At 33.0% G+C, this 72,089-nt stretch overlaps 1 pseudogene; it reads right to left on the minus strand.

Annotated features, from left to right (window-relative positions):
• Positions 1-9,381: 9,381 nt before the first annotated feature.
• On the minus strand, positions 9,382-56,603 carry LOC139864492 (cysteine-rich receptor-like protein kinase 15; annotated as a pseudogene).
• Between the last annotated feature and the right edge of the window lie 15,486 nt (positions 56,604-72,089).

Genomic DNA, 72,089 nt, shown 5'->3' on the forward strand with positions numbered 1-72,089 from the left:
TGTGTCTTTCTTCATTCTCCGTAGTCTCGTTTTATAGGCAAATGTTGATTTGAAATTTTCACTTATTACCCCTTAACTATGCTCAATTAACAACTTTTTATTATTTATTATTATTCTTATTATGAATTATTTAAATATTATATTATATTCTTGTGCATAGTTGACTTGTACTTTCAGCTCCGTTGCGTCGAGCGTTGAAAGTTGGTTCATGTCTCGGTTCCGGATTTTCGAACGCCTTTTCGTATAATTTAATATCTTGTACTTTGCGTTTTGCGGCTTGTACGTTTTTAATTTTTAGACGTTTCTCATCAATATATTGAACCACTTGGATTGTACTTTGTACTTTTTAGCTTTTTGGTCGTTTGCGTCTTCAAATCGTCGAATCTGCCTTTTGTCTTCACCTTTTATTATTTAAACGAATATCACTTGTAAATAGAACAATTGCAACTAAAATCTTGTCTTTCTTGAGGGATAATGCTATGAAATATGTGTTCGTTTTTAGCATTATCAGTCCTCAACCTAAGTCAAAAGTTACTAAGGCAGTAAATCGTCCCAATAGGTTTAAATATATGTAAATTAGGTCTTAAGTATCATCATCATTCTTCATCAAACAAAAAAAGTATAAAGTAAGTTTCATTCTAGAAAAGAGTTTAAAACAAAGGCTGACTTCGATCAGTCACCACGGCCTCTATACAAACTGAATTGAGGTGGGACCAGTGGTCATGGCTCCGTATATAAGTCCTGTAGTTGCTGTAAAAATTCCAGAACCAAACTCATCTTCGTTTGACCGTGGCGACGGTTTAAGTGCGAGTAGGTCAGAATTTTTCAGCACAACGTTAAAAGGACATAGTGACGTTCGGAGGGCCATAGATCCTAAACCGTAACTCAGATTAAGACGAGTCTTAAATGAAAAATTATCTACTCGAACAGATATAACTGAAATTCAACTTTACAGTAGCCCAGGTATTCTGATCAGCTTCGACTGTTGAATCAGCTTCGAAGAATGTACAGTGTAACTTATTAATGTGAAATCTGAATATTCCTCGGATATTACCTACCCGTTAAAATATTTTCACAATTAACACTTTGTACGAAAGAATTTTTAATTACAATCTTTATGAAAACATATATACATATATATTTTCTTCAGACGTAATCATGGATTCATTGAATTAATATGATATTAAACTCATTTGGTTTACCGTTAGAACTAGAATACATAATATCTAAAACATTTAGAGATTACTTAATCGCCATGAAGAACGAAGATAATCAATGTAGAACAATTCGTAGAACGATGATTATACTCGAGGTATAGAATGAGATGTTGAGGCATGGATTGTTGAAACTTGGGTTGTTGGTGGTACTGGTGCCATTGGTGCTGAGGCTGGTGATGTTATCGATGTTGGTAATACTGCTGGTGCTTGCAAATTGTATACCGTGCTCTCTAAAGTTAATACTCGAGCTCGGAGTTCTCTAATTTCTTCTTCTAACCCTGGTTGATTATCAGTGTGAGGTAGGGGTCAGATATCTTCTCTAGTTCCGTTAATGGTAGCTTCAAGACGAAAAATTATTGCAAATAGGGTATAAACGGTGTTGCGAACGGGTTCGCCGGTGAACGGGTTAAGTACTCCAAGGTTAGGTGGTAGATTCGATTCATGATATAGAGTACCTTCTTTCCTTCTCCATAGGGTGAGTATGTCGCGAACCCACCCCCATTTTATCCAGCAATCACGATAGTTGATATGTTGGTGTGCTCCTGTCACGCTGTCTTCGGAGTCAGAGGAATGTGGTCGATTCGTAGAGGCCATCATACGCGATCACAAAAAAGATTTTTGGTATGAAGATTTTAGTGACAGAAATTGGTAGTTGGATGTATTCTCAATGCATAATATGCATAGATATATATAGTACCAGGATCCCTTAAATTGCGGAGAAATTTACGAGAGATATCAGGCAAGATCTACAGTAATATATACGCTAAGATATGAATTTTGTCTATACACTATTCATGCAGTCAATGCAGTAAAACGTGTCTAGACTAAGAATAATGAGCAGGTAATCTCATAAGGATGATAAGCAGATGATTTCTGACAAAAATGATAAGCAAAACTTTTGACATGCAGACACGGTCGAAGTCCAGACTCACTAATGCATCCTAACGACTATCAGTTAGACACACTAATGCAAGACCTGGTTCTCTAAGACCACCGCTCTGATACCAACTGTTGTACCCCGTCCTAATCCATCTGGACGAAGTCACCAACATCTGGTTTCATTGTGATGATCGACTCCAAATAATGTCTTTACAATGAGCAAATGCACAGCAGAAGTTTCTTTCATACCTGAGAATAAACATGCTTTCAAGTGTCAACCAAAAGGTTGGTGAGTTTATAGGTTTATCATAAAACAATAAAATTCATCATTTTGATAGACCACAAGATTTAAATCCTGCATGGTACAAATGGGCCCGAATCCTATACCCACCTGTAATGTACATGCGATATCATTTAAATACAGTACACCTTTCTCGTGTACGAAATCATCTTTCATAAATCTTAGTAACCGTACACATATCTTGTGCACAAAAATAACATACACATAACCTGTGTATAAAATCATTCTCTCGATATATAATATTCACATCAACTGGTGGCAATTATCATGTCCACATAATTCAATGGTGGCAATTATCATGTCCACATAATTCAATGGTGGCAATTATCATGTCCACATAATTCAATAATAATCCGCAGAACTTCTGTCTGCATAATAATTCATTCGAGGAATGTTTTGCTTGTGTCTATCTCGTCAAACATTTATAAAAGAATTTCATGTATTCGCAGTTCAAAATATATTTCAAAAGCATTTAACAAAACAGTTGTAAAAGTAGCGCATGTATTCTCAGTCCCAAAAATGTAAAGAGTAAAACGGAATCAAATGAACTCACTATACTGTATTTTGTAGTAAAAATACATATGACGACATTGAACAATGCAGGGTTGGCCTCGGATTCACGAACCTATATCAAGTATATATATTAACATCTATACTTGAAATCGAACAACTAAATTTATATATAATTAGTGATATAATTTTTGTTTTAGTAAGTTATATATTTTTATCAATAAGTAATTTAAATATTTCGATTTTGCGTACTTTAACTAAATAATTAGTATTTATTTTAAAACGTTAATATAGATATGTTATATATATTAACTATAGTGTTATATAACTGAAAATCATTTGATAACATAATATAAATGATAATAATTAAAAGTTATATTATTTTATAATAATAATAATATTAGTAAATTTACGTAATAATGATAATAATAATACTTATAACGATAATAATTTTAGTAGAAATATTGTTAATACTAATAATAATAGTTTTAATGATAATAATACTTATAATAGTAATGAAGACGATAATTTTAAATAAAATACCTTTGTTAAAATATATAATTTTAAAAATGATAATACTAGTACTAATGCTAATAATAACAATAACAATGATATTAATATTTATATAATATTATTTTATTAATATAATAATAATACTTTGTATTATGATAGTTAAACTAATGAAATTCTTAACAATAATAACACTAACTAATAACAACAATAATGATAATAATAATAATAATAATAATAATAATAATAATAATAATAATAATAATAATAATAATAATAATAATAATAATAATAATACTTATAAGATAGCTACCTCAAAAATAAGCTTTCTAAAAAGAATTGCCATAGCCCGGGCTCGAACTCGAGACCTCTCAGTTAAACCCAAACAACACCTTAACCATCCCTCCATTCTTTCATCTCGGATTAAAACACAATCCATTAATATATATCCAGTGTCTATAGTGCTGTCTGATTCATCTTCTACATAAAAAAAAATATTTGCTCCTGCCCAGGTTCAATCCTGTGACTTCTTGGCTAACCCAAACATCACCAAACCACTCAAGCACTCATAAGTTCTTGGTTTCATTCACGATTTTATCCATTTAACATATATCAAACACTCGGCCCACTCTAATCCTCAATCGACCCAACATAAGAAAACAACACTTGACCCAACAAACAAATAAAACTCTCAGCCCAATACCCATCAATTACTTAAAGGCTTCGATTAACAGATGCACTTACAAAAAAAAAAAAAAATAGTGGCCGACACTTGAATAAAAAAAAAGATTTATTTCATCCTTTTCTTCACTCGTTTTTGCTGAAGTAACATGAATTCATCATTCCTTTATTTTCATTAAACAGAAAAAAAAACAGTAGCAGAATGATGATGATGATAGCGATTTAAATGTTTTTCGATGGTGCCGGTTGTGGTGGTTGTTCGAGTAGTAGAAATAAGAGAAAACAATGATGAAGGTGATGGTTTTCGATTGAGCTAACGAGAGAGAGAAAAGGGAGAGGATTTACGGTGGTAGCGATGGTGTTCATGGCGGTTGCAGAGAGGTGATGGACGATAATGATGGTTAGGGTTTGTGGTTTTGTGATTCGAAAAGAAACAGAAAATAAATAAATAGAAAAAATATGCGTTGACTATGGTGGTGAATGAATCAGTCATTTGATGGTTCAAGGAAATAGATGAGCATCAATTTTTGAATGCTTTTAGGGTTGGTTCGATGAACAGTTGCAAAAATATATATACATATATATTTATAAATGAAGATGGGGATATGATGATGAGGTTAGTATTCTTCTTCGTGGGATTTTGGGTTCTCGGACATGAATACTAACAACTGTAGTTGCAGGTTTCAATGAGATAGTTGTGGTGGTATTTTGTAGTTGTTCCTGGTCGACATCAAACACCAACAGTAGCATAGCTCCAAAGATGTTCGGTTTTTGAGCTTTTTGGACAGAAACAGTGATTTGCAGGTGGTTATTCATAGTTGTAGATGGTTGAGAGGTGGTGGATGTGGTTGTGAGTGACGGTTTAAGATGGATGAAGGTGGTTCATGGAAGTGATTGTACGGGTGTGGTTAAATGGTGAGCAAAGATGGCGTTGATTGTAGTTCGAAGGTGGTGGTGATTACCGAAGGTAGAGGTGGTTCGATGGTGATTGTCGCTAGGATGGTGATTACTAGGGTAGTGGTGGAGATCATCAACGATGGGTGGTCATGGTGGGTTTTATGGAGGAAGGTAACCGGTGGTGGTTTATGGTAGTGAGGATGGCGGCCTAAAACAGTTCACGAAGAAGATGTTTCTTGTGATAGTGATCATACAGTAGGAAAAAAAAATATAGAAGGTAGTGAATGTTAATTTTGTTGTTGTTTGCAATATATCAATACATATATAATATATAATGCGTAGATGTTAATTGATGAGAAGAAGAATAAAAAACAGTAATATAAATATTATAATAATAATAATAATTTCACTCAAACAACAATAATGAAAGAACTGTATTCGAGCAGTTAAGCAGCCCTCTAACTTGTTTCTTTCTACCGACACTCTTCACGGAAAAATATATCGTACTCCGTTGTTTACTCAGTGGCGAATAAAAGTCTTTGGAAAAATCTCAAAATTTTAAATTAAATAGCTTTATTTATTTTGATCATTATGGTATAAAATTTGCTCATTTATTATGAAATAAAAATTACATTAATTATTCACTCCCAACCCTAAGTAAAATATAAAAAGTTTTAAAATTTAACAAATAGCTCCTAAATACATTTTTAATAAGCCTAAAATTTATAAAACCCATTTTCGTATCACCGTTTATTTTAAAATTACATAAATCACCGTTTATTTTAAAATTACATAAGTTTGAATTTAACTTGCTTAATATCAATCGAAACATCAAACAAGTATTACAATTATTTAATATTTATTTTTTTTATATACTTTATTTATATTTAGAGATATATTTTAAATAATAATTATTATAATATCCTATTTTTATTTTATTAATTTTTAATAACAACAACATATAAAACTTCAAATTATATTTTCAATTATTATTTATATCTATATATATATGTATATACACACACATATATCTATTTACGATTAATTGTTCGTGAATCGTCGAGAGCAGTCGAAGGTCAATGCATTCATGTAAACTGTTTCAAAAGTTTTGAGACTCAACATTATAGACTTTGCTTATCGTGTCGGAAACATATCAAGATTAAGTTTAAATTTGGTCAAAAATTTCCGGGTCGTCACAGTACCTACCCGTTAAAGAAATTTCGTCCCAAAATTTGAGCGTGGTTGTCACAGCTAACGATAAATATGTTTTCATGACGAATATGAATTGATAAAATAGAATTTTATCATCATTGAGTAATACGAAAAAGACAATTCAGTTACTCGAAGCGTACAAGTGAAGCTATCATAAAAAAGTGAAAAGCGTCGTCCTAACTTTTGACGTAGCCAAGATTGAATTCCGGAATTCAGGGGATTTAAAAGAAAATCTTGGAAATCTATAAGATCTGATTCTTCGAGATTTATTTAAAATTAGGATCCTCTTTAATTTAATGCGATTATCTGACTCGATTGCTTTGTCTGGTATCTTCTCTATAAATGAACTTCTTCTGTTCTATAATTTTCACCACTCCAATTCTTTCTTTCTCGATCCATACTCTCAAACGATTATGAAAATGCTTAATCCAGTTCTGATCCTTGTCCTCATCCTTACTATCGCAACATTCATTCTCCTTTTCCAACTTCCACCGGAGGAATCTGTTTTCTACTACTTCGCTCTTGGGGTTATAGTGTTTTTGATTCTCCCGTGTCTTTATGTTGCGATAAACATTGATATACACGGTTTGTGATTTCTGTGTTTGTGATCGGCTTTATATTTTTCTTTATATTTCGGAGCTCTATGCTCTTGTTTTCTCTTCCCGACTCCAATTCAAGCGAATAATGGTCCAGAATTCGTAAGTATGGAACTTCGAATGAACTTAATGTTCTAAACAAGAAAGAACGTAATCGCACGATTTTATTTGTCAAATTATCAGAATCATTGAGAATAGAACTATCAAGAATATATTTTCTTGATATGTTCATAGGTTATTTAGAATGAAAGAGTTATGTAGCATGGCACATGATGTGGGTAAGATCTGTGAACCTTTATCACGTTCCATTAGAAATTCAGTATGACTTACTGTAATATAATCACGTTGATCAAGTGTCATTATATTATACTAACTCATGCTTCAATTTCCAACACTACTCCAGAAATCATTCATAATTTAAACTCGAATTTTAAAGAAATTTAGAAACTAAGTGGTTTCCTTTATGATGTAATACGGATAGCACGAAGAGATAACTAATTTCGGACAAGAAGAGTTATGAAAATATCCTCAGAAATATTGAAGATATTTATGATGATATTTTGGGATTTCTAAGTTCGATGGTTGATGAAGAAAGATTTTCCGCAAGATTTTAACATAAGTACGGAGAAAGATATTCGTTGAAGATTTCATCGGATCCAGAATTACCTGGATTCTTTGAATATATGTTATGGTCTTTGTATTTGGCCTTGGTCTCCTTCATGGTTTGCTCAATCTGTTTTTCAGTACCAAATTTTCTATCGAGCATTCCCAACACTCTCTTCTTTATCATCAAAATTTTGACCGTTTAGACCATCTACAATTTTTCTGTTTTCTCTGCATTTAATGCTACGATAGCTGAATCATCGGTTATCATTCCGAAGTGGTTTCAAGATAATTGTGTTTTTAGATGATTAAACGCTGATGGTACTATGGTGGAGTATAAAAGGTTCCCCGGTAACAATAAAAGAGCACGCATATATATCAAGGTTACAATAAGGTTGGTTCAAATGAAAAGTTGAAGTTGACTTGTTGGAGCTGTGACAAAATTGGCTAATTTGAAAAGGGATTGCAAAGTTATTTTCGGTAATAATAACGCTAAAGGAATTTGCACATCTACGCGTTAAACGTTTACTCAGTTTTCGAGATTTTTCAGATGCATAACTATCTGTATCAATCTTTTCTTCCGTAGGTAAAGTGCGGCTGGTTCATCCTTTCGATTGAGGTTTTTTTTTCTTTCAATAATCATGAAAGGTTTGAACGCAGATTGTAATCGTCAAGATACAAATGAGGATTAAGATGAAATCAAGTGGCAAACTTGAAGATATGTTTAGTTTCATATGTTATAAATAATATTTTAATTCATTTTAATTGTCCAACTAGTGGAGGACCCGCGAATTCGCGGGATTTTTTGAGGGATGAATCACAATTACCTTCTATGCATCATTATATTTTACATGGTATTTGTTCAGTTTATTATAAAGCGATACAGTTACAGTAGTAGTGTTAGATGACTTATAATCGATACATATACAAACATTCATGGAACAATATGTATCTTTTTACTACATAGCAATAAAAAGATAGAAATCGCTAAAGATGGCAATCACTTACATACATATAGAAAATGTTAAGATAACATAAGTACAATAGTTTTAATAGCCCGTGCATTGCACGGTGGCTATAAAGAGTTGGCATAGTAGTACGTTAATATTCGTACATATTGTATGTATGTGTTATACATTAAGTACATGTTGTATCTGTTACTAACAATATGTTAAATCACGCATGCTTCATCTACATGGTTAATGATAAAAGAAGACGGTCAAATACATGTAAACGTTATGTTAAGTCACGCATGTTACATCTACATACTAAATTTTATAAAAATAATGCAGATGTTGAATGAACATCAAAGGCCAACTGTTTGCACGATTTGTATATATGAATATGTACCTTATTTGTAAAGATGTAAAAAGATAAATATATAAATCATTATTACCATTTGATCTCACTGCTGACCATTATAAGCATTCAAATTAGAATACCATATTATTCAAATAACATGTTATAACATTTAAAAAAAAAAAAAACAGGGATTAAACAGATAAATAAAAGGCTTTTCACCGAGTTGTGAAATGGCCAATACAAATGAGCCCACGAGCTGGGAATACAATCAGAGCTTTTATGCTTACAAACAAAGCTAAAGCATTTTTCTAGGCCAACAAACTACCACTATGGCGTACAAAATTAAACCACAAAAATACCTACGAAATAAACTGAAATCGCCATGAATACAACACCGTAAAATAGAAACAAAGGCTGTGAAGACCGACCATATGTAAAACTAATGAGTCGCACATACTTTAGCCAAAGTGACAATATTACTCCTATTTTTAAAATCACTTGTGGTTGAGAGTACGTGTTTGCATCCATCATGGAAAGATTTGAAGGTCCGGGTTCATGATTCCAAGCATGACCCATATTGTCATCATAAACAGTTCTAGGCATCTCAAAGTTGCAATTCGTTGCATTAATCCAGGAACCCTCGCATAGTCGTTGATGATGTGTCAGTCCTCATTTATTTTGGTTGTGCAAAATTGATATTACCGTTCGGATGAAACGGGAATTGGTCATTAAAATCTGGTCTCAAGTTCGATGTACTATACAGTTCAGCTAAACCACCATCTTGCGTTGTGCGGTTGACTTTTCCAGATCCATCCATTTCTAGGTCTTTGATAGAACCAAACAAACCAGAATAGTTCGGAATGGAAACCCCGGAACATTCCCCATCTCTTAAATATAAACTATAAGGTAGAGTAATGTTTAAAATGATTGTATTACAGTAAGGTATTAGCGTTAGCTTTCACAATATATATATATATATATATATATATATATATATATATATATATATATATATATATATATATATATATATGAACTAATATAAAAATTTAACATTGTGGACAAAAAAGAAAATGATTAGGTCACACTTTGTAAACTTTGCACCAAATTTTTGTTCATCCTCACGAAAGTCAGGTGACATCATAGTAATTGCATTTAACTCATCTTAAATGGGACTGTTGGCTAACATGTTCCAATCAGAATAGTCTTTTATCAGGACAATTACAATAATGCATTCATAGTAAGTTCAATACATGATGTTATAATTCACTTATATAATCATAATTATAGTGTTTAGTTAAATTATAGTTCATACTCTGGGTTGAAGGTAGAGATGGGATGAACAAATTCGTTTATAGTAGTAGTGTTGCATGACTTTTTTATAAATGAATCATCATTGACTTTTAAAAATCATCATTATAAATATTATAGTGTTCGTAATTTTTTTAATAGATCGATTTAGTTATAGTAGTAGTGTTGCATGACTTATCAGCAATGTAACTATTTATAATATAAAAACAATATGTATAGAATAAAATTGAAAGTCTTAACATTTGTAAAAAAAAAAAAATTATGTTGTAGTTAATATTTTCGTGTAGTTTCCCACAAATTATTCCATAATTGTAATCGTTTAACATGTTTATAAACTGTAAACATAGCGAAAGTTGTTTGTTTTAGTAGTAATGTTGAATTACTGATAATAAATAAAGCAAGTTATAACCTGGAAAAAAATTAACAAAAATGAAAACCATAATAATGCAAGACAGATAGAACGACGTTGATGATTCATTTAAACTATTCAATGTCTAAAGATTTGACTCATTGTTTAAACATTGTAGCTAAGGATGTGTTTGGCACGTAGCTTATTGGAGCTTATGGAAGCTTGAGCTTATGATTTTAATAAGCTCCAAGTCATAAGCTTCGTTTGGTAGACAAAAAAAGTAGAGCTTATGAAAATCATAAGCTCTGAAAAAATAAGCTACTTGTAGTAGCTTATGAAAAAAAGTAGAGCTTATGAACTGAAAAATAAGCTCCAGCTAGTTTACCAAACATTTATAAAAAATAATAAGCTCCAGCTACCAGCTTCAAAAATAAGCTCCAGCTCCAGCTATAAGCTTCAGCTCCAGCTCCAGCTACTTTACAACAAAGACTAAAATAAGAAATTCAAAATATATTCTAGTGGCAATCTCTAATGGCAAAGTTTTATTTGTGATACTATATCCGTAAGATACTCTATGGATCATATAGTTTAAGTGTTAACATGAAATTAGGTTGTTTCATATAGTTTAAGTGTTAATCAGTTGTAGAGATTTATGATGGTTTACTATTAACCATAATGGTTAAACTTTTGTAAAGACAGAACAACTGAATGACAACGGTTTACTATTAACCACAAAGGTTAAACTATTTTAAAGATAGAAAAACTGAATGACAACGGTGTATGATGTAATAAGTTGCATAACTTACCTTGTGGCGAGAAGCGGGACCTTTTCATAACATCTATTAGACAACTACGTACTTGGATAACTGTAGAAGGAAAAAAAATTCATGTTGAATATTGAGCATTGGTAGAACGGGTCGAAATTGACACCTTGATATGCATGATTCATGAAACAGACGGTAGAGGTGCCAATTGCGATCCTTTCAATTATAAATGTGCTGATTTGACTATACCTCAGACGAACCACTTGAATAATTAGCTAAATGAAAAACAATTAAGGTGTCAAACTGGACAAACATATGAAAGTCACAGTCTAGTTTAAAGATCAAGAAAAGTATTGCAGTACTGTTTTTGTAGTCATGCAACTATATCATTAACACATTAACTTTTTTATAAATATAAGATGGACAAATAAATGCTTTTATGGCAGTACCTGTCTCCAAAATGTAGCAATTTCAACCAATTATGTGAAAATGAATCATTTGGTTTAGCTTTGAATTGACAAGGGATAAAGCTAAAATACTTGGCAAAAATAATTAACAGTTTAAATGGCTTACAATCCAATCGATTTTGTAATCACATTTGATATATTGCTTATTAACGAATTTCTTTTCTAAAAAAAAATGATAATATATCACTTTGGGCAGGTCAACCCAACCTGTTCTAAACTGTTGCTAACCCAGCCATTTTGCCACCTATACAAGTATTTAACTATTAAATGGGAGCCTAATTCCAATCTCATGGACTTCAAAAATTATCAGACCAGGGCTTTAAAATGCATTATTTCATGTAAAAATAGACATAAAAGTTAATTAGAAGAATGTAAAAAGCTTACTAATGTTACATCTAATATGATATGGATGGAACATATTATAAAAGAAAATTACCTCACTAACGTTTCCACGTGGAAAACGCAACTGAACACTTCGAAAGTTGAAATTTCTATCAATCAAATAACACCCATTCCACGTTATTAACATCATATATCGTGTTCCATCAGCTTTCCATGTGGCATAATAATACTTCTGCCTCAAGAGTTGTAACTTGTCCCTAGATAAAAAACAATCAACAGTATAAGGACCTTGAAAAAAAGAACATTAACTACATAAACTGAATACGTGTATCTCGAAAGTTGAATATCAGTTACAAATCCAGATCATGCACACTCTCATATGTGTCCGGTTAATGGTAATTTACATTCCCTTTAACCAAACCACGTGTCTTCGTAAACTTTCTAGAGTATACATATGGACTTTCACCAACATAAATACTTGTACAAAATGACTGCAGAAATCATATATAAAAAATAATAATAATAATAATAATAATAATAATAATAATAATAATAATAATAATAATAATAATAATAATAATAATAATAAAAAATAATAAAAAATCATGTTTTAAGAGGTGGCAAATTGACTTATCGTATATTTCAAAAGAAGGAAAACAAATATTAAACGAAATGGGTACAGGTTATACGGTCAATGTGGGTCAAAGGTAACCCAATGTGTAGTATAGACATTCTAGATCGTAAAATTCGAAATTATAGATTACTATGACAATGCTACTGTTAATATGTACATTAATTGTTGTTAAATAAATTAAACTTGTGACAAAAAGTGTGAGGTCAACCCAATGAACCTGCCTGTTTTGGCCCACACCAAAAACTCTTAATCTTGCCAATTACTCAAGCCACCAAGTTCACTAAATCTAATCATAGCAATGAACATTAATGAATATATGTCACATTTAGAGGTTGTAACAAAATAATCCTGACCCTTCAAAAGCATACACTCCTATGTGAAATGAACTTTAAATCAACATACACACAAACTGAAAAGCCATGGACATAAATTAAACCAAACCAGATAGATGCAAGAATCATGCATTATTCAAAAAAGGAGCATAAGATGATAGGAGTTGAAGTAAACAATACATGTTAAGAGAAACAGGGTGTGATCCAGGGAATTGTGGCTTTCCTCGTCCCTAAAAAACATTAAAAAAAATAAAAAAAAATTAAAAGTCATCTACTCACTGATAAATAAATAATCACAAACAAAACCATGCAAGAACCCAGGGTCTACATCTAATATTTCTTACTGCAAGGGGTATATAAGATTCTCTCTTGATTGGTTTTCATAACACCAATAGTCAATCTAACCGTCTTGATTGGTTTTAAAAGTTGGATTCGAAAGACACATTTCAATTTATTACTGACTAACAGATAAGGGATGATGGACAGGTTGCACGGGTTTGGTAAAGCATCAACACAAGTTCGGTTGAAATAGGCCATCCTTAGTTAATGGCAAAAATGGTTGACAGGGTTGGTTTGAGTTGACCTGCAAACATTTATGGTGCACTTTTTTCTACACAACAGCTTGTTAGTTATGACTATAAAAAGGATATAATTAAATGATAACCTTGGTCCCTAGAATAAGACCATTAAGAAGCCAGTAATTACAATAAAAGTAGACTTTAAGGGACCAGGTTCCACTCATTTGAGATTATACGCACCCCAAATCGACTTATCAATCAGTCATTACTGACATTGCCACCAATACTAACTCATGATAAAATTAACAAGTTACAAAGTCAAATACCATTTTGGATTGTCTATATTTTAGATATAAAACTGTAGAGAGCCAAATGAAATACTGATGGCATATCACAATCCCATATACTCTATAAATTAGTACCCAAACATCATTATCAAAGACAAACACATATGACTACCTTGTGTTGACTCGGCTTAAGAACTTGATAGCAGAACTGCCTCATTGACTCTATCTGATTATGGGGCACAACATCTCCTAATATATCATCATTTGTCATCTCACTTGCTTGCACATCATTGTCCTGCAAATCATACAACTGGAGAATTAAAACCTTTGTTTCATGTCGAAATTGACACCTTGATATGCATGATTCATGACAATGGGATATTGTACTGAAAACTATAACAGAATGAGGTTAATAAAAGACTTCTGAAATACAATAATAAATGTAACATCTATAATAATAATAGAAAATATAAAAGCAATATATCAATGTGACTAATCATTCTTTTTTGTTTACCACGATTGTCTTTGTTTCACACAAAAAATAAATAGGTACTCAAATTAAATGATATAGCTTTTGTTCAAACTCACATAGTCTGATAGTCACATGAGCACACCTACGTGAAACACAAACCAAATCAGCAACTTTATAAAAAAGACTGGTAATTACTTGACAAATAATTGATCAAATTAACAATTGTTGATTTAGTCAATCTAATACCTTTCATAATTAAGATCTGAAAACTAAGCAGCGGATGAATTAATCGATTGAGAAAAATTAGGGTTATTCACTAATATAATTCAGATCAGAATTACTATATACAATTCAAACAAAACGTATCAAATCAAGTTGCGTGAAATCAAAGCAAATACGTAATCAATAGTCAATTTAACAAAGCAATATCAGATATAGAGAAACACTGATTAACTAATTGTAATCAAATCATATACGCAATTGTAAAAATCAATATTGGAAACCCTAACCTTTTCATTCTTGACGCATCACACGAGAGCTTCTGGTCAAACCGCAAGAAACCTAAATTAGCCGATTTTCCTTGAACGTATACATGATTAAATGGTTGCGATTTGGTGGTCGATTTGAAAACTGATATTGTGAACCCTAATTAAAACTGGCGATTTGTGTGAACCCTAAATTAAACTGACTATTTGAAAATGAATAGATGGTTATGATGATGAAGATGAAGAAGCACGATGATGATGGTTTAATTGAGAGAATGGAAAATGATTTTTGAATCGCAACCTAATTGAATGCAGGAGTGTAGTGTAAGAAGGAAGAATGATGAAGAATGGAGCGTGTAAATGCAAATGAGGTTTCTTTGCTTGAACCCTAAAACCGATGCCCAACCGGCTTGTTTAATTTTGATGAGGGGCATTTTAGTCTGATTAGATGTTAAGGAAGGGTCTAATCACGTGATTAAGTGTATTATATGGTTAAGATTGATGGAGATCAACAAATTGGATGGCTAGGATTTATTTTTAAAATGATTTATCACTCAATTGTGTCTTTACTTTAATATATAGAGAGATATTATTAGTCCACAGTCGATAGTCCACAATTAATAGTCCAATATATAATATTCGAATTAATTAATATGTATTGTGACCCGTGTACATGTCTCAGACTCGATCACAACTCAAACTATATATATTAATGTAGAATCAACCTCAACCCTGTATAGAGAACTCGATCATTACTGCATATAGAGTGTCTATGGTGATTCTAAATAATATATATAGATGCGTCGATATGATATGTCAAAACCTTGTATACGTGTCCCGATATTTAAAGTGCGTAAAATAAATAACAGAAATTAAATGACGATAAATAATGTGCGTAAAGTAAATAACAGAAATTAAATGACGATAAATAAAATTGGGAGAATGTAAATTGCGATAATTAAATTGCGATAAATAAAATGTAACCAGTTAGCTAGGAACAATTAGCGTGGATTCTTAACAAGATTCTTCATAGTTAATTTGTTTGTTTCTAACAAATTTTATTTTGTCAAATGTTTTCTTCATTATGCCACTTGTTGGATTCTGATAAATCAAAATCCAAATATGAATTTGGATGAATATGGTTATTCTGTGGTGAACGGATTTGTATATCGGTGGATGTAAGTAGGATAGTAAATGACTGTTGAATCAGCTTCGAAGAATGTACAGTGGAACTTATTAATGTGAAATCTGAATATTCCTCGGATATTACCTACCCGTTAAAATATTTTCACAATTAACACTTTGTACGAAAGAATTTTTAATTACAATCTTTATGAAAACATATATACATATATATTTTCTTCAGACGTAATCATGGATTCATTGAGTTAATATGATATTAAACTCATTTGGTTTACCGTTAGAACTAGAATACATAATCTCTAAAACATTTAGAGATTACTTAATCGCCATGAAGAACGAAGATAATCGATGTAGAACGATTCGTAGAACGATGATTATACTCGAGGTATAGAATGAGATGTTGAGGCATGGATTGTTGAAACTTGGGTTGTTGGTGGTACTGGTGCCATTGGTGCTGAGGCTGGTGATGTTATCGGTGTTGGTAATACTGCCGGTGCTTGTAAATTGTATACCGTGCTCTCTAAAGTTAATACTCGAGCTCAGAGTTCTCTAATTTCTTTTACTAACCCTGGTTGATTATCAGTGTGAGGTAGGGGTCGGATATCTTCTCTAGTTCCGTTAATGGTAGCTTCAAGATGAAAAATTCTTGCAAATAGGGTATAAACGGTGTTGCGAACGGGTTCGCCGGTGAGCGGGTCAAGTACTCCAAGGTTAGGTGGTAGATTTAATTCATGATATGGAGTACCTTCTTTCCTTCTCCATAGGGAGAGTATGTCGCGAACCCACCCCCATTTTATCCAGTAATCACGATAGTTGATTTGTTGGTGTGCTCCTGTCACGCTGTCTTCGGAGTCAGAGGAATGTGGTCGATTCGTAGAGGCCATCATCCGCGATCACAGAAAAGATTTTTGGTATGAAGATTTTAGTGACAGAAATTGGTAGTTGGATGTATTCTCAATGCATAATATGCATAGATATATATAGTACCAGGATCCCCTAAATTGCGGAGAAATTTACGAGAGATATCAGGCAAGATCTACAGTAATATATACGCTAAGATATGAATTTTGTCTATACACTATTCATGCAGTCAATGCAGTAAAACGTGTCTAGACTAAGAATAATGAGCAGGTAATCTCCTAAGGATGATAAGCAGATGATTTCCGACAAAAATGATAAGCAAAACTTTTGACATGCAGACACGGTAGAAGTCCAGACTCACTAATGCATCCTAACGACTATCAGTTAGACACACTAATGCAAGACCTGGTTCTCTAAGACCACCGCTCTGATACCAACTGTCGTACCCCGTCCTAATCCGTCTGGACGAAGTCACCAACATCTGGTTTCATTGCGATGATCGACTCCAAATAATGTCTTTACAATGAGCAAATGCACAGCAGAAGATTTCTTTCATACCTGAGAATAAACATGCTTTCAAGTGTCAACCAAAAGGTTGGTGAGTTCATAGGTTTATCATAAAACAATAAAATTCATCATTTTGATAGACCACAAGATTTAAATCCTGCATGGTACAAATGGGCTCGAATCATATACCCACATGTAATGTACATGCGATATCATTTAAATACAGTACACCTTTCTCGTGTACGAAATCATCTTTCATAAATCTTAGTAACTGTACACATATCTTGTGCACAAAAATAACATACACATAACCTGTGTATAAAATCATTCTCTCGATATATAATATTCACATCAACTGGTGGCAATTATCATGTCCACATAATTCAATGGTGGCAATTATTATGTCCACATAATTCAATGGTGGCAATTATCATGTCCACATAATTCAATAATAATCCGCAGAACTTCTGTCTGCATAATAATTCATTCGAGGAATGTTTTGCTTGTGTCTATCTCGTCAAACATTTATAAAAGCATTTCATGTATTCGCAGTTCAAAATATATTTCAAAAGCATTTAACAAAACAGTTGTAAAAGTAGCGCATGTATTCTTAGTCCCAAAAATGTAAAGAGTAAAAGGGAATCAAATGAACTCACTATACTGTATTTTGTAGTAAAAATACATATGACGACATTGAACAATGCAGGGTTGGCCTCGGATTCACGAACCTATATCAAGTATATATATTAACATCTATACTTGAAATTGAACAACTAAATTTATATATAATTAGTGATATAATTGTTGTTTTAGTAAGTTATATATTTTTATCAATAAGTAATTTAAATATTTCGATTTTGCGTACTTTAACTAAATAATTAGTATTTATTTTAAAACGTTAATATAGATATGTTATATGTATTAACTATAGTGTTATATAACCGAAAATGATTTGATAACATAATATAAATGATAATAATTAAAAAGTTATATTATTTTATAATAATAATAATATTAGTAAATTTACGTAATAATGATAATAATAATACTTATAATGATAATAATTTTAGTAGAAATATTGTTAATACTAATAATAATAGTTTTAATGATAATAATACTTATAATAGTAATGAAGACGATAATTTTAACTAAAATACCTTTGTTAAAATATATAATTTTAAAAATGATAATACTAGTACTAATGCTAATAATAACAATAACAATGATATTAATATTTATATAATATTATTTTATTAATATAATAATAATACTTTGTATTATGATAGTTAAACTAATGAAATTCTTAACAATAATAACACTAACTAATAACAACAACAATAATGATAATAATAATAATAATAATAATAATAATAATAATAATAATAATAATAATACTTATAAGATAGCTACCTCAAAAATAAGCTTTCTAAAAAGAATTGCCATAGCCCGGGCTCGAACCCGAGACCTCTCGGTTAAACCCAAACAACACCTTAACCATCCCTCCATTCTTTCATCTCTCATTAAAACACAATCCATTAATATATATCCAGTATCTATAGCGCTGTCTGATTCATCTTCTACATAAAAAAAATATTTGCTCCTGCCCAGGTTCGATCCTGTGACTTCTTGGCTAACCCAAACATCACCAAACCACTGAAGCACTCATAAGTTCTTGGTCCATTTAACATATATCAAACACTCGGCCCACTCTAATCCTCAATCGACCCAACATAGGAAAACAACACTTGACACAACAAACAAATAAAACTCTCGGCCCAATACCCATCAATTACTTAAAGGCTTCGATTAATAGATGCACTTAAAAAAAAAAATAATAGTGGCTGACACTTGAATAAAAAAAAAAGATTTATTTCATCCTTTTCTTCACTCGTTTTTGCTGAAGTAACTTGAATTCATCATTCCTTTCTTTTCATTAAACAGAAAAAAAAAACAGTAGCAGGATGATGATGATAGCGATTTAAATGTTTTTCGATGGTGCCGGTTGTGGTGGTTGATCGAGTAGTAGAAATAAGAGAAAACAATGATGAAGGTGATGGTTTTCGATTGAGCTAACAAGAGAGAGAAAAGGGAGAGGATTTACGGTGGTAGCGATGGTGTTCATGGTGGTTGCAGAGAGGTGATGGACGATAATGATGGTTAGGGTTTGTGGTTTTGTGATTCGAAAAGAAACAGAAAATAAATAAATAGAAAAAAAATATGCGTTGACGATGGTGGTGAATGAATCGGTCATTTGATGGTTCAAGGAAATAGATGAGCAGCGATTTTTGAATGCTTTTAGGGTTGGTTCGATGAACAGTTGCAAAAATATATATACATATATATTTATAAACTAAGATGGGGATATGATGATGAGGTTAGTATTCTTCTTCGTGGGATTTTGGGTTCTTGGACATAAATACTAACAACTGTAGTTGCAGGTTTCAATGAGATAGTTGTGGTGGTATTTTGTAGTTGTTCCTGGTCGACATCAAACACCAACAGTAGCATAGCTCCAAAGATGTTCGGTTTTTGAGCTTTTTGGACAGAAACAGTGATTTGCAGGTGGTTATTCATAGTTGTAGATGGTTGAGAGGTGGTGGATGTGGTTGTGAGTGACGGTTTAAGATGGATGAAGGTGGTTCATGGAAGTGATTGTAAGGGTGTGGTTAAATGGTGAGCAAAGATGGTGTTGATTGTAGTTCGAAGGTGGTGGTGATTATCGAAGGTAGAGGTGGTTCGATGGTGATTGTCGCTAGGATGGTGATTACTAGGGTGGTGGTGGAGATCATCAACGATGGGTGGTCATGGTGGGTTTTATGGAGGAAGGTAACCGGTGGTGGTTTATGGTAGTGAGGATGGCGGCCTAAAACAGTTCACGAAGAAGATGTTTCTTGTGATAGTGATCATACAGTTGGAAAAAAAAAATATAGAAGGTAGTGAATGTTAATTTTTTTGTTGTTTGCAATATATCAATACATATATAATATATACTGCGTAGATGTTAATTGATGAGAAGAAGAATCAAAAACAGTAATATAAATATAATAAATATAATAATAATAATTTCACTCAAACAACAATAATGAAAGAACAGTATTCGAGCAGTTAAGCAGCCCTCTAACTTTTTTCTTTCTACCGACACTCTTCACAGACAAATATATCGTACTCCGTTGTTTACTCAGTGGCGAATAAAAGTCTTTGAAAAAAATCCCAAAATTTTAAATTAAATAGCTTTATTTATTTTGATCATTATGGTATAAAATTTGCTCATTTATTATGAAATAAAAATTACATTAATTATTCACTCCCAACCCTAAGTAAAATATAAAAAGTTTTAAAATTTAACAAATAGCTCCTAAATACATTTTTAATAAGCCTAAAATTTAAAAAACCCATTTTCGTATCACCGTTTATTTTAAAATTACATAAATCACTGTTTATTTTAAAATTACATAAGTTTGAATTTAACTTGCTTAATATCAATCGAAACATCAAACAAGTATTACAATTATTTAATATTTATTTTTTTATATACTTTATTTATATTTAGAGATATATTTTAAATAATAATTATTATAATATCCTATTTTTATTTTATTAATTTTTAATAACAACAACATATAATACTTCAAATTATATTTTCAATTATTATTTATATCTATATATATATGTATATACACACACATATCTATTTACGATTAATTGTTCGTGAATCGTCGAGAGCAGTCGAAGGTCAATGCATTCATGTAAACTGTTTCAAAAGTTTTGAGACTCAACATTATAGACTTTGCTTATCGTGTCGGAAACATATAAAGATTAAGTTTAAATTTGGTCAAAAATTTCCGGGTCGTCGCATTTAGCATGTAACAATTAATTAAATAAATAAGCCCAAGTAATTAACTAGTAACCTTAGTTAATTAAAATGATTAATAATAAATAATCATGAATGTAAATAATATTCGAAAATATTATTCGTGTAAAGTACGTGTGTCGCAAAGACAAATCGAGCATGTAAAGTCAAGTACGATAACAAGTAGACGTATAAAAATACATTTATTAATGCGCAAGTATTAATAATAAATATTATTAATTAAACGTTGGAAAATCCAGGGTCGTTACAGCTATAGAGCTGTTACTATTTTAAATATACAATTATTTAACTATAAATACTTCAATTCTATTCTATTTTTTACACAACAAATCTTCTTTCTCTCTCATTTTTTATACAATCTATTCTAAAATTTTATATAATTATGGCATCCTTTAATTTTGGAGTTTCTGATTCAGATTTGGAGGACCTTAATTATCCAACTTATTCAAGAAATGGACGAAGAATCTGAAATCGAGTCCGTGTCTCGTATTCATAGAGTTTGAGGTTACATTCCGAGAGATCATGAGTCAGCTGCGGAACGATTGTGGAAAGATTACTTTACTGAGCCACCACTTTTTTCGGCGAAAAAATTTAAAAGGTGTTTTCGTATGAGAATAAATGTATTTCTCCGAATTGTGCAAGATTAACATCCTTTTATAGTAACTCTAGTAATTCTATTCCGGAGCATTTTAGTTATTTTATAGAACGTGAAGATGCTACCGGTAGGCAATCGTTTACTAGTTTACAAAAATGTACTTCGGTTATACGTCAATTGGCGTATGGAACTGCCCCCGATATGTTAGATGAATATTTACATATGAGTGAGCAAACATAAGTAATATGTTTGGACAACTTTTGTAAATGAATTCTCGATTTATATAAAAGTCGATACATGAGATCTCCCACAGCAACCGATGTTGCACGATTATATAATGCACACGAGGAGAAGCATGGGTTCAAGGGTATGCCCGAGAGTATCGATTGCATGCATTGTGAGTGGAAGAATTGTCATGTTGTTTATAAAGGACAATACACTAGGGGTGATCACAAGAAACCGACAATTATGCTTGAAGTTGTGGTTTCATATGACTTGTGGATTTGACATGCTTTTTTCGGGATGGCAGATTCCAACAATGACATAAATGTTTTGAATCAGTAGCCTATTTTTTGATGCATTAAAGAAGGGAACAGCTCCATCCGCATCAGTCCGGCTTCCTTTCGACCTATGAATTAGTGTTTCTTTTTGTAATCTTTATTTTTAATATTTTTTAATTTATCTATATTTTTAAAATTTTATTTTAAGTACCTTTTTTTCATTTGTAGTTTGTGTTTTTTATAATTTAATGAATATTATATTATTAGTTTTATTAAATAATGTGTTAAGAATATATAAGAAAATGTAAAAATCAAAAACTAGTGGACCCTACTGAAAACTTACACAAAACACCGACATTTGGAGTAAAAAAAGTCAGAAACTGACATAAAAATATTCATTTTTAAGTGTGAAAAAAGAACTTGCACTGTGAAAAACTTGCACATTATTAAATATGATAGAATAGATAGATTAAATTGTTAAATCACAATTTAAAGTGTGCGAACTATATGATTTATTTCACCGCTTTAAACGTGAAGGATGCATTTATGTTCTTAATGACATTATACTAATAAGAAGATTAAATAAATTATATAAAATAAAAAGTTCAAGTTTAAAACTGTGAATGAATAAATAGAAAAGGAATTCAACTAATAAAAGAAAAAATGATATACTAGTTCCTGGTTAAAAGCATGAATAAATTGTAAAGAATTCGGCATGTAAAGAAAGTCCAATGGTGAAGGTCTCAGCGTCAACAATATTCGCAGCCCTAACTATTGCTACAAAATTTATCTAATGGTTTACAGTTCTAATAACAATAATCAAGTTCCCTCGTTCATCCACAAATCAAGCTCTCTCTAACTGGAGCCCTAACTGTTATCTCTCGTTAATTTATTCTTCATTCTCCATTTGTAGTAAAGGTTGAGTAATTGGAGCCCTAACTAACTGATTCTAGCCTCAACTCTCATTGCCATGTTTTCAATTCTTCACACCGATCCGACTTACTAGTGTTGATTGAGGTAATTCGTTGTTGTCTTCTCTATCATTATGTTATTAAGGAATTACTGTATTAAACATGTTGATTGTATTTTGTTATCAAATCGTCCATTAGAGGTACGACAGTTCACTTATGTTTTCTTGATATATGAAGTATGAAGTACAAACTACGTATATGAGGATTTTAGATAGGTTGTAAAGTTCAATCGATTATAATTCGATGATTTGTCTATTAATTGGAAGGAATAGTACATATCTATCTAACATTAGGATCATTAGAAGCCTTAACAAGGTAAGGGGTATTAGGGTATGTGCAAATTTATGATTGTACGCGTAAGTAAGTTTATACGGAGTAATATTTCGTTCTCCAGCTAGTTAACATTTTGCCTTCTATAAGTTGGGTACGATCTCCTTTTAGGTTCATTATTTATTATTATTATTATTATTATTATTATTATTATTATTATTATTATTATTATTATTATCATCATCATCATCATCATCATCATCATCATCATCATCATCATTATTATTATTATTATTATTATTATTATTATTATTATTATTATTGTAGTGACCCGAACTTTTCCATGTTTATATATATTAAATGAAATTGATATTTACATGATTAAGTGTTTCCAACATGTTAAGCAATCAAACTTGTTAAGACTTGATTAATTGAAATAGGTTTTATATAGACAATTGACCACCCAAGTTGACCGGTGATTCACGAATGTTAAAACTTGTAAAAACTATATGATGACACATATATGGATATATATATATAGTTAACATGATATTATGATAGGTAAGTATTTCATTAGGTATTTTAACAATGAGTTATTACATAAAAATGAGACTATTGAATTATGAAACTCGAATTTGATATATATAACGATTATCGTTATATCAACGTCTTACTTAATACATATGAATCATTTTAAGATATTGTTACATTATATAATCATGATAAATGATAAGTAAACATATCATTAAGTATATTAACAATGAACTACATATGAAAAAACAAGACTACTAACTTAAGGATTTCGAAACAAGACATATATGTAACGATTATCGTTGTAACGACATTTAATTGTATATATATCATATTAAGATATATTAATACATCTTAATATCATGATAATGTAATAATTTAACATTTCATTAGATATAATAAACAATGGGTTAACAACATTTAACAAGATCGTTAACCTAAAGGTTTCAAAACAACACTTACATGTAACGACTAACGATGACTTAACGACTCAGTTAAAATGTATTTACATGTAGTGTTTTAATATGTATTCATACACTTTTGGAAGACTTCAAGACACTTATCAAAGTACTTCTACTTAACAAAAATGCTTACAATTACATCCTCATTCATTTTCATCAACAAATCTACTCGTATGCACTCGTATTTGTACTCGTACAATACACAGCTTCTAAATGTATTTACTATTGGTATATACACTCCAATGATCAGCTCTTAGCATCCCATGTGAGTTACCTAACACATGTGGGGACTATCATTTGGCAACTAGCATGAAATATCTAACAAAACAACAAACTAATGAAGACTATATTGGCACCATAGTTCACGTGAAAGAACACACTCACAAACACATTCATTTTGCAACTTACATACATCAAATTACTCTCTCTCAAGTGTTCTTCATTTGTTCTAAGTGTTCTTCATCATCTTTAACAAAATCTAGCTCAATCTAGTTCATAAATCCATACATAAACCAAGTTATAAAATAACTACTCAAGAACACACCAACAACACTTCCAAGTTTGCTAGCTTACTTCCAATCTTGTAAATCCACTTTGAGTGATAATCCAACCTCAAGAAATCTTTCTTATTTATAGTAAGATATCTTTCTAATACAAGGTAATACTCATATTCAAACTTTGATTCAATTTCTATAACTTTAACAATCTTATTTCGAGTGGAAATCTTACTTGAATTTGTTTTCGTGTCATGATTCTACTTCAAGAACTTTCAAGCCATCCAAGGATCCTTTGAAGCTAGATCTATTTTTCTCATTTCCAGTAGGTTTATCCACAAAACCTGAGGTATTAATGATATTCATAACATCATTCAATTCATATATATAAAACTACCTTATTCGAAGGTTTAAACTTGTAATCACTAGAACATAGTTTAGTTAATTCTAAACTTGTTCGCAAACAAAAGTTAATCCTTCTAACTTGAATTTTAAAATCAACTAGACACATGTTCTATATATATATATATATGATATGCTAACTTAATGATTTAAAACCTGAAAACACGAAAAACACCGTAAAACCGGATATACGCCGTCGTAGTAACACCGAGGGCTGTTTTGGGTTAGTTAATTAAAAACTATGATAAACTTTGATTTTAAAGTTGTTCTTATGAGAAAATGATTTTTCTTATGAACATGAAACTATATCCAAAAATCATGGTTAAACTCAAAGTGGAAGTATGTTTTCCAAAATGGTCATCTAGACGTCGTTCTTTCGACTAAAATGACTACCTTTACAAAAACGACTTGTAACTTATATTTCTGACTATAAACTTATACTTTTTCTGTTTAGATTCATAAACTTAAGATCAATATGAAACCATAGCAACTTGAAACACTCAAAACGGATTTAAAACGAAGAAGTTATGGGTAAAACAAGATTGAATATTTTTGCTTGTTGTAACTACGTGAAAATTGGTAATAAATCTATATTAATCATATCCTAGCTAACTCATATTGTATTATACATGTATTCTAATATATTATGTAATCTTAGGATACCATAGACACGAATACAATGTTTTGACATATCATATCGACCCATCTATATATATATTTCAAAACAACCATAGACACTCTATATGCAGTAATGTTGGAGTTAGCTATACAGGGTTGAGGTTGATTCCAAAATATTATATACTTTGAGTTGTGATCTAGCCTGAGGCTTGTATACACGAGGTCGTGGATTGATTCGAGATAATATATATTGCTTTATTTCTGTACATCTAACTGTGGACAACTAGTTGTAGGTTACTAACAAGGACAGCTGACTTAATAAACTTAAAACAGTAAAATGTATTAAATGTTGTAAATATATTTTGAACATACTTTGATATATATGTACATATTTGTTATAGGTTCGTGAATCGACCAGTGGCCAAGTCTTACTTCCCGACGAAGTAAAAATCTGTGAAAGTGAGTTATAGTCCCACTTTTAAAATCTAATATTTTGGGATGAGAATACATGCAGTTTTTATAAATGTTTTACGAAATAGACACAAGTAAATGAAACTACATTATATGGGTGAATGATCGAAGCCGAATATGCCCCTTTTGCTTTGTAACCTAAGAATTAGTAAACCGATCTACTAATTGACGTGAATCCTAAAGATAGATCTATTGGGCCTAACAAACCCCATCCAAAGTACCGGATGCTTTAGTACTTCGAGTTGTTTTATCATGTCCGAAGGATTTTTCAAAATGATAGGGGATATTCTTATATGCATCTTGTTAATGTCGGTTACCAGGTATTCACCATATGAATGATTTTTATCTCTATGAATGGGATGTATATTGAAATATGAAATCTTGTGGTCTATTATTATGATTTGATAATATATAGGTTAAACCTATAACTCACCAACCTTTTGTTGACGTTTTAAGCATTTTATTCTCAGGTGATTATTAAGAGCTTCCGCTATTGCAAACTAAAATAAGGACAAGATTTGGAGTCCATGCTTGTATGATATTGTGTAAAAACTGCATTCAAGAAACTTATTTTTGATGTAATATATTCTTATTGTAAACCATTATGTAATGGTCGTGTGTAAACGGTATATTTTAGATTATCATTATTTGATAATCTACGTAATGCTTTTTAAGCCTTTATCGATAAAATAAAGGTTATGATTATTTTAAAAATGAATGCAGTCTTTGAAAAACGTCTCATATAAAGGTCAAAACCTCGCGACGAAATCAATTAATATGGAACGTTTATAATCAATATGAACGGGACAATATTAACCTCTTAATGTGTTTGATATTGTATGATAGATGTCTACCACTAGTACAAATCCCATCGACTCACCTTATATTAATGAAGAGTCGAATATAATTTGGGAAGATTCACAAATTCCCGAAGAGGAACAGGAAGAAGAGGAACCGGAAGAAGAGGAACCGGAAGAGGAGGAATCAGAAGAGGAGGAACCGAAAGAGGAGGAACCGGAAGAAGAAGAGGTTCCGGAGGAAGAAATTTTGATACCTACAGTAAATCGATTAAATAAAAGAAAATCATCAACCAACGGACCAAAGTTAAAAACGGTCAATGGTGTTTCCGCCGAGGAAGTAAAACATTGGGAAGATTACCAATTTTTCGATGAATCGGATCCCGATGAGGATTCCGATGATGTTATAGAAATTACCTCGACCCAATTTAATATGGCAAAAGAAAATAATAAGGGAAAAGGTATATAAATAGAGAAACCTGATTCCAACCCCGATGAACTTTTTATATATCGGCAACGTCCGTATTTCCTAAATTGTAACAATAACCCGGGAACCTCTAAACCACCAGGTTTTTCTAAACCATTGTGGAAAATGATGGCTCGTATTAGAGGAACATCATATATCCCTAGAAAATTAGGAAAACGAACCAAGTCCGAAGAAGAAGAAACCAGTGATTCAGATTAGAGGGTTGTAATCATGTTGTATATTATATGTATTGTAGTGTGCTTGTACTTTTATGTTCTATGTAAAAATTGCTTGTATTGTTTGTTAATTATCTTTTACGAATCTAATCCTTGTCTATTTTACAGTATAAAAACACAAAATGGACGTTAAGGATAGACAACCAAAAATTTTAGAAGACCTACCAGGAGATATGATTGATGATATCTTGTCTAGAGTCGGGCAGAATTCATCAGCACAATTAGTTACGGCAAAATTAGTTTGTTAAACGTTTGAAAGACATTCCAGGCATGCCTTAGTATATAAAAGGCTTTTCTTTGAAAGATGGGGTATATCACATTGGGGAGACTTTAAGTTACGCCAAGTTTTCTTTAAGGCATTTAGTGCGGGAAACCCAGATGCAATTTTACGCTACGGGTTACGAACCTATTTTGACTCAACATATCCCAACATAGGACTCCGTTCTTTAGAAAGAGCTTCTAACATGCAACATAAAGAAGCATGTTATGCTTACGGGTTAATAATGTTCGCTTCTCATCAATTGGAGAAAAAGAACATTGGGTTGAAACTTTTAAATAAAACATTTTCACAAGTGACGGACTCAGTAGTTGGGGTAAGAAACAAGGTTTTTAGATTGCTACGAGGCTGTTGGGCATTACGAAACCCTCGTCCTTTTGACGACATAACAACATGCTGCCTAGCCAATGGTCATAACGGTTACTTTCCACAAGATCAAGGATGGGAAGTCGTCTTAGTAAAACCAGAATGCATGACTTGTTTCTGGACTTATGAATTACGTGTCTTTATTTCTTTTGCTGAACAACTTGCGTATTAACTAGAATTGCCTTTATAGCTGCCGGGTAGCAAAGTTATTATGTGCTATATTTCATCCTATATGTATAATAGCGGTATTGTAAGTTTGTAATATTTTGTATAAATTTTGAACGCGATATATTATTGTAATAAGTTTTTCATATAGAAGCGTAGTAGTTGAGTTGTATAGTAGCTAGTAAGTATGAACTTAACGGGTAGGTACTACCCGAATTAAAACTATAAAATGCTAATATGAAGAAAAAGCTTTTATAAATAAGTTCATATAATGCTACGAGATACTATTGACTACTCTTAAATTCTATATGATTAACTCAATTCTTTTGGCTATTTTTGAAGGAAATGGCACCAGCGACTCGTCAGAATTTGAACATGAGCGAGGAAGACTTCCGTGTTTTCCTTGCAACAAACATAGCCACAGTACAGGCTGCGATGCAAAATAACAATAACTCTGGATCTAGCAGTGGAACTAATTTCACAAGAAATCGTGTAGGATGCTCCTATAAAGAATTTACTGCCTGCAAACCTTTGAAATTTGATGGAACTGAAGGACCAATTGGATTGAAACGGTGGACCGAGAAAGTCGAATCGGTGTTTGCCATAAGTAAGTGTACTGAAGAGGACAAAGTTAAGTATGCTACGCATACCTTTACAGGTACTGCGTTAACGTGGTGGAACACCTATCTTGAACAGGTAGGACAAAATGCTGCTTAAGCACTACCGTGGTCGGCATTCAAGCAATTGATGAACGTGCAGTACCGTCCTAGAAACAAAGTCAATAAGCTCAAGGCAGAACTTAGAGAGTTACGAACACAAGGGTTCGACATTACCACATATGAACGATGATTCACAGAGTTGTGCCTATTGTGTCCGGGAACGTTCGAAGATGAAGAAGAGAAGATCGACGCATTTGTAAAAGGGTTACCAGTAAGGATTCAAGAAGATGTGAGTTCACACGAGCCCGCTTCTTTACAGAAGGCAAGTCGAATGACTCATAAACTCATAAATCAGATTGAGGGAAGAATTAAAGAGCAGGCGGCCGAAGAAGCCAACACGAAACGTCTCAAGAGGAAGTGGGAGGAAAACGGTGACAAGAGTCACCAGAACAACAACAATTACAACCACAATCGCAACAACTATCCCAACAACCGCAACAACAATCGCAACAATAACCGCAATCGTAATAATAACTACAACAAACATCCCAACAACAACAACAATTACAACAACCGTTTCAACAACAACAACAATCCCAACAACAACCTCAATAACAACAACGGCAACAAAAACCAAAAACAGCCATGTCATAGGTGTGAAGAAAATCACCAGGGGTTTTGCACGATATTTTGCAACAGGTGTAAAAGAAATGGTCATAGCGCAACAAAGTGTGAGGTCTACGGACCAAAGTTTAACAGAACTAAGGGAACAAATAGTGTCGGAACAAGTAATGCCGGAACGAATAGTGTCGGAGCAAGTAATACCAACGCTGTTTCTTTCAAATGTGGAAAACCGGGCCACATTATTAGAAATTGCCCGAATCAGGGGAATACTAATGGGCATGGCCGTGGAAGAATTTTCAATATTAATGCGGCAGAAGCACAGGAAGACCCGGAGCTTGTTACGGGTACGTTTCTTATTGACGATAAATCTGCTTATGTTTTATTTGATTCGGGTGCGGATAGAAGCTATATGAGTAGAGATTTTTGTGCTAAGTTAAGTTACCCATTGACGCCTTTGGATAGTAAATTTTTACTCGAATTAGCAAACGGTAAATTAATTTCAGCAGATAATATATGTCGGGATAGAGAAATTAAACTGGGGGATGAAACGTTTAAAATTGATTTAATACCAGTCGAGTTAGGGAGTTTTGATGTAATAATTAGCATGGACTGGTTAAAAAAGGTGAGAGCAGAGGTCGTTTATTACAAAAATGCGATTCGCATTATGCGTGAAAAAGGAAAACCTTTAATGGTGTATGGAGAAAAGAACAACGTGAAATTAAATCTTATTAGTAGTTTGAAGGCGCAAAAACTAATAAGAAAAGGTTGTTACGTCATTCTAGCACACATCGAGGAAGTTAAACCTGAAGAAAAGAACATCAGTGATGTTCCCGTAGCAAAAGCATTTCCCGATGTATTTCCGAAAAAATTACCGGGATTACCCCCACATCGATTCGTTGAATTTCAAATAGACTTTGTACCAGGAGCTGCACCAATAGCTCGTGCTCCATACAGACTCGCACCCAGCGAAATGAAAGAATTACAAAGTCAATTACAGGAACTTTTAGAGCGTGGTTTCATTCGACCAAGTACATCACCATGGGGAGCTCCTGTTCTGTTTGTCAAGAAGAAAGATGGTACATTCAGGTTGTGTATCGACTACCGAGAGTTGAACAAACTTACCATCAAGAACCGTTACCCATTACCAAGAATCGATGATTTATTTGATCAACTACAAGGCTCGTCGGTTTATTCGAAGATTGATTTACGTTCTGGGTATCACCAAATTCGGGTGAAGGAGGATGACATTCTGAAGATTGCTTTTAGGACGCGTTACGGTCATTACGAGTTTATGGTTATGCCGTTTGGATTGACTAACACACCAGCTGTGTTCATGGACCTCATGAACTGAGTGTGTGGGCTATATCTTGACAAGTTTGTCATTGTTTTCAACGATGACATACTTATTTACTCGAAGAATGATCAAGAGCACGAAGAAAGAAAAGTGCTAGAGTTGCTAAGAAAAGAAACACTGTACGCTAAGTTTTCAAAGTGTGCATTTTGGTTAGAAGAAGTTCAATTCCTCGGTCACATAGTGAACAAAGAAGGTATTCAGGTGGATCCAGCAAAGATTGAAACTGTTGAAAAGTGGGAAACCCCGAAAACTCAGAAACACATACGCCAATTTTTAGGGCTAGCTGGTTATTACAGGAGATTCATCCAAGATTTTTCCAAAATAGCAAAACCCTTGACTGCATTAATGCATAAAGGGAAGAAATTTGAATGGAAGGATGAACAAGAGAAAGCGTTTCAATTGTTGAAGAAAAATTTAACTATAACACCTATATTGTCATTACCTGAAGGGAATGATGATTTTGTGATATATTGTGACACCTCAAAGCAAGGTCTCGGTTGTGTATTAATGCAACGAACTAAAGTAATTGCTTATGCGTCTAGACAATTGAAGATTCACGAGCAGAATTATATGACGCATGATTTGAAATTAGGCGCGGTTGTTTTTGCATTAAAGACTTGGAGGCACTACTTATATGGGGTCAAAAGTATTATATATACCGACCACAAAAGTCTTCAACACATATTTAATCAGAAACAACTAAACATGAGGCAGCGTAGGTGGATTGAATTATTGAATAATTACTACTTTGAGATTCGTTACCACCCGGGGAAGGCAAATGTGGTAGCCGATGCCTTGAGCAGAAAGGACAGAGAACCCATTCGTGTAAAAGCTATGAATATAATGATTCACAATAACCTTACTACTCAAATAAAAGAGGCGCAACAAGGAGTTTTAAAAGAGGGAAACGTAAGGGATGAAATACCCAAAGGATCAGAGAAGCATCTTAATATTCGGGAAAACGGAACCCGGTATAGGGCTGAAAGAATTTGGGTACCAAAATTTGGAGATATGAGAGAAATGGTACTTAGAGAAGCTCATAAAACCAGATACTCAATACATCCTGGAACGGGAAAGATGTACAAGGATCTTAAGAAACATTTTTGGTGGCCGGGTATGAAAGCCGATATTGCTAAATACGTAGGAGAATTTTTGACGTGTTCTAAGGTCAAAGCTGAGCATCAGAAACCATCAGGTCTACTTCAACAACCTGAAATCCCAGAATGGAAATGGGAAAACATTACCATGGATTTCATCACTAAATTGCCAAGGACTGCAAGTGGTTTTGATACTATTTGGGTAATAGTTGATCGTCTCACCAAATCAGTACACTTCCTGCCAATAAGAGAAGATGACAAGATGGAGAAGTTAGCACGACTGTATTTGAAGGAAGTCGTCTCCAGATATGGAATACCAATCTCTATTATCTCTGATAGGGATGGCAGATTTATTTCAAGATTCTGGCAGACATTACAGCAGGCATTAGGAACTCGTCTAGACATGAGTACTGCTTATCATCTACAAACTGATGGGCAGAGCGAAAGGACGATACAAATGCTTGAAGACATGCTACGAGCATGTGTTATTGATTTTGAAACAGTTGGGATCGACACCTTCCGTTAACAGAATTTTCCTACAACAACAGCTACCATTCAAGCATTGAGATGGCACCGTTTGAAGCACTTTATGGTAGAAAGTGCAGGTCTCCGATTTGTTGGAGTGAAGTGGGGGATAGACAGATTACGGGTTCGGAGATAATACAAGAAACTACCGAGAAGATCATCCAAATTCAACAACGGTTGAAAACCGCCCAAAGTCGACAAAAGAGCTGCGCTGACATTAAAAAAAAAGATATAGAATTTGAAATTGGAGAGAAGGTCATGCTTAAAGTTGCACCTTGGAAAGGCGTTGTTCGATTTGGTAAACGAGAGAAATTAAACCCATGGTATATTGGACCATTCAAGATTATTGATCGCGTCGGACCAGTAGCTTACCGACTTGAGTTACCTCAACAACTCGCAGCTGTACATAACACTTTCCATGTCTCGAATTTGAATAAATGTTTTGCTAAAGAAGATCTCACTATTCCGTTAGACGAAATCTAAATCAACGAAAAACTTCAATTTATCGAAAAACCCGTCGAAATAATGGATCGTGAGGTTAAAAGACTTAAGCAAAACAAGATACCAATTGTTAAAGTTCGATGGAATGCTCATAGAGGACCCGAGTTCACCTGGGAGTGAGAAGATCAGATGAAGAAGAAATACCCACACTTATTTCCAGAAGATACGTCAACACCTCCAACTGCTTAAAATTTCTGGACGAAATTTATTTAACGGGTAGGTACTGTAGCGACCCGAACTTTTCCATGTTTATATATATTAAATGAAATTGATATTTACATGATTAAGTGTTTCCAACATGTTAATCAATCAAACTTGTTAAGACTTGATTAATTGAAATAGGTTTTATATAGACAATTGACCACCCAAGTTGACCGGTGATTCACGAACGTTAAAACTTGTAAAAACTATATGATGACATATATATGAATATATATATATATATAGTTAACATGATATTATGATAGGTAAGTATCTCATTAGGTATTTTAACAATGAGTTATTACATAAAAATGAGACTATTAAATTATGAAACTCGAAAACGATATATATAACGATTATCGTTATATCAACGTCTTACTAAATACATATGAATCATTTTAAGATATTGTTACATTATATAATCATGATAAATGATAAGTAAACATATCATTAAGTATATTAACAATGAACTACATATGTAAAAACAAGACTACTAACTTAAGGATTTCGAAACAAGACATATATGTAACGATTATCGTTGTAATGACATTTAATTGTATATATATCATTTTAAGATATATTAATACATCTTAATATCATGATAATGTAATAATTTAACATTTCATTAGATATAATAAACAATGGGTTAACAACATTTAACAAGATCGTTAACCTAAATGTTTCAAAACAACACTTACATGTAACGACTAACGATGATTTAGCGACTCAGTTAAAATGTATTTACATGTAGTATTTTAATATGTATTCATACACTTTTGGAAGACTTCAAGATACTTATCAAAGTACTTCTACTTAACAAAAATGCTTACAATTACATCCTCATTCATTTTCATCAACAAATCTACTCCTATGCACTCGTATTTGTACTCGTACAATACACAGCTTCTAAATGTATTTACTATTGGTATATACACTCCAATGATCAGCTCTTAGAAGACCATGTGAGTCACCTAACACATGTGGGAACCATCATTTGGCAACTAGCATGAAATATCTAACAAAACAACAAACTAATGAAGACTATATTGGCACCATAGTTCACGTGAAAGAACACACTCACAAACACATTCATTTTGCAACTTACATGCATCAAATTACTCTCTCTCAAGTGTTCTTTATTTGTTCTAAGTGTTCTTCATCATCTTCAACAAAATCTAGCTCAATCTAGTTCATAAATCCATATATAAACCAAGTTATAAAACAACTACTCAAGAGCACACCAACAACACTTCCAAGTTTGCTATCTTACTTCCAATCTTGCAAATCCACTTTGAGTGATCATCAAACCTCAAGAAATCTTTCTTATTTACAGTAAGATATCTTTCTGATACAAGGTAATACTCATATTCAAACTTTGATTCAATTTCTATAACTTTAACAATCTTATTTCGAGTGGAAATCTTACTTGAATTTGTTTTCGTGTCATGATTCTACTTCAAGAACTTTCAAGCCATCCAAGGATCCTTTGAAGCTAGATCTATTTTTCTCATTTCCAGCAGGTTTATCCACAAAAATTGAGGTAGTAATGATGTTCATAAAATCATTCAATTCATATATATAAAACTACCTTACTCGAAGGTTTAAACTTGTAATCACTAGAACATAGTTTAGTTAATTCTAAACTTGTTCGCAAACAAAAGTTAATCCTTCTAACTTGACTTTTAAAATCAACTCGACACATGTTCTATATCTATATGATATGCTAACTTAATGATTTAAAACCTGAAAACACGAAAAACACCGTAAAACCAGATATACGCTGTCGTAGTAACGCCGTGGGCTGTTTTGGGTTAGTTAATTAAAAACTATGATAAACTTTGATTTTGTAGTGACCCGACCAAATCAAGTTTGACGGCGCCGACTACTTAGGTCCCGTTACGTGGTCATAAGTCTTTAACGTGACGTTTGACCAAAATATGCCGCATTCATTTCATAAGTAAAAGGATGTTTCAAGTTTACAAAAGTAGTTCAATGACTAGTTACATTTCAATGTTTAACGTACAAAGGAAACCTATGCGACACAATTTATAAAAGTAGTCAAAAGACGCTCCAACTATGCACGTATACTCGACATCCAAGCAAGTATCAAAAAGTAAGCGAAAGCATGTATCCTTAAGCATTCAAGGACCTGAGAAAACATATAGAAAACTCTCAAGAAAATGTTGGTGAAATCATAAGTGTTTTAGTAAACGTTGTATTTGAACCACAAGATTTAATATAAGATGATTATCAAAATCATTTGCATTCCAAAGTTGTTATTTGTTTTGCGGGCACCCAATTATCAAACTTAACTGTTTTGTACCCTGTTACGTAGTGTTAGAACATACACTATACTCGAAAATATATTTCATCCGCTAATGGTAGCGAACCGTCCGAATGAGGCTCGTCAAGCCCATGTGATCACATAATATAAGTTCTCGTTTACACCCTGCAAGTGTAACTAATGATAATTGAATTGAGGATTTTTGTTCAAACCCATACGTGGAATGTTCGTTTTCGTACTTGTGTTTAAAGTGTAAAAGTATGATACGTATATGTTTCTCATCTCATAGTTTAAAGCATAAAAGTTGTTTGAAAGATGGGACTATGATCTCACCTTGTGTGCACGAGTAATAAGTACTTCAACAAGTAAAGTGTGCAAAGAACAATGCTAGTCTTGACCTAAACAAATAGGTCGTATCAATAACGGTAAACACGATAGGTCAAAGATGTTCAATTAGTCATATGGCTCGTTACGACTCGATTATGTAGCACGTGAATCAAATTGTCAAGTTTCATGCAAGATACAAGTATAGAAACAAGTTAGAAAGATTGCATAATCATTTGGTTAAGTTTGACAAAAAGTCAAACTTTGGTCGGTCAAAGTCAATGAAAAAGTCAACACATTCGGGTCGGGTCCCGAACTATTTTTCTGTGCTAGTTATTCATATATAAGCATATTAGAACAAGTTTCATGTGAATCGGAGGTCCTTAGCATAGCAAACATTTTTCCTCTAAATGACAAGTTGGTCACCCCACTTTGGCGCGCCGCGCGGGGTTATGGCGCGCCGCGCCCGTACCTGTACACAGAAATTCTGGCAGTTTTCCAAGCTTAATGCACGAACCTAACTTCAAACAATCACCATTTATGACCCGCAAATAACCAAAACATGTATCTTATATCATCGGAAAGGTATTTTGACAAGGAAAACAACTAAACACATTTTATCAATCACATTTACTTTTACAACAACCAAAAATTATATTCAAAGCTCCTCATTTAATGCATTCAAGTTCATAAATGCAATTCGATGATTCGGCAACCAATTTACATGAATGATATGCCGTTTCGAAGGTAATCAAGCATACAATACAACCTAACACTTACAAATAACATTTCATGTCATTCAAAGCATCAAACGTCCATTTCAAGTTCATCAAACCCTAACCCAATTTCACCAAAATCACTAATCAAGTTCATGAAGTTTTCTAAAGCAACCTACACATCAAATTGAAGCTAGTGATACTAGGAACACATTTAATACTTGCACTTTATCATAACAACAACATTTAAGCAACCAAATCATCAATCAAACACACCAAACTTTCAAGTTCATGCTAGTTACTAAAAATAACAAGATCGAACATATAAATCATATATTCATGTTAGACTTGAGCCATAGACACTAATTAACAACTTTATAAGTTAAAAACATCAAGAACACAAAATCTAGTATTTTTAGAAAGTTACCCAAATTAGATGTAATCGGTATGGAATCGAAGAGGAAGTTGCAAGGATTTTAAATATGTAATTTGTTTGGATTGAAGCTTGCTAGATTTGAAATGGATGATGATTCTTTGTGATGAAGTTTGAGAGAAATTGTGAAAGTAGTAAAAGAAAATGGAAATGAAAATGAAAAAGAAAGGGAGGTGGGGGTTGACTAGTCAAAAGCTCGTCACATCTTTGCTCCCTTGGCGAAACTAGTCCCTCGAGTTCGGTTGCGGGTGCGTGAATTACCTAAACGAGATATTTTAAATACGCATATTAACGAAGGATGTTATAATCATATAACGGACTTTAAATAAATAAATGGAAAAGTAAACGAAAAAAGGCGGGATGTTACCTTACCTACTCCTTAAAAGAAATTTCGTCCCGAAATTTAAGTAGGCGTAGTAGTCGTTGTTTCTTCCTCGGGATCTTGAGTTTCCGGAACCGGGAACAAGTGAGGGTATTTCTTTTGCATTTGATCTTGACTTTCCCAAGTAAACTCGGGTCCTCTTTTGGCATTCCAACGAACATTGACAATCGGGATTCAGCTTTGTTTCAACGTCTTGACGGAGGTGTCCACAATTTCAACCGGTTCTTCCACAAAATGAAGTTTGTCATCAATAGTAAGTTCCTCGAGAGGGATGAAGATATCGGGTTCGGCAAGACACTTTTTCAAGTTAGATACATGGAAGGTAGGATGAACGGAGCTCAATTGAGGTGGAAGATCTAAACGATAAGCAACAGTTCCAATACGCTCCAAGATTTCGAAAGAACAATATACCGCGGATTTAGCTTCCCGCGTTTCCCAAAATAGATTACACCTTTCCAAGGTGCGACTTTTAAGATTACTCGGTCACCGACTTGAAATTCGAGGTCGTTGCGTCGTTTTTGGGTATAGCTCTTTTGACGACTTCGGGCCGTCCTAAGCCTATCTCGGATTTGAACGATTTTCTCGGTTGTTTCATGAATGAGTTCGGGTCTAGTGATTTGTGTGTCGCCTACTTCAGCCCAACAAAGAGGTGAACAACATTTTCGGCCATATAAAGCTTCGAATGGTGCGGCGTTAATACTCACGTGATAACTATTATTGTAGGAGAATTCGGCGAGAGGCAAGTGCTTATCCCAAGCTTTTCCAAAGTCGACAACGCAAGCTCGTAGCACGTCTTCCAAGGTTTGAATTATGCGTTCGCTTTGTCAATCGGTTTGCGGATGGTATGCGGTGCTCATGTCTAAACGTGTTCCCAACGCTTCTTGTAAAGTACATCAAAATCTAGAAACAAAACGGCCATCTCAGTCGGAGATAATCGATAAGGGTACACCGTGTCGGGCTACGATTTCTTTAATGTAAAGTTGTACGAGTTTCTCCATGTTTTCGGTTTCCTTCATGGCTAGGAAATGCGCGGATTTGGTGAGACGGTCAACAATAACCCAAATAGTATCATATCCGCCAACTGTCTTTGGTAGTTTGGTGATAAAATCCATCGTTATCCTTTCCCACTTCCATTACGGGATTTCGGGTTGTTGAAGTAGTCCGGACGGTCTTTGATGTTCAGACTTGACTTTGGAGCAAGTTAGGCACTTTCCAACATAAGTAGCAACGTCCTTTTTAATGTTCGGCCACTAATATTGTTCTTTAAGGTCATGGTACATCTTATTGGCACCGGGGTGAATCGAGTATCGTGACTTATGGGCTTCGTCTAAAATAAGGCTTCGCAAGTCCCCATAACTAGGCACCCAAATTCTTCCGGCGAAATATCGGAGTCCGGTTTCTTTAACTTCGAATCGAGAGATGAGGACGTTCAAGTGTTCGAGAGAGATGTTTTCATCCTTGAGAGCCACGTCTTGGGCTACACGAATTTGACTATTAAGGTTGGTGTGGATGGTGATGTTTAAAGCTCGAACATGAAGAGGCACAGCTCTTTCTTTTCGACTCGAGACATCGGCTACTACGTTTGCCTTCCCGGGATGGTAACGAAGCTCACAATCATAATCGTTTAAAGTTTCAATCCACCGTCGTTGTATCAAGTTTAGTTGCTTTTGATCAAAGGTGTGTTGGAGGCTCTTGTGATCGGTGAAGATAGTACTCTTGGTTCCATAAAGATAGTGTCTCCACATTTTAAGTGTGAAGACAACGGCTCCGAGTTTGAGATCATGTGTCGTGTAGTTTCGTTCATGAATTTTGAGTTGTCGAGAGGCATAAGCAATGACTTTCTTTCGTTGCATCAATACACACCCAAAACCATGTTTCGAGGCATCGCAGTATACAACAAAATCGTCATTGCCTTCGGGAAGTGACAAGATAGGAGCGGTGGTTAGCTTTGTTTTCAAGATTTGAAATGCGGATTCTTGTTCGGTCGCCCAAATGAATTTCTTTTCCTTGTGAGTTAACGCGGTTAGAGGACGAGCAACCAAAGAGAAATCCTTGATGAATCTACGATAGTATCCGTTGAGACCCAAAAATTGACGAATGTGAGTAGGAGTAGTAGGAGTCTCCAATTTACTAATGGCTTCGATTTTCGTTGGATCGACTTTAATACCTTGATCACTTACAACATGACCAAGAAATTGAACTTCCTTCAACCAAAATACACACTTGGAGAATTTGGCATATAGTCGTTCTTGTCTCAAGAGTTCGAGCACAAGTCGAAGATGTTGTTCGTGCTCTTCTTCACTTTTAGAATAGACCAAGATGTCATCGATGAACACAATAATGAATTTATCGAGATACGGTTTACACACGCGGTTCATAAGATCCATGAACACCGCCGGTGCGTTAGTGAGACCAAATGGCATAACAAGAAATTCATAACTACCATAACGAGTTCGAAAAGCAGTTTTGGAGACATCTTCCCCGTTAACCCTTAATTGATGATAACCCGAGCGGAGATCGATTTTCGAATATACACAAGACCCTTGTAGTTGATCAAAGAGGTCATCGATGCGAGGAAGAGGATATTGGTTCTTAACCGTCAATTTGTTTAGTTCACGATAATCAATGCACATTCGTAGGGATCCGTCTTTCTTTTTAACAAACAAAATTGGAGCGCCCCATGGTGAATGGCTAGGTTGGATAAAATCACGGTCAAGTAGTTCTTGGATTTGACTTTGCAATTCTTGCATTTCGGATGGAGCAAGTCTATATGGTGCACGTGCTACAGGTGCGGCTCTCGGAATAAGATCGATTTGGAATTCAACCGGTCGATGAGGTGGAAGACCCGGCAATTCATCGGGAAATACATCGGAATAGTCACTAACAATTGGCACATCATCGATGTGCTTCTCATCGGACTCGACTTTCTTAACGTGAGCAAGGATTGCAAAACAACCCTTACGGAGTAGTTTTCTAACTTTAATGCACGAAACGAGGTTGAGTTCGGTGCAACTCTTATCGCCATAAACAATCAAGGGTTCATCATTCTCGATAGGAATTCGGATTGCGTTAAGATCACAAAGGATGTGAGATTTCATTTTGGCTAGCCAATTCATAGCGATTATTACATCGAAGCTTCCTAGTTCCATGGGTATCAAGTCAATTTCAAACTCATTACCCAAAATGTTTAACGTACACCCCCGGTAATATGTGTCGGCACTCAATAGTTTTTCATTGGCCACTTCAATGGTATAAGTGGTATCTAGTGAAAGTGGTGGAGTGCTAAAAGAATGAGTCAAAGTCTTGGATACAAAACTCTTATCGGCACCCGAATCGAATAAACAAGTAACATAAGTGTTGTTGAGGAGAAACGTACCTGTGACTAATTCATTGTCATCTCAGGCTTCCTCGGTGTTGATGTTGAAAGCTCGGCCGCATGTGTTGGGGTTGGCTTTCTTCTTCGGACATGCATTACTAAAATGACCCGTTTGGCCACATTCATAACAAGTACCCAGTTTTGGTGCATTGGGCACCTTTTGAGCGACGGGGGCGGCACTTCTACAATCGTTGGCCACATGACCACCCCTTTGGCACCTGTGGCAAAATAGATTCCTACATTCACCATAGTGGTGTTTGTGGCATTTGTTGCAAAAGGGTTTATTTCCGCCATAACTTTTCTTGGCGTCGGAGGTGAAAGGCTTTTTGATGAAGTTGTTGTTGTAGTTGTTGCTTGATTGGGGGGCTTCCCATTTTCTTTTGTTGCCGCCCGATTTATCCTCGACCTTAGGTGCCGGAACTACGATTTCGTCAACCGTTTCGATCAATTGGCGGGCCATGTTTAAGGCTTGTTGTAGGTTAGCGGGTTTGGATGGCATCACTCCTTGTTTAATGCTCTTTGGAAGACCATCCATATAGAGTTTAACCCTTTGAGATTCGGGGTTCATGAGGTTGGGACACATCAAGGATAGTTCGGCGAATCGTTGATTGTAGGCCTTGAGATCGTTTCCGACCGCCTTTAAAGTTCTTAGCTCTTGTTCGAGCTTTCGGGTTTCTTCACGAAGGAAAAATTCGACGATCATCCTTTCCCTTAAATCGGCCCAAGAGAGGGTGTGAGCTTCATCGGTACCCACCGATTGTACATACGTGTTCCACCACGTGAGGGAGATACCGGCAAAGGTGTGGGTAGAATACTTGACCTTGTCTTGGTCCCGACAACTGCTTATGCTAAAAACGGCCTCCGTTTGTTCGAACCATCGAGTGAGAGTAACCGATCTCCCGGTCCCATCAAAAGTATGAGGTTTGCACCCCATGAAAGCTTTATAGGAGCACCCTTCGCTTGAGTTACCGGCCCCTTGATTGTTGTTGTTGTGGTTATTGTTATTGTTGTTGTTTGAGGAGTGACCAGCCATGGCCGCATCCACGGCGGTGGTTATCATTCGTTGTAGAGCTTGTTCGGGAGTCTCATGGCGTGGCACACGACGAGGAGGCATTGTTCCTTCAAAACACAAGAATACCGCTGATTAGTATTTTCAATAATACTAATCATGATATGGAATAAGGATAGAGAAAAATTTTCCTTGACTCACCTTAAATTCTTCATGCCATAATGTCGGAACGTTCATATGAGTCACCGTAATATAATCCCGGAAATTATATTACCCTAATTCATATGTGCATTCGACATTATTTCACAAAGTCAAGGTGGCGTGTCAATTAAATTAAACAACGTGAGATTAAGATGAAATAAGAGTATATATGAGTAGAAACGTTCGAGTATAAATGCACAAGTAGTCAAGTAATTCCTACTTCAAGTCTATATGCCGGTTGTAGTCTAGACTCACTAATGTACCCTACGACTCGGGGTTGACACCAATGAACTCTAAATCCCTACAACCAACGCTCTTATACCATCTATAGCGACCCGACCAAATCATGTTTGACGGCGCCGACTACTTAGGTCCTGTTACTTGGTCATAAGTCTTTAACGTGACGTTTGACCAAAATATGCCGCATTCATTTCATAAGTAAAAGGATATTTCAAGTTTACAAAAGTAGTTCAATGACTAGTTACATTTCAATGTTTAACGTACAAAGGAAACCTATGCGACACAATTTATAAAAGTAGTCAAAAGACGCTCCAACTATGCACGTATACTCGACATCCAAGCAAGTATCAAAAAGTAAGCGAAAGCATGTATCCTTAAGCATTTAAGGACCTGAGAAAACATATAGAAAACTGTCAACGAAAATGTTGGTGAAATCATAAGTGTTTTAGTAAACGTTGTATTTGAACCACAAGATTTAATATAAGATGATTATCAAAATCATTTGCATTCCAAAGTTGTTATTTGTTTTGCGGGCACCCAATTATCAAACTTAACTGTTTTGTACCCTGTTACGTAGTGTTAGAACATACACTATACTCGAAAATATATTTCATCCGCTAATGGTAGCGAACCGTCCGAATGAGGCTCGTCAAGCCCATGTGATCACATAATATAAGTTCTCGTTTACACCCTGCAAGTGTAACTAATGATAATTGAATTGAGGTTTTTTGTTCAAACCCATACGTGGAATGTTCGTTTTCGTACTTGTGTTTAAAGTGTAAAAGTATGATACGTATATGTTTCTCATCCCATAGTTTAAAGCATAAAAGTTGTTTGAAAGATGGGACTATGATCTCACCTTGTGTGCACGAGTAATAAGTACTTCAACAAGTAACGTGTGCAAATAACAATGCTAGTCTTGACCTAAACAAATAGGTCGTATCAATAACGGTAAACACGATAGGTCAAAGATGTTCAATTAGTCCTATGGCTCGTTACGACTCGATTATGTAGCACGTGAATCAAATTGTCAAGTTTCATGCAAGATACAAGTATAGAAACAAGTTAGAAAGATTGCATAATCATTTGGTTAAGTTTGACAAAAAGTCAAACTTTGGTCGGTCAAAGTCAACGAAAAAGTCAACACGTTCGGGTCGGGTCCCGAACTATTTTTCTGTGCTAGTTATTCATATATAAGCATATTAGAACAAGTTTCATGTGAATCGGAGGTCCCTAGCATAGCAAACATTTTTCCTCTAAATGACAAATTGGTCAGCCCACTTTGGCGCGCCGCGCGGGGTTATGGCGCGCCGCGCCAGTACCTGTACACAGAAATTCTGGCAGTTTTCCAAGCTTAATGCACGAACCTAACTTCAAACAATCACCATTTATGACCCGCAAACAACCAAAACATGTATCTTATATCATCGGAAAGGTATTTTGACAAGGAAAACAACTAAACACATTTCATCAATCACATTTACTTTTACAACAACCAAAAATTATATTCAAAGCTCCTCATTTAATGCATTCAAGTTCATAAATGCAATTCGATGATTCGGCAACCAATTTACATGAATGATATGCTGTTTCGAAGGTAATCAAGCATACAATACAACCTAACACTTACAAATAACATTTCATGTCATTCAAAGCATCAAACGTCCATTTCAAGTTCATCAAACCCTAACCCAATTTCACCAAAATCACTAATCAAGTTCATGAAGTTTTCTAAAGCAACCTACAAATCAAATTGAAGCTAGTGATACTAGGAACACATTTAATACTTGCACTTTATCATAACAACAACATTTAAGCAACCAAATCATCAATCAAACACACCAAACTTTCAAGTTCATGCTAGTTACTAAAAATAACAAGATCGAACATATAAATCATATATTCATGTTAGACTTGAGCCATAGACACTAATTAACAACTTTATAAGTTAAAAACATCAAGAACACAAAATCTAGTGTTTTTAGAAAGTTACCCAAATTAGATGTAATCGGTATGGAATCGAAGAGGAAGTTGCAAGGATTTCAAATATGTAATTTGTTTGGATTGAAGCTTGCTAGATTTGAAATGGATGATGATTCTTTGTGATGAAGTTTGAGAGAAATTGTGAAAGTAGTAAAAGAAAATGGAAATGAAAATGAAAAAGAAAGGGAGGTGGGGGTTGACTAGTCAAAAGCTAGTCACATCTTTGCTCCCTTGGCGAAACTAGTCCCTCGAGTTCGGTTGTGGGTGCATGAATTACCTAAACGAGATATTTTAAATACGCGTATTAACGAAGGATGTTATAATCATATAACGAACTTTAAATAAATAAACGGAAAAGTAAACGAAAAAAGGCGGGATGTTACAGATTTAAAAGTTGTTCTTCTGAGAAAATGATTTTTCTTATGAACATGAAACTATATCCAAAAATCATGGTTAAACTCAAAGTGGAAGTATGTTTTCCAAAATGGTCATCTAGACGTCATTCTTTCGACTGAAATGACTACCTTTACAAAAACGACTTGTAACCTGTATTTATGACTATAAACTTATACTTTTTCTGTTTAGATTCATAAACTTAATATCAATATGAAACCATAGCAACTTGAAACACTCAAAACGGATTTAAAACGAAGAAGTTATGGGTAAAACAAGATTGGATATTTTTGCTTGTTGTAACTACGTGAAAATTGGTAACAAATCTATATTAATCATATCCTAGCTAACTCATATTGTATTATACATGTATTCTAATATATTATGTAATCTTGGAATACCATAGACACGAATATAATATTTTGACATATCATATCGACCCATCTATATATATATTTCGGAACAACCATAGACACTCTATGCAGTAATGTTGGAGTTAGCTATACAGGGTTGAGGTTGATTCTAAAATATTATATACTTTGAGTTGTGATCTAGCCTGAGGCTTGTATACACGAGGTCTTGGATTGATTCGAGATAATATATATTGCTTTATTTCTGTACATCTAACTGTGGACAACTAGTTGTAGGTTACTAACGAGGACAACTGACTTAATAAACTTAAAACAGTAAAACGTATTAAATGTTGTAAATATATTTTGAACATACTTTGATATATATTTACATATTTGTTATAGGTTCGTGAATCGATCAGTGGCCAAGTCTTACTTCCCGACGAAGTAAAAATCTGTGAAAGTGAGTTATAGTCCCACTTTTAAAATTTAATATTTTGGGATGAGAATACATGCAGTTTTTATAAATGTTTTACGAAATAGACAAAAGTAAATGAAACAACATTATATGGGTGAATGATCGAAGCCGAATATGCCCCTTTTGCTTTGTAACCTAAGAATTAGTAAACCAATCTACTAATTGACGCGAATCCTAAAGATAGATCTATTGGGCCTAACGAACCCCATCCAAAGTACCGGATGCTTTAGTACTTCGAGTTGTTTTATCATGTCCGAAGGATTTCCCGAAATGATAGGGGATATTCTTATATGCATCTTATTAATGTCGGTTACCAGGTGTTCACCATATGAATGATTTTTATCTCTATGAATGGGATGTATATTGAAATATGAAATCTTGTGGTCTATTATTATGATTTGATAATATATAGGTTAAACCTATAACTCACCAACATTTTTGTTGACGTTTTAAGCATGTTTATTCTCAGGTGATTATTAAGAGCTTCCGCTGTTGCATACTAAAATAAGGACAAGATTTGGAGTCCATGCTTGTATGATATTGTGTAAAAACTGCATTCAAGAAACTTATTTTTGATGCAATATATTCTTATTGTAAACCATTATGTAATGGTCGTGTGTAAACGGTATATTTTAGATTATCATTATTTGATAATCTACGTAATGCTTTTTAAACCTTTATCGATAAAATAAAGGTTATGATTATTTTAAAAATGAATGCAGTCTTTGAAAAATGTCTCATATAGAGGTCAAAACCTCGCGACGAAATCAATTAATATGGAACGTTTATAATCAATATGAATGGGACATTTCAATTATTACTACTACCGCTACCGCTACCGCTACCGCTAGAAAATGTAGATCCTTTGTCTCCAAACAATGTGACAACTTGAGTTTGTCAATTTGATTTTGAGGTTTAGATTTAGTTTATTTAATAATGCACATATGAGATATGAGATTCGGAAGTTTTGAAATAACTGCATGCAATATTTTGACATGCGAATGTGTTATACAGTTCAATTAACTTCAATTCTCCATTCTGTACCCCCTTTTTTACGTAAGAGATAAAGATAGAAGTGACTCGAAAGAAATAACTTTCAAACAAGTTTTGTTCAAATAATAAGATTTGCAATGATTCAACATATATTTGATTTGCTTTCTCGGTAGGGAACAATAAGCATTTAACTCATGGTTCTAATGAGTAACAACAGTATAATATAAGACAGATAAAAGCATATACTTATGAACAAAATTTATAATCAAATATTAATTCAATCCAAGAGCAATGTGTTACCTATTTATTACATTTTAAGTAGCTATCTAGGAACGAAATCAGATATTGAAGCTTTCATTTACAGAAACGGTATTGTGTGACAAAGAATTATGCTCATGTAGGAGTGGCAATTCCGCATCAATGCTATTATGCATGAAAAATGCAGGTTTTAATGGTACTGGAAGTGTGACAGACAAACTGTTAAGCATATGAACAACCGAAGCCATGGTTGGCCTATCAACAACATTTTCTTGAACACATAGGAGCCCTATGTGGATACTTCTGATCATGTCACGCAATGAAACTGATCCTGTCTTCAGTGTCGGGTCTATCACATCTGATACAATGTCATTCTGCCAGCTTTTCCATGCCTGATAACATATACAATTATGTTTTTAGGATGCATGAACCTATTAATTCTACAAATATGATATCGTTGGTGGAAACTTACAAAGCTAACAAGATCTTCGACACTCTCTCCATTGCGAAAAGATTTATTCTTTTGACCTGTTACTATCTCGAGTACAAGCACTCCAAAGCTAAACACGTCCGACTTCACAGAAAATTGCCCATGCATGGCATATTCTGGTGCCATATAACCACTATAGGAGGGCATAAAATGGACCATAAATAAGCATCTGTAGCTAAATGCTTAAGTGTTGTGTAGCTTATGTTTCTAAAACATAGCAAGACCTTTACAGTGATGACCGTTCTATTTTTTGTAAATTCTTAAATGTCAAAAAATCCATTAAGAAAACAAGTGCAACCATGGTCACCGGAAGAGCATAGTGGGTATCTGCCCTATCTCGATTTAAAAAAATTGCAGTAATTTTTTTTACTAAAAAATAAGGTTTTTTTTAGTGTTTATCCCCTTCCACTAGTTTTGTCCCATCTGTGGTCGAGTTCAAGTTCCGCCACTGACCATATGGTGTCACAAGTCATAAGGCCTTTGTAGGTGGATACAAAAAATGCACCTCTACAAATAATTAAATGTACGTACTTATTTGTATGTAAAGGTAATGTACTTACTAGGTTCCTACAATCCGATTGGTGTCACCTTGAGTTTCTTCAGCTTTAAACAATCTTGCCATGCCAAAATCGGCAATTTTAGGGTTCATTTCCGCATCCAGTAATATGTTACTAGCTTTCATATCACGATGAATGATCCTGAGACGAGAATCTTCATGAAGGTATAATAGTCCCTTCGCAATGCCTTTAATGATATTGTACGGCTTTTCCCAATCAAGAAGTGTTTTTTTAGTAGGATCTATGTCACCATTATCATTTCCGTATTAGTAACAATGAGAGAACATGCTACAACCTTATTGTTATTTATGTTTCAAAATTTGTAGGATTTACCAAAAATAAATTGATCAAGGCTAGCATTTGGCACGAACTCATAAATGAGAAGTCGTTCGCTTCCTTCAGTACTGAAACCCAACAGCCTAACCAAATTACGATGTTGGAGTTTGGCAACTAGCAAAACCTCATTCTTAAATTCGATGTCACCTTGGCCAGAATCCCTTGCTAGCCTCTTTACAGCTATCTCGCATCCATTGCCAAGCTTACCCTGTATATATCAAAAGATAGCATGTATAAACACTAAAGATATCACTATAACTATAACCATGTGGACTAACTATCAACATAGGCTCATACTTTGTAGACCGCTCCAAATCCACCACGTCCAAGCTTATTATCTTCAGAAAAGTCGTTGGTTGCTGCTTTTATTGTGGTAAAGTTGTATTGCAATGATTCAGAGGTGCTAATATCCATATCCAGAGTTTCAACTAAAAGAAAAATTAGAGGTGTTACAAATCTCTTTAACCAGTGTTCTCACTTTAAATATAAGAAAATGAAATTTTGTTGCTTTTTATGCTGTTAAATTTAAAAATGCAAGTTTGAGTTCGTGAGTTCGCAAAATTATGTTTCTATAATATAATCCATTGATATGTTATGTCAATTAAGTACAAACATCGAACTTACTCTGACTGCTTTCGAGGAGCCATGGTGGTCGTGTTTCCATTATTTTCTTTCTAAATTTCACAAAGATGCATAACGAAGCTATTACAAATGTTAAAATAATAACGACTACTATTATAACGATTGCGGTGTTGCTTATCTTTTTGCCTGCAAATAATTGAAAGTGTCAGGATGAAATATGTAGTTTTGAGTATTATCGTAATATAAATTTATATACTTAGCTAGAAATACATATGACAATGGATCGGACGTGCATCGGATTATGCTATATTCATATTCATATTCACATTCATATTCATATTCATATCAATTAGAGTTGCTCATCCATATTTGTGTACATATTCATTTAAGTTCACATATCTATCCATGAGATTAAGCGTGTTAATAGATATTTATTGAATTTTAAAAAGGAAAATATTCAAACTATGAAATGAAACCAGAAAATAAACCACAAATATGAGTGAAGTTGTTTCACTTTATTTAAATAAGTCCTATTTTAATTTTAATTTATTACTTTATGAGTTACTTGGATTTTATGCATATTTTTGTATTTGTTTTTTTGACATCATTAAATATGGGGATATTGTTGAGAAAAATAACTCACAAGATATAATCTGATGAGTAAAATTTGAGTCACGAAGATATAATTAATTACCTATATCTAAAAGAGGTTAGGTAAAAGGTAAAGTTGAAATGAATAGTACTATTCATTTTTCTACTTTTCGCAAACTTAACCCCCTAACTTTCATTAAAATACAAATCGAACCCTCCACTTTATATGTGTATTTTTCCCCAAATTTCACAAGCTTAACCCCCTAACTTTTATTAAAATACAAATCGAACCCTCACTTTACTAACTTTTTTTTTTTTTACTAATATTCAATTTTCACAAACTTAACCCCCAACTTTTATTAAAATACAAATCGAACCCCCACTTTATACGTAAAATTTTTTCAAATTTCACAAACTTAACCCACTAACTTTTATTAAAATACAAATCGAACCCCCACTTTACTATTTTTTTTTTTTTAAAAAATAAAACCCGAACGTTAAAAGAAGCAACTTTCACAAAAGGAACAACCCTTCAATGTTATGTCAAAAAAAATTCTTTTTTACAAAATAGATCAAGGCTTTTTTTTAACTCGCATTCAAAACGGAGCCCCCGGCGCGAAGCGAGGGCTCCACAACTAGTGATCTCTAAGTGTTAAATTCTGGAAATTTAAGTATTAAGGACAATAGTCTGCAACAATACAAAGTACATACATTTTGCAGAGTAAAGTGAAGAATGCTACAATGCCATATTTTTAAAGAGAAAGTTTTTCACTGCTTAGAACGTTTCAAGAGCTATTCTAGCATGCTTAATTGTAGTTACGGTACCAACTAACATTTTGAATAATCACTATTATATGGGCTTATGCATGATATTAGGAAGACAGAGAACATGCTTGAAATTAGTCATTCATATATAAACCTTGTAATAAAATTAGTTGAGGCTCTATGCATTATAAAGCACCTCTACTGTTAAAACTATTCTTGATTGTAATTGTGTATTGTTACAATATACATTATTGAATCATTGTTTGTTCAATTGTTCTTTATATTTCATACTTGTGTTGTGAGGTCCTATGTTTCCCGGTGTGCCCTGAGCGGGTCTAAAAAAAGTGCCCCTATAGACAAATAATACACTCACTTTTAAAAGTTGGAACATAGTCAATCTATGCAACTCATAATTATTTTTGTCACTAATACATTAAAATGTTTACAATACATGAACATAGTATTACAATTACAAGTTCAAACACCACTTCAAACATCGGCTCTAGTTATTGGGTCGACAGCAAGCGTCGATTTATTATCGACTTGACTGACTCTTGAAGCCTAAATTAAATTTAAGGCAGGATTTAAAACCCATGAAAATTTGATTTTACCATTTTAATGACGTCTCAACTTAATTTATTTATTTTATTTATTTATTTTATTTTTCTAAAGTTTTTTTCCTACTTATTGGCCGGAGGTCCACTCGGAAGCAATCTCTCTATCCGTCGAATAGAGAGAGGGATGATTTTCTCTACTTTTGAGAGTGTTTTCACTCTGTGTTGAGAAATGATTTGTCTTGATAGGGGAAGGATTGTCTACATCTCACCTTCTCATACACCGCTTATGTGGTATTGGATTTTGTTGTTGTTTCTCAAGCTAGGTGAACTAACGTGTTTTTTTTTATGGGTGCACATAAATGGGAATATCATATTTCATATTGTCACTATGTACTATTCCCACATCGCTTGGCAAATAAACATACATTTCACCATGTTTAAAAAGAGCAATATAATTTGGAAGTACAGATCCATTAAACTGTTGTGAAAACTTCAGGGTATGGGTTTATTACTCTTGGGCCAGGCTTTTTAAAAATCTGGACTTCCATATGATCACTTTGAAACATTTTTCAAAGGATCACTTTGATCCCCCAATAGGCCGGGCCTGATATTAAACATTTTTCATCGATAACTAAGATTCTGACTTGTTACTAGTACCCAACATAAATGCATTTTGTTAAAAATATAATATCACAATACATACCTGATTGTGCTGACAGTGGTGGTTGTATTGACGGTGGTAGTGAGGTTGACGGTGGCTGGATGACCACATTAGTAGTACTCTGATTGTAAAACTTAAATGTTTCATACCTCAAATTACACATAGGTACATATATTCTCACACCAATTCTTCCATTAAAAAGGTCTCCTATCCTATTGATCAAATCTTCCAAACAACTATTGCATTGCGAATCTGATAAATCTGGAGTACACTGTACAAGCGCGTAGATATTATTAGAGAAACCTGGCCCAGTCGTATTCCCAGTTGCAAACTTCCTAAACGAACCACCACCTGCTGCATCTCTTCTTAAAATAGTCAACAATAGTCCAAGATCCCCATTGAACTGATCAACATCACTCGCGTTTTGGGGATTAGCGAAATACACATAAGACCTAATACTAGCAGTTTGCCCCAATATAGTTAGGTTTGAGTATTTTAAAAAAACAGAAGTCATGGTAGCCCCATGCTTCCTTTTGGTTAGGACAAAGTTGTCTCAATTTAATAATAGAGTCATTGAGACAACTTTTGTCATACCCCGTCCTAATCCGTCTGGACGAAGTCACCAACATCTGATTCCATTGCGATGATCGACTCCAAATAAAGTCTTTACAATGAGCAAATGCACAGCGGAAGATTTCTTTCGTACCTGAGAATAAACATGCTTTCAAGTGTCAACCAAAAGGTTGGTGAGTTCATAGGTTTTATCATAAAACAATAAAATTCATCATTTTAATAGACCACAAGAGTTAAATGCTGCATGGTACAAATGGGCCCGAATCCTATACCCACCTGTAATGTACATGCGATATCTTTTAAATACAGTACACCTTTCCCGTGTACGAAATCATCTTTCATAAATCTTAGTAACCGTACACATATCTCGTGCACAAAAATAACATACACATAACCTGTGTATAAAATCATTCTCTCGATACATACATTCATATCAATTGGTGGCAATTATCATGTCCACATAATTCAATGGTGGCAATTATCATGTCCACATAATTCAACGGTGGCAATTATCATGTCCACATAATTCAATGGTGGCAATTATCATGTCCACATAATTCAATAATAATTCGCAGAACTTCTGTCTGCATAGTAATTCATTCGAGGAATGTTTTGCTTGTGTCTATCTCGTCAAACATTTATAAAAGCATTTCATGTATTCGCAGTTCAAAATATATTTCAAAAGCATTTAATAAAGCAGTTATAAAAATAGCGCATGTATTCTCAGTCCCAAAAATATAAAGAGTAAAAGGGAATCAATGAACTCACAATACTGTATTTTGTAGTAAAAATACATATGACGATATTGAACAATGCAGGGTTGGCCTCGGATTCACGAACCTATATCATTTATATATTAACACACATAATTGTAATCGAACAAGTTTATATATTGTTTGTTATTTTAGTAAGTTATATGCTTTATTAATTAACTATTTTTATTCTATTTACTTTAGATACATAATTAGTATTTATTACAAAAATATTAATATAGTTATGTCATATGTATTTAAATATATTTATATAATAAATATTTATTTGGTAAAATAATATTAATAATAATAAATAAAAGGTGTATTTGATTAGTAATAATAATACTAATACTTATAATAATAATAATAATAATAATAATAATAATAATAATAAAATAATAATAAATATAGTATTACTACCTTAAAAGAAAAGGCTTCAAAAAGAACACAAACTGCCTTGGCCCGGACCCGAACCCGCGACCTCTCGCTAACCCAAAACACCCTTTAACCATCCGTCTATCCTTACTTTTATGATTTATACCCCGAAATAAAAGTATATAATCTATATCTATTTAGTTCTTTTTCTTCTTATGGTAAACTAATCGACACATACATCATCTACTTCATTTCATCATAAATTCATCATCATCCTTTTATCATGATCATAACATCACAACATCATTATGTAATATCATATTCCATCGTTTTTTTTTTTTTTTTTGCAGCAAGTACCACTGGGTCTCGGCCCAATAACAAAATCAATCCACATCTCAACAAAATATGAACCTTGGCCCAAGTTTAATTTAAATTCACAGCCCAAGTTAAATAAGTAAGCCCAACAGCATATTAAGGAGTTGTTCTTCTGGATTTGGGTGTGAAGCCCGTTCGATAACAGAAACAAATGAAAAAGATTTCAACTTGAACATCATATATGCGGAAACTGTACAGTAGCAAGTGGGGTTTAAATAAAGTTTTCACAACTTCACATGGCTTATTTGAATATTAATATATGTTAAAAGGTGATATCGAAATTTATCATCTTTATCACTTTAATAATCTCAATCTCATCCGAAATCATGTTACCATCAATTATTATTATTTAATCTGTATCATTCTAGTCACAGATTAAACTGAAATAGTAACGTGGTGTTATTGAAGGTGGTTTGATTCGATTTAAAGCAGAAATAGTTAACGAAGGAGAAGAAAAAAAAAATAATAATAATAATAATAGTGATGGTGATTTGAGTCTAAGAAGAAAAAAAACAGATGAGAGTAATAGCGACAAGGGAACGCGTAGTAGTAGCAGTAAATGGGTTCGTGTGGTTTTGAATTTAAATCGAAAAAGAAAACGAGTAAACCACAAGTGGGTTTAGGTGATTAACGATGATATGAGGGTGGTAGGTTTTCAGCCGGTACATAGACCCATTTGCATCAATTAAAGATATCAATGGTGTACTTGATGATGGTCCTTGTTTCATAATCAAAAGTAGAAAAAAAAAATAAGAATCGAATCAAACGGAATGAGTCTTGATGATGGTGTTTCAAGTTGTTGTAGTGATCATGGTGTTCGTGGGGTTGTCGAACAGAAATAGTAATTTACAGGTGGGTTTGATTATGGTTCATTAGTTAGTTAGGATGGTTGAGTGGTGATAATGATAAAAAAAAAATCACGATGGTAGATGTCAAAGGGAAGAAGAAAGAAAAGATGGTGTATGGTGATTTGTTTTGATGGTTTACAAACAACAAGTATACTAGCAGCAGGAGCTTACGGAGATGAATAATGGTGGTGTGTTAATAGAGGTGGTCGTGGTCAACGGATTATTGGTGGTGATGATAGTAGGTGGTGGCGGTTTGGACATGAAATTAGATAGAAAGAAAATTAGTGGCTATGGTTTTTATGATTCTCATATCTTTGTATAAGTCATATATAATAAGTTAGATGATGATATAATATATAAAAAAACAGTAAACTGAAAGAGATGGTTTTGTGTTGGTATTTCATGTACGCAATATATCTATATAATTCATGTAATTATAGCACTGATTACCAATAATAATATTTTAACATAAAGCAAACAAATAAACTGTACAAAACTTTGACATAATGATAAAGCAATAAATAGAATATTAAACAATGATCACACTTTAAGTTAGAAAGCCGCCATTTACTATTCTTTTTACGGAATAGGTTTCGCGTTTCGTTGTTAAACAGTGACGGATAAAGGTCTTCGGAAAAATCCCAAATTTTTACAATAATTATTTTTATTTATTTATGTCATTAAGGTAAAAATTCAGTCATTAACTATTAAATAAAAATTACATTAATTATTCACTCCCAACCCCAAGTAAAATATAAAAAAAAAAAATTAAAACTCAATAAATAGTTTCTAAATATATTTTTAATAAGTCTAAAATTTATGGAACTCATTTTCGAATCACCGTTTATTTTAAAATCATATACGTTTGAATTTAACTTACTTAATATCAATCGGGATATCAAATGAGTGTTACAATCATTTAACATCTATACTTTATTTATATATATAGATATATTTTAAATAATAATTATTATAATAACCTATTTTTATTTTATTTTACATAATTAAATTTTTAATAGCAATAACATATAATATTTCAAATTATAATTTCAATTACCATTTATATATATATATATATATATATATATATATATATATATATACACACACACACACACATATCTATTTACAATTAATTATTCGTGAATCGTCGAGAGCAGTCGAAGGTCAATTGAATATATGAACATCGCTTCAAAATTTTTGAGACTCAACATTACAGACTTTGCTTATCGTGTCGAAATCGTATAAAGTTTAAGTTTAAATTTGGTCGAAAATTGCCGGGTCGTCACAACTTTGACATACATCCAGATTGACATCACCTCGACAAGGCGAAACAGAATTGACTATATCTGATCCTTGGCCTACAGAGATATAGTAGAAACCTAACCCGGGGTTGGTAGTTGGCATGATGGATAGAGCAGTGTCTAGATTACTTTTGTACATACTGTTTGTGGTGTAGTTTGAAGTATTATTACAGTAATAAGAAAAAAATTCGGGCTGAGCTAAGCTGCTGGTACTGATAATAAAATATACAAATTATAGAGAACAATATGAAATGTTTTTCTGGGAGGTTCAGCATTTTTTGTGTACTAGCTGGTTCAAAATGGTGTATGCAGATACAGAGGAGTAAAAGACCCGATAAGTTTATGGTCTATACACGTTTCTTCTTAGACATGATCAATACATATATATGGTTTAGCCAGCATTGTTGACTAATTGTAATGAACTATTGGTTTGAATGTATCTGCAGGTTACTTTTACTTTCATTGTATTATGTTTTCGGGTTAAGTGTGTACCTAATTAATTACATCGAGTACATTGTCAAAATACTTGTTAAAATATGCATTTGTATGTATTTTGATGATGTATCACATGCCATCTTTGAAATGACACGTCGCCAAAAACAAATACAATGTCAATAAGACAAAACATAACCAGGCGTTTGTTTTCTTCCGTTAGATGATGTGGATATAACTGACGAAAAGTAACGGATATAACCAGGCGTTAGTTTGTCAAAACATGCAGCGTCAGTTATGGTATTGACGAATTTTGGAGGTTCCGTGACTTCATTCTTCAACCAATATATCATGATTTAACAAATATATATATTTTATTATTAATTTATTTTTTCGCACCCAATTTTCAATTTGATTTTACTATATCACTATACCCAATATTTGACACAAGAAACTGACACAATGGTTAAAATATGTCAGTACCATATCACATGCAGTTTTTACTTTTTGGCCAAAAAGCGCACAACTGTCTGTGATATCACAGGCACGGTTGGAAATAGTGTAAGTAACTAGTTCCGTCATCCATATAATGAAGGTTAAATTTTGTTATGTATGCTCTATGTCAATGATTAGTTAAGCACAATTTTTTCATGAAGATAAGAAAACAGATGTGAGAGTAGGATTAGGACATTATTTCTCCAAATTTTCACACTTCTCATAATACACTAGCAAGTAAAACGAACTAAACGTAGAAGTTAATTATACCATTGGTTTCTGTAGTTTATCCAAAATTATACCGATAGTCTCTATCTTTTTAAAATTATATTGGTAGTCCATATGATTTTCAAAACGCATAGCGTTGGTTATATAACTAACACCGATTAGGTTAGTGTCGTTAAATAAGCACATGTTCAGTGTACATGAAGGTGTTTATGTCAATATGGTTTTCAAAACCATCTGCTTTTTCACTTGTATGCTACTGGTAAACCCCCCAATTCTCCAACTTCCAACCCTAGTAATAAACACCTAAATTCACTAATTAGTTTACAAATTGAGCATGATATAATTTGATCAAACTGAGTTCCACGGAAAAGAAGATCAACAAATATTAACGAGTAATAAAATTTGATCAAGATTTCAAACTTTGGCGGTGGTGGTAACGCCGTCAGCGACAACGGAGGATGAAATCTCAATAATCAACACCCATTTCACTCGATTCGGCTTGTGGTTGTGATTTCAGACGATGGATCTAAATATCGTCATGAACTTCGATGGTGGCATCACCGATAAAAGGTGGGCGATACTGTATATACGCTTATGTGTGTATATATATATATATATATATGTATGTATGTATGTATGTATGTATGTATGTATGTATGTGTATGTGGGGGGGCAGGATCAATGGGGAAGTAATCAATTGGGGGAAGCGGGAAGAAGCGATCTCAACCATTCATCTTAAACATCAAGTGATAGTTCATCATATTACCATGTTCCGCAATTCATATTGTTATAAAGTGATAAGGATATAATTGTTATTTTACCACCACCACCCAACACCACCTACCACCAGCACCACCCACCACCACCACCCCGAATCACCCACCACCACCACTACCACCCACCACCACCACCTAACACCACTAACCACCACCTACAGATTACAGACAAAGATAATAAAGAAGTAGGTCCCACGTAGGCCATAGAAAAAAATATCAATAATGTAATGTATTAAGTGTGTAGGCCATAGTTATAAATACGTATAATAAGTGTGTATGCCATGTGAGTCATAGGAATCAATAATGTAGTCGAACGTGTACGGTTTGTGCTTAAAAAAGTCTAGTGCTCAGGCCATAGCAGTCATGTCTTGAAGACTAACAATAGTGTGTAGATCTCAGGGCATCTGTAAATAGTGTCACAGCTCCTCTATATAAGGAGACCACAGTTGTAATGTTTGGAGCAGGTTATATTTGATAATAAACCTCACTGGTTTTCTCTGTTGAGTCTTTTAAATTCTGAATAGCAGATCTATCGTCGTTGAGTCGTAACTGATTCTGAATAGCGACATCTATCCCTATAGTAGACACTTCATTTATTATATACATCCACATATACAGAATACGATTGTATACATATCATTTATTATAAATATAGATATCGAAAGTATCACTCCGTATTCATAATCATATTCAAATCTCTGCATCACTCATAATAAATACCTTTGTATTGGAAAGTTATCTCGCATCAGTCATGTGACAAAATAAATGTATGCATATAAGTATAAGGGCAAGTCCCTTTATCACCAATTGGTTTTAGAAAAAAGATGGACTCTTGGATATGTTGAACATATTATTGGGCTATACAATTTATTAATTCTGTCATGGTATCAGAGCCTCAGGTAAGCGGTTTTACAAAGTGAGTCCTAGTCAGGCCCCCATGTGTGTGCCGTCGATGCTATAACTGTTCCACGCCTCGATGTGAGGGGGCGTATTGGGAATTTGTCCTACATTGGCCATGAGACAAAATAAATGTATGCATATAAGTCTAATGGGAAGTCCTTCTATCACCAATTAGTTTTAGAAAAAGGATGGACTCTTGGACTTATATGTTGAACATATTGTTAGGCTATACGATTAATTAATTCTGTCACCTTGTCATTCATGTCTACACAATCGAGACTTTATATTCAATTATCAAATTCAATTTCTATATTCAATTTCAACTAGTTCATTAAAATATGCATATTGTTATCATTATCATGAACTGTGAACTGTCCGTATAAAAATTATATTAACATCTAGATCCTTACGATCCGTTAATCAATTTAAAACAACAATTCCACATCAACGAAAGTACGAAAAATACTGGTACCAGATCTTAACGTCACGATTCAAGATAAACGATTACATTTTCATAATTCTGCATCAAGAACAATCAAGAAGAAAATCTCAGGTATATCTCTAAACTCGAATCTTAAAATATGTTTAATCTAGAAGAACAAGTAGAAACATTAACTAAACTTATGGCAGCTCTAGACATACCTGAAACAAATGAAGAAACAGATGTAGTATTCGATTATAGTTCAGAAGAAGAAAACCCCTATACACAATATAACTTTGCTCAAAAACGTGAAAAATCAAATATTGAAGAAGAAAATTTAAGACAATTTGACTATAAGCCATCATCACCAACAGAAAATTATTTATATCAACAAGGTATGATTAAGAATAAAATGAATAGATGGGAACATATACCATCCCAATATATACCTAAGGTACCTATAATAAAAACAAATGACGAAATTTTAAACATCGACTGTGAAACAAATATAGATGAAAAATACAAGATTGGAGTAACAAGATGAGTGCGTAAATACAATTAACACAAGAATTAAAAAACCTTTCTCCCATGGACTTATTAAATTTTATACTCCATAAAACTTCAGGAAACGTTTTTACATATTTAGAATCATGGAATCAAGAAGAAAGAATTAAAATAGCTACGATCGATGTTGTAACAACATTTAAAAATATAATAGGAAAAATTGTTCAAGAATTTAGAGGTAGAAATCACAAAGTTGAAATATCCAATGAAAACTTGGAAGAAACATTAAAAGAAATATGTATTGAGAACCCTCTAGCTATTAAAAACACAAACAATCAATTAATCCCAATAAAACTAAAAAATCCGCAACATGAAATAAATATACCAAATAATATACCTTATAGTATAAAAGATGTAAAAGAATTTAAAGAAGAATGTCAAAACCTCCTTAAAAAAGGAATCATAAGAGAGAGTAAGAGTCCGCATTCAGCACCCGCTTTTTATGTAGAAAATAAAAACGAAATAAAACGAGGAAAAAAAAGAATGGTTATAAACTATAAAAAAATGAATGAAGCGACAATCGGAGATTCATACAAATTACCTCGAAAAGACTACATTTTAGAAAAAATAAAAGAGAGTACATTCTTTAGAACTTTTGATGCAAAATCTGGATATTGGCAATTAAGACTAGACGAGGATACTAAACCTTTAACAGCTTTTTCTTGCCCTCCTCAAAAGCATTACGAATGGAATGTTCTACCATTTAGACTAAAACAAGCACCATCAACTTTTCAAAGGTTCATGGATAATAGTTTGCAAGGATTAGAAGAAATATGTCTTGTTTTATTGATGATATTATAGTTTTTACTAATGGAAATGAGCAGGTACACATCAATGCAGTTTTTAGAGTTCTACAAAGAATAAAAGAAAAAGGCATAAATCTATCTCAGAGAAAATCAAAACTTTTACAAACGGAAGTTGTATATCTAGGATTAAACATTACAAAAAACGGAGTGATTACTTTAACTAATACTACACAAGAAAAGTTAAATCTTTTTCCTGAAAAATTAGAAAATCGAAAACAAATCAACAGATTCCTTGGATGTTTGAACTATATCGCAGAACAAAGTTTTCTAAAAAATTTAGCTAAAGAAAGAAGAATTTTATAGAAAAAAACTCCCCAAAAAAAGTAAGTGGGATTGGTCACAATCCGACACTGAGTTAGTACAAAAAATTAATAAATCAGTACAATACCTTCCAACATTATATAATCCCGAATCAAAAGATTTCTTGATAATAGAAACCGATTCCACAGATGATACGTGAGCTGGTTGTATGAACGAAATAAAAAATAGAAAGCAATTACTTGGGTTAGACATTGATGGAAATCTGGTCAACTCTACTCATGCATTAGCTCATTCGAGCACGGGACAATCCTCTGTTTTAAAAACAGATAAACACGAACAAAAATTATGCAAATATATTTCAGCAAACGACCAATCTACACAATGATAAACTAACAAGAAGGTCGTTCTAGTCAAAGCTTGCATGCGACAATCTTCACGGTGGGACCGTGAGATAGATCGTCTAAGCTTGTTCTAGTCAAACCTTGCATACATCAATATTCACGGTGGGACTGTAATATAGACCGTCTAAGCTTTGATAATCTACGGTCAACAGACGGCTAAGCTACATATCGACCGTATATATGACTGATCAAGTATACACTTTCAAACCTATTTATCAGTCAAGGTTTAACACTACTAATGATAAAACTATTCAAACATATTATATAAAACTAATCATCGCATAAACCACATAAGTGTTTGAGGACTTTCATAATCCTAAAATCTATCTAGACATCTTAGGAACGATCATCAAGTCCTACTTAGGAGAAGCTCCCTCCTAAATATGAGTTGTACATCATTGTACATTAATACATTATGTGTTTATCTATTAGAAACAATGTGCTTAGATACTATTAATTGCTTAGCAATTTGCAGGAAACTAGGTGGTCACTGAGCTATGCTCAAGTGGTTTAAAAAAAATACTCTTCTACATCTCGAAAAAATGGCTCTCCCAAAAAATGTTCAATTTAAAATTTATTGTTAAAATGTCTATTCTGTCTTTCATTTAATATGCTATCCGAATTAATAGTTTTTCTTAACAAAGTAAGTAAGAGAATAAATCATAAGTAAATTTTTTGTTGCTTTCTATATATTTCAGTCACTTTTTAGTGTTATTTTTAGTAAAAGACATTTATTTTAGAATAAATATAAATCATAAAATGTTGACTCTTTTTTTTTGGACGAAATGAGTAGTTATTCTTGAGTTTTATTTCAATCGGAAGTGAAAAGAGTGAGAAGGATTAGGTTGAAGAGTACATGATATTTTCTTTTGTTAACACCTTCCGCTTATATTTGGGTGGTTTGAGACCATTCTCATTGGTATATTATTGGTTAGTTATTTGGTCTGTCATCGATGACAAACTATTAGACTATATAAATATATTAGGATTAGTCCAGTCCAATTGTATAGACGGGCACGGTCCGTTAGAGTTTTAGCATTATGGTTGAACTCTTGTACTCTATAAATAGTTGTCAATAATAACATAATATCTCACGAGGTTTCATTATTTAACATGATATTAAGAGCCTTATGTTCAACTATTCTTTCGCTTTTCTTATTCTCTTTTTTCTTCGCGCTCCCGTCCACGACTCCCATTTTCAACTTCTTTCTCTTCTTTATGTTCGTAATTCTAGAAATCTGCTTCTAATTGGTCAAATAAATTAACAAGGTTTGAAATTCACAACCTTGTTTCATGTGACTACAATCCATACACATCACACATCGTATTCTTCTATCCGTGAATCCCATTCATCTAACTCTTCTTACTATCTCCTCAATTTTTTTGCTTCCTATTTTAATCCAAAAAAAGGAAAACTTATATCTTCTTCATATTCATTCTCCATTCAATTTGAGCATATGTATGTTACTCCACTCCAACTACGGGGGAGTATTAGAATATATAAATATATTAGGATTAGTCCAGTCCAATTGTGTGATGACCCGGAAATTTCTGACAAAATTTAAACTTAATCTTTGTATGATTAACATTTCTGACACGATAAGCAAAGTCTGTAAAACTGAATCTCAAAATTTTTGAACTACTTTCATATATTCAAATACCTTTCGGTTGTTCTTGACAATTCACGAACAATTATATATATATAGATACATATATATATATATATATATATATATATATATATATATATATATATATATATATACTATAACTTGAAAACGTAACAATGTATTAATTGTTTGATACCGTACATTAAACTTATTGGTTTAAATATTTATTTGAACATATATGTTAAATTGGAATATTAATTGTATGAATAACTTACGACGTATATTTTAAAACGTGTTTAAAAATATTGAGAATAGATATTAACTTGGTTATGAAACGTTTGATAAATACTATTATATTAATAAATAACGAGACAATGATTTATAGAAGTAAATGACCAAAACACTCGAAAGATTAAGATATACTTTGAGTGATATAGTTTATGGATAATTTGAGGCTATATTTTGACAAAGGTACGTGTCACGAAACGTAAAATGCAAGTTTTCTAAATGTATGAAAATGCGTTCGAGAAACCGAAACCGGGACATAAGTCGAGTTACAACGTACGAGTCATCTGAACGAAAATTACAGGTCAACTATGCACATGAATTTAATATAATATATAATTAATTATATAAATTAAATATATTATATATATATTTAAATAATATGTCGACAAACAAGAAAACAAAAGTTTATGAGCTGGATCAGAGGGCCATGCAATCGCATGGCCTTGAAGCACAAATCTCATGCGATCGCATGAGGTGCTTTTTCAGAAAAGGTTCTATAAATTGCACGATTTCAGTTCTAACTTTCTCACAATCTTAATATTACTCCTTAAGTATTTATTTATATTATTTATATTTATATTATTATTATTATTATTATTATTATTATTATTATTATTATTATTATTATTATTATTATTATTAATCTTATTATTATTAGTATTATTAATTAGTATTATACATAAAATACTACGACGAGGTTATGAGCATGTCACCTTCAAAATGGGTTTTCGAGCGGGATAGAGCTAAGGAAATTATGGGTAATGTTCGGTGGTATATTTATGAATCAAACCTAGTATTTATCATCTCCGTTACGTCTACGTACTTTTCTGAAATATTGAATCACAATATTGATACGTAAGCATTTATATTTTTTCTTTTATATACAAATAGTGTATCCATGTCTAGTGCTCGTGCATATATATTTATACAAGCTTGTATGCTAAATTTTGTCGTTAAACAGTTTATAATGAATCAAGAATTAAATACATATATTACCGGTAAAAGGTATATGATATACATGTTTTTGGAAAGCTGGCGAAAAATCAATAACTTTTCATTTAGAAATCGCGTAATTTCGATGAACGAGTCAAAAGTTATGGTCAACTGAATTATAATTGACGTTAATTGGAATTGTTTTTGAATCTGCAATTAGTATTTAAACAACTTGTTTGTAAGATTGATAAATTGGATTTTTGAATATTATCAACCGAGTAAATGAATCCTTAAATAAGGTACGTCTCGTTTTGTTGAACTATTGTCAAAATTGACTTTTTGAAACGAATTTGGATAACTTTTGTATGTCGATCTCGAGCATTAGGATTGTGATACACTATGACCTGACCTAGCTTGATAAACATTTATTGACCAACATATGTTCTCTAGGTTGAGATCTACGGTTATTTGGTAATCTGAGTTTCGGTCACATTTTGGTGAACGACTTTATATGCTGCTAAAGTGAGTTTCATTTGCTCCCTTTTTAATTGCTTTTGCAATCTATATTTTTGGGCTGAGAATACATGCAATTTATTTTTAAACGCAATGGATACAAGTACATACTAAATTCTACACCGAGTTTGAACCGAAAATCCCTTAGCTTTGGTAACTAGTAACTGCCGGTTATAAGAACTGGTGGGCGCGAGTAGTAGTATATGGATCCATAGGGCTTGATATCCCCGTCCGAGCTAGAGCGCTAGCCTTTTAACGGACGTATGCTATTTGAGAAGCGTACACGTTGGTTTGCGTGTATTATTAAGATGATTATAAAAAGGGTACAAATTATATATACGTTAAGTTTAGTTACCAGGGTGCTCAATCTTGTAGAATGATTTGATAAACGTTTCTGGATGAAACAACTGAAATCTTGTGATCCACCTTTACATACAGATTATACGAAACATTAAAACTATGAACTCACCAACCTTTGTGTTGACACTTGTTAGCATATTTATTCTCAGGTTCCCTAGAAGTCTTCCGCTGTTTGATTATATGTTAGACAAGCTATGTGCATGGAGTCTTACATGGCATATTTTTTCAAGGAAACGTTGCATTCACCAAATCATCACCATGTATCTTATTTTGACTGCATTGTCAACGGAAGTACTATTGTAAACTATTATTTATGGTGATTGTCTATATGTAGAAATCATCAGATGTCGAAAACCTTTGATTTAAATATTCATTTATGGTGTGCCTTTTCAAAAGAATGCAATGTTTACAAAACGTATCATATAGAGGTCAAATACCTCGCAATGAAATCGATGAATGACGTGTTCGTCCATATGGATTTGGAGCGATAATCACAAATTGTATAGACGGGCTCGGTCCGTTAGAGTTTTAGCATTAGGGTTGAACTCTTGTACTCTATAAATAATTGTCAATAATAACATAATATCTCACGGGGTTTCATTATTTAACATAAACGATGGCATTGTCTAGTCATTGGTTAGTTATCCACTCTTCAGAAAGCATAATGGATAACGGAATGTGATGTTTCACTTTCTAAATTTTTGTTGTACATTGTGCTTCATTATATATACTATGGTTAAATCAATTAATTTAGTGGTTGATGAAGGGTATGACGGATGATATTGATTAGTTATTTCTTGGTGATGGGAAGAGATGTTGACGTGATCCAGATGTGACAGTCCATTATAGAATAAAGTCATATCATGATTGGGGGTCGTCTAAAAAGGAAGTCTATCTATTGTAATTGTAATTGTAATTATATACTAAAAGAAGTCCCTGATTGTGTCGTCTGATCAATGCCAAAACGACATTCCCCATGAAAATTACAAAACACCCCCTAAACAATGCTACATTGCCATGTTTCAAGGGTAAAAACTGTAAATACATTAATTTTATTAATAAAATTTACATAAACTTCACCCATATTTTCAACGGTTCATATCTTCCCGCTCGCTACGAGTTAAATCTTTCTGACAGCACTGTTCAACTCGAAATAATTTTACGAACACAACGCAACTAGCTACGTTCAAAACGGACTTTAAAAAAAATGTTAAATATTTCAGACTATTTTCCATACATATGCATACACGTATAATAAACAACCCAAACTAACCACATCATATCGATGGTTCTGTTTTCTTTTTTGAACGATTTTTCTGGCGTTAAAAACGCGCAGACCATTAGGCATACTAGGTACTAACCATGTGTTTCCAAACACACTCATAGCAACGCGTTCTTAATTCTGTAAATACATAACGTTACGCTAAATATGAATATGTAACCCGAAAGGCCCCACTGCATCGCGCGGATCGGTATTTTTCTAGTTTATATTAAAAGGCTACATTTGTAAAAAAAAAAAATTCTTATTTATCTCCTTATTCTTATTCGGCTTCTTATTGGGCTACACATAGATATTTTTTAGTTAATTACTTGAGGGCTCAGGCTATGGGAACTTTTCGGGCACTACATCCAAGATATGGCAAGCAATCACGTGGTCGACGAGCTACATCATCTGGAAAAACATGAACCAAAAAATATTTAGTAACGACTCATGGTCCACTCCGAAAATTATATGCGAGATTCAAGTCAAAATCTTTGAATGGATTAGTAATCGATCGAAAAAGATTCACAAAGATTGGTGACAATGGCTAAATGATCCGATCAACTTGGGCCTCAACTACAACTACGATCCGGGTTGACCGAATCACTTCCATTAGGGTTGTGTCATGACCCGTCCAAATCCACTTAGACTAATACATCATTCATTGATTTCATAGTGAGGTTTTGACCTCTATATGATACGTTTTGTAAACATTGCATTCTTTTGAAAAGACACACCATAAATGAATATATAAATCCAAGGTTTTCGACGTCTGATGATTTATACGTATAGACAATCATCGTATATAATAGTTTACAATACTACATCCATTGACAATGCAGTCAAAATAAGATACATGGTGATGATTTTGTGAATGCAAAGTTTTCTTGAATAAAGCATGTATGACTCCATGCACATAGCTTGTATAATGTATAAGCAAACAGCAGAAGACTTCTAGGAACCTGAGAATAAACATGCTTTAAAGTGTCAAAACAAAGGTTGGTGAGTTCATAGTTTTAATGTTGCACATATTCTGTATATAAAGGTGGATCACAAGATTTCAGTTGTTTCGTCCGAAACGTTTATCAAAAGATTCTACAAAATTGAGCACCCTGGTAACTAAACTTTAATGTTATAATAAGTACCCCTGTTTTAACATACATGCAACCAACATGTACAATACACGCAATCCAACGTGTATTAACTCAAATAACATACGTCTATTTTATAGTTCAGGCTATGGTTCTATACCTGGAACATACGGGGATGTCAAGCCCTATGGATCCATATATAACTACTCGCGCTCACCAGTTCTTAAAACTGGCAGTTACTAGTTACCAAAGCTAAGGGATTTTCGGTTCAAACTCGGTGGAGAATTTAGTATGTACTTGTATCCATTGCGTTTAAAATAAAGTGCATGTATTCTCAACCCAAAAATATAGATTGCAAAAGCAATTAAAAAGGGAGCATATGAAACTCACCTTAGCAGCACATAAGGTCATTCACCGAAATGTGGCCGAAACTCGAAATGCAAAATAACCGTAGATCTCAACCTAGAGAACATATGTTGGTCAATACATGTCCAATAAGCTAGGTCGGCTCATAGTGTATCACAATCCTAATGCTCGAGACCGACATGCAAAAGTTAACAAAAGTCGTCTCAAAAGTCAACCTGGCCCAATATGATCTTTAAATCTATACATGTTTATTATCATAGTATAAGTCTTGATAATTGAACGAATTTATAGTTTATCAAACTCAAAATATTATTTATTCCAGGAGCTGTATTATATTTGAATTATCATGGCAATCGAAAATATTTTATTATTTCACATAGTTTTTCAATACTTGTAAAATCAGATTATAGTGTTTATAAAGCTTTAAAATCTGATAAGACAGTCAATTTTGACAATTGTTTATCAAAACGAGACATGCCTTATATAGAAATTCATTTACTCGATTAGTAATATCTAAAAATCCAAGTTATTAATCTCATAGACAAGTTGTTTAAATATTAATTTACAATTTCAAACACAATTTCAATTAACGTCAAACATAATTCAGTTGACCATATCTTTTAATCCGTTCATCGAAATCACGCGATTTCGAAATGAAAAGTTAATAATTTTTTGTCAGATTTCCAAAAAAATGTATATCATATACTTTATATCAGTAGCATATGTATCAAATTTGTGATTCATCATAAACTATCTAACTACAAAATTAAAGCGTACAAGCATGCATAAACATATATACTCGAGCACTAGACATGGATACACTGTTAATATATAAAAGATAATATATGAATGCTCACGTATCAATATTGTGATTCAATATTGTAGGAAAGTACGTAGACGCAATGGAGATGATAAACACTAGGTTTGACTTGCAAACAATACCCACGAACATTACCCATAACCTCCATATCTATAACCCATAGTTTCCTTAGCTTAAACCCGTTTGAAATAACTTGCTCATAACCTCGTCGTAGTATTTTATGTATTATATATAAAAATAATACATAGTATTATCGATATATGAACAAATGAGTCGATATTGATATATGTAGTATAGATATTTAGACTTGTGGAGTAGCATAGATATTTGGACAACCCGTGATGAGTCGATACTGATAGTTTAGTCGCATATAAAATGATAGATTTAGAATATGATTGTGAAGAAAAAATATGAGAGTTAAGAAACTGAAAAGTAACAAAAATAACATAAATTAGAAATGTTAGATGTTTCTCCCCCTACAACTATGACTCAATATACATATATATACTATCTAAATTTAATAAAATAATATTAATAATCATAAATTGAATAAAATAATAAAAATAAATTTCAAACGTGCTAATTGAAGAACCAATTTTTAGTCCGTGAGTTGTTTTTGGTTCCATATGCCGACACTTTTATTTAATAATATTATATATAAATATAAATTTAATTTATATGATTAATTATATATTATATTATATTCACATGCATAGTTGACTTGTAATTTTAGTTCCGATGACTTGTACGTTGTCGCTCGACTAATGTCCTGGTTCCGGTTTTTCGAATGTCGTTTCGTACGCTTAGAAAATTAGCACTTTACGTTTCGCGACGTGTACCTTTATCAATAATTAGACATAATCATCGATAAACTATATTATCCAGAGTATATCTTTTACATTTGAGTGTTTTGGTCAGTTGCTTCTATAATTCATGATCTTGTTATTTGTTAAAATAATATTATTGACAATCTTTAATACAAGAAAGTTAAATAAAAATCAAATTTGTTTTATATCTAAATTAACATTATATTTTATTATGAAAAATATATATATCAATGTTTAGAAATTTGTATGGCATATATATACTCGAAATATTTTATTTAACGATATAATCTTTAGTTTTTCAAAACTAATTATATTAGAACTCGTTTTATTTAAAGATTGAAATAAATGGAAATCGTTATTTCGTAAAGTGTTTTTAGATAAAATAAAATCACATATAATGTATAACGGTTTTCATGTTTTATAGTCTGCTCCTTAACCGAAGGGTGTTGTCCAATGAATAATTAAATGTATGAAATCATTTTAATGTAGCATGTCAAAAGAGTTTATTTTGTCGACAACCATTAACCCAATTATTTACTCTACATGGTGAAATATTATGAAAGCTAAATAATTAAATTATCAAGAGTCACGGGGAAATTATGTAAAGCACGCAATGAAAGTTAAGCATGAATTTCCACTAACTTTTGTCTAACTCTCGATAATTGACACATTGTGTCATAACCCGACCTTAACCATAAGAACGTGTTAGATAACGTATGATTTCATTGCGAGGTATTGACCTCTATATGCGACATTTTTAAAAGAGAAATTGCATATATTATACATTACAAACCATAACCATTATTTTTGTTACAAGCTTTAGACAATAAAAAGATGATTATCGTTTAGCGATAATCTTCGACTTACAAACTTTACATATAATGATAACAACACGATTTCGAGCATATTTTACAACACAAATCCTTGGGTATGCAGTTTTATTTTTGACACAAATATGCGTACGCAAGATCCTGCTCAAATTCAACATAATGCAGCGGAAGCTTCTAATTATCACCTGAGAATAGACATGTTTAAAACGTCAACATAAAGTTGGTGAGATATAGGTTTAATGCCGGCAGCGATATAAATATAGACCACAAGATTTCATATATAAATATTTTAATAAAAATATTCTAAGTGGTTGAGCACTTGGTAACCATACTTAACATTTAATCACGTCGCATATTCCCTTTATTATGAAATCTTACTACACCGTACCAAGTGTAGTCACGAAACGAAGTACTGTGCAACCGTTGAATACTGGTCGTCCAGTCCGGTTGGGGTTGTCAGGCCCGATAGATCTATCAACAGGATTCGCGTTTACAATACCGCTGTAAATAACAGTTACCAAGCTACAGGGAAGTATGCCAGTGGTACAACTCAACGTAGAATATATTTTTCAGTTACTTGTGTCCATATCGTAAAACATAAAATACATGTATTCTCATCCCGAAATATTTAGAGTTTAAAAGTGGGACTATATACTCACTGTTGTCTTGAAGATATATATAATTTGACTTGGTCTCCGGTTGATATCACGAACCTATCCATATATAATATATCAATACCTTTTCTTTTTAAACAAACGTCACATATATATACTTGTTATACTTTTAATACTTTGAATAATTCCTTAGTCCGTAGTTAGCAGTTCGTTGTTAGTAATTCAATTTTAATGGTTCATTTTTAGATGTTTAGTATACCCGCAATGAAATAAATAAAACCCCCAACGAAATAAATAAAACCCCATCGTATATGTATTGGTCGAGATTAATCTTGACCCACGGTACCGGTGTTGTCAAATGACGTGTTGCGTACATAAAGTACCGGTGTTGTCAAATGACGTGTTGCGTACAATCATGGGATCTTATGATTAATCTTCTCGTGTTGTTTACGGGTGATCCTGAACCATATAAAATTGAATTATAAGTACATATATATAAAATATCATGTTATCTTAGAAATATGTGATTTTATTTAATTTTTCCCAATTAATCCCGAAGTTAAACAAGTCTTAGATATCCGATCTCGTTTTGGTCATAGTTTCTTCGTTACAACTCCGTTTTCGTTGATTCAACTTGTCACTTCCTTGGATCGAGTCCCTCTTTAAGACTATGAACTGTAAATACCTTAGTTTGTATTCGAAATCACAGGTCATAGGTCAAACTTTAGTGAAACTTATGAAGTTAATCATTTTCCATCATGTAAACAACCTTAAATGATTATTTTTCTAAAAATACTTATACTTTGAGTTAAATCATGAAATTTTTATGTGTTATCATATTCATAGTAAAAATCATTTTTCCAGAAAATAAACCTCCAATTCAAAGTTTAAGATGGTTTTTAATTATCCAACCCAAAACAGCCCCCGGTTGCACTCCGACGTCGTAAATTCAGTTTTTAAGGTGTTCTTTGAAAAACCAAGTTATACCTTGTTAAATTAGCATATATTTATGATATATTACAGGTCTTGAAGTATTTTAAAAGTTAAGTTAGAAGGATCTATTTAGTTTGCAAACAAGTTTGAAAACATTCAAACTATGTTCTTGTTGTTAAAATTTTATACCACAAAATAAGATAGCTATATATATATGAATCGAATAAGGTTATGAACATAGATTCTACCTCAAGTTCCTTGGACAAGGTTGTTGTAAAAGAGGAGTAAGAACCTAGAACCAAAAGGGTGATGGAAGTGGATGAAAGATTGGAAGTAAGTTGGTGTTCTTGGAAGGATTTCTTGAAGTGTTTTTGTAAGGTTTTCTTATGAGGTTTAAGTGTTGTTTTTGAAGCTAAATGATGGGGAAAATGCTTGGAGATGATCAAGTATGAAGTTAAGAGTATTTTGAGAGAGAAATGGAAGTGTAAGTATGAGAAAATGGGGTGAAGAAATGGTGTGCATGCATAAAAACGTTTTTAGG

This window comes from Rutidosis leptorrhynchoides, chromosome 8 (assembly GCF_046630445.1).
Source record: "Rutidosis leptorrhynchoides isolate AG116_Rl617_1_P2 chromosome 8, CSIRO_AGI_Rlap_v1, whole genome shotgun sequence".
Lineage (NCBI taxonomy): Eukaryota > Viridiplantae > Streptophyta > Magnoliopsida > Asterales > Asteraceae > Rutidosis > Rutidosis leptorrhynchoides.